General features: G+C 38.5%; 5 protein-coding genes across 6 annotated transcripts in view; 3 read left to right on the plus strand and 2 right to left on the minus strand.

The window, feature by feature from the left end:
- Positions 1 to 5,479: 5,479 nt before the first annotated feature.
- LOC108664298 (eukaryotic peptide chain release factor subunit 1) lies at positions 5,480 to 24,047 on the minus strand. Of its 2 annotated transcripts, XM_018150864.2 has the most exons (12): positions 23,924 to 24,047; positions 13,325 to 13,455; positions 12,547 to 12,722; positions 12,109 to 12,236; positions 11,379 to 11,529; positions 10,931 to 11,001; positions 10,529 to 10,648; positions 9,820 to 9,949; positions 9,274 to 9,494; positions 8,791 to 8,938; positions 7,560 to 7,648; positions 6,564 to 6,626 (listed from the first exon to the last, which is right to left on the minus strand). In XM_018150864.2, exons 2-11 carry the CDS (start codon positions 13,414 to 13,416, stop codon positions 7,560 to 7,562), a joined length of 1,326 nt encoding a protein of 441 aa, XP_018006353.1. In that variant the 5' UTR covers positions 13,417 to 13,455; positions 23,924 to 24,047; the 3' UTR covers positions 6,564 to 6,626. The 2 variants fall into 2 exon arrangements, with proteins under 2 accessions (XP_018006355.1, XP_018006353.1); XM_018150866.2 differs by lacking the exon at positions 7,560 to 7,648 and having other exon boundaries at positions 5,480 to 6,626.
- Positions 24,048 to 25,599: 1,552 nt separating this feature from the next.
- LOC108664281 lies at positions 25,600 to 28,859 on the minus strand. Its single transcript, XM_018150848.2, has 3 exons — positions 28,780 to 28,859; positions 27,944 to 28,150; positions 25,600 to 26,553 (listed from the first exon to the last, which is right to left on the minus strand). The coding sequence occupies exons 1-3, from the start codon at positions 28,849 to 28,851 to the stop codon at positions 26,386 to 26,388; spliced, it is 447 nt and encodes a 148-aa protein (XP_018006337.1). The 5' UTR covers positions 28,852 to 28,859; the 3' UTR covers positions 25,600 to 26,385.
- A 3,239-nt stretch (positions 28,860 to 32,098) lies between these two features.
- LOC108664287 (SH3 domain-containing protein Dlish) lies at positions 32,099 to 44,790 on the plus strand. Its single transcript, XM_018150852.2, has 8 exons — positions 32,099 to 32,161; positions 34,405 to 34,613; positions 34,993 to 35,124; positions 35,256 to 35,382; positions 36,312 to 36,454; positions 38,813 to 39,002; positions 41,057 to 41,184; positions 42,577 to 44,790. Exons 1-8 carry the CDS (start codon positions 32,113 to 32,115, stop codon positions 42,739 to 42,741), a joined length of 1,143 nt encoding a protein of 380 aa, XP_018006341.1. The 5' UTR covers positions 32,099 to 32,112; the 3' UTR covers positions 42,742 to 44,790.
- An 8,943-nt stretch (positions 44,791 to 53,733) lies between these two features.
- On the plus strand, positions 53,734 to 68,077 carry LOC108664291 (short-chain dehydrogenase/reductase family 9C member 7). Its single transcript, XM_018150857.2, has 9 exons — positions 53,734 to 53,745; positions 55,837 to 55,929; positions 58,475 to 58,611; positions 59,380 to 59,450; positions 62,747 to 62,894; positions 65,333 to 65,527; positions 65,781 to 65,913; positions 66,567 to 66,780; positions 67,059 to 68,077. The coding sequence occupies exons 2-9, from the start codon at positions 55,877 to 55,879 to the stop codon at positions 67,176 to 67,178; spliced, it is 1,071 nt and encodes a 356-aa protein (XP_018006346.2). The 5' UTR covers positions 53,734 to 53,745; positions 55,837 to 55,876; the 3' UTR covers positions 67,179 to 68,077.
- A 2,906-nt stretch (positions 68,078 to 70,983) lies between these two features.
- LOC108664290 (short-chain dehydrogenase/reductase family 9C member 7) overlaps positions 70,984 to 71,888 on the plus strand; it is a 6,183-nt gene continuing 5,278 nt past the window's right edge. The window contains exon 1 of the mRNA XM_018150856.2: positions 70,984 to 71,677. Coding sequence (XP_018006345.1) covers positions 71,410 to 71,677 — 268 coding nt within the window. The 5' untranslated portion in view covers positions 70,984 to 71,409. The remainder of the gene's footprint in view (positions 71,678 to 71,888) is intronic.

The following is a 71,888-nucleotide window of genomic DNA, read 5'->3' on the forward strand; positions in this document are numbered from 1 at the left end:
CGTTGCTCTAAGCCTACTTTGATGTGACCGCAACTAGCTATGCACAATCTTCAATGAAACATTTAGGTTGACTTGTTTACATTACAATGATTACATTCTGCAGGATATTTTGGCAGGAACAGTAAAACAATGCAGATTGCAGAAGTTGAAAGTTTTATGAAATGACATGCTTGCAAAGTGTGATCTGTAATTTTTTCAATCAAACAAAATTTTATGACATTTGAGTCACAAGACTTCATCCCCAGTCCCCACTGCAGTTGTACAATAGCTATTAGAGCCATGATATTTAAAAAAAATATGACTTTTCCAGCCCTGGTTAAGTGGCTTAAAATCCTCAGGAGTCAGGACTATCAGGAGCAAAGTCAAAAAGTTATCAACTGCCTCCATATTGGCATATTTGGCATCCATAATCCATACTCAGGCTGTCACTCTGTCAATACAACACTGAGCAGTCAGCAGCTCTGACCCTTGATGGCTTGACCTGTCACAGACACAGCAGACAGCTGTCATTGACAGTTTGACACTCGCTCTGTGTCTGCATCAGCATGTCACTCATTTCACTGTCAGCATGTCACTCATTTCACTGTCAGCATGTCAGGACTCAGTGTCAGATTGTCTTTGTCAGGCAGCATGCCACTGCCCACTGAAGCCAATTGCCAATGCCATCATGCCATGATGATGATGCCAGCTGGCAGCATGCAACAGGCAGGGAGGGTGCAATTCTAGAAATGGTGGTTGATATATCATATACAACTATTTCATGTAAGAAAGTATGAACAATCCATCTGTTAACTTTCAAAATCATTTAGTTTCAAAATCTCAGCTAGGTAGGTAAATGTAAAGGGAAGGAAATAAAGGTAGGGTAAACGACTATTAAGGACGTAGCAAAACATGAATGGCTATAAAAAAATCATTGTATGCGCAACTTGAGTTCCATTTGCTTTACATCACTCTCAAAACACCGCACTACGCGCCAGCAACAATGAAATGTCACAAAATGTTGCCATATTTATTTAAAAGCCTTTAGAATGCAAACCTACCAAATCCATATATTCTGACGCTGTGTGTGACTAAATTTGGCATTTTGTGAGACTAATTCTGGGTTCTGGCCGCGCTTCAAACTCTACTAGGGTAAACGCTGTATATTACGACGTCGTAGGGAATTCCGTCACCTCTCTAGTTTTTCCTTTATAATAGGCTTTGTTTTAGTTCCATGTGTTCGTTGATGGTTGAAATGGTGACCTCATACATTTGCGCATCGAACTACTGCCAAAACACTAGGTCTTGGCCATCTAGCGGGAAAATATCGAGATCCAAAGAGAGACAATGCAAGCTACCCAGTGAGATCATCGAAAAATGTGTCAAATTTGACAGTTGACCTTGCTCTACCAAATAGTGAATAACTGTTTGTATAGGAAGAATATTATGGTTTGAGACTTTTAAATACGTCTGTGAATTTATTAGGAATCCTTTAAGTATACTTGTATTCGCTGATTTTAAGTGGTAAATAAATTAATAGATGTATAAGTTGAGAAATGGATTTAGACTCATGAAAACTAATTCCGTCACAACTTGAATTGGACACACACAGATTGCTCCAAGCTATGTACAAAAATTGAAATTTGCTTAATTAAAAGCTTAATAGTTTGTAATTAAAAGCGAATTAAGTAGTGTTCAATATTCATCAGTGTTCTAATTCAAAGCCGTGTTGTATTCCAATACAGCTCACACAGCGAACGGAATTTGAACATGTGGATGACGGCATTACGTATCAGTAGAATTTGAAGCGCGGACAGAATACGCCTCACCACGTGCCAAATATTGCCACACACAGTGTCGGAATATAGGGATTTGGTAGGTTTGCATTCTAAAGGCTTTTAAATAAATATGGCAACATTTTGTGACGTTTCATCGTTGCTGGCGCGTAGTACGGTGGTGTTTTGTGAGTCACATAAAGCAAACAGAACTTGAGTAACGCATACGATTATTTTTTTATAGTTTTTCATTTCTCGATGCGTCCTTAATGTGTCGGAATATACTGTGTTTACCCTAATTTGTAATTCCGACACAAGATCTTGTGTTCGAATTCCAATCGCTGTGTGAGCTGTATTGGAATACGACACAGCTTGGAATTAGAACACTATTGAATATTGAACACTACTTAAGTAGGCTTTTAATCAAGAGCTATTAAGCTTTTAATTAGGAAAATTTTAATTTTTGCACACAGCTCAGCCTCAGAACAAGCTGTGTAAGTATAATTCCAAATTTCCAAGCTGTGTCAGAATTAGTTTCTGTGACTAAAACTGTCTCTTTACTTAATCATCTATTAATTTATTTACCACTTGAAATCAGCAAATACAAGTATACTTATAGGATTCCTATTCACAGACTGACAGACTTATTTGAAAGTCTCAAACCATAATATTCTTTCTACACAAACAGTTTATCACTATTTGGTAGAGCAAGGTCAACTATCAACTTTGACACGTTTTTTGATGTTCTCACTTGGTAGGGTAAACGCGGTATATTCCGACACATTAAGGACGCATTGAGAAATGAAAAACTATAAAAAAAACCGTATGCATTACGTAAGTTCTGTTACCTTCACATGACTCTCAAAACACTTCACTAAGCGTCAGCAACGATGAAACGTCACAAAATGTTGCCATATTTATTAAAAAGCCTTTAGAATGGAAACCTACCAAATCCCTATATTCCGTCACTTTGTGTGGCAACATCCGACACGTGGTGAGTTGTATTGCGTCAGCGCTTCAAATTTAACATCACCATTTCAACCATCAATGAACGCATGGAACTAAAACAAAGCTCAATATAAAGGAAAAGCTGGAGAGGTGACGGAATTACCTACGATGTCGGAATATACCGCGTTTACCCTACTGGGTGACGTGCACTGTTTCTCTTTGGATCTTAACATTTTCCTGCCAGACAGCCCAGCATAGTGGCACATAGTGGCAAAGCAGCAAGTTTTTTAGACTCTCCCTCAACTTCCTCAAGTTCACTTTTGAGTCCTATAAGTAGACCAGCAAAGTATCCTGGATACCAGCATTCTCATGCATAAGAAAGTGGTTTAAATCTTGAGTACAGGAGGAAATTAAAAATGAACTGATTCTAAAAAATCTCTGGTTTGTCACTATGTAGTGGCAAACCAGAGATTTTTTAGAATCAGTGCATTTTTAATTTCCTCAATTACTCAATATTTAAACCAATTTCTTATGTATGATAATGCTGGTATCCATGATACTTTACTCAAGTTTACTGGTCTAGGTACTTATAGTAATCAAAATTGAACTTGTGGGAGTCTAAAAAACTCTCTGCTTTGCCACTAGGTATGCAGCCCAGACGGTCAGACCTAGTGTTTTTTCAATAGTATGGTGATTGGTGCCGCAATGGTGCGCAATAGTATAAGGTCACTATTTCAACCATCAGGCATCAACGAATGCGTGGAACGGTGGAACTAAGACAAAGCTTAATAGGCTATAAAGGAAAAAAGTTGACAAGTGTTGGAATTACCCGCGGCCACGATGTCGGAATATACCGCGTTTACCCTAGTATGAATTGTGGCAAAGATCAAATCATCAAAGAACATTTTTTTGTTGCCCTTCCAACTCCAAGTTCCAAAGACCAGAGGTTCATTTCTGAGTCAGTGAGTCCTATACCTTATAAGTATAAGTAGACTAATAAACCTGAAAATCTTGGAAGAGGAGCCACTAAATTGCAAAACCAGGAGACAACAAATACCAACGAACAAATACATAATTTTCCATTTCCGTCGTAATTCGATGAGACTCTGTGCAAGAATAATATTTACCATGGGATTTTTCCCTTGAACTCGGATGAGAAGTCCGTCCTTGCGGAAATAAAGTTGTGAGTAAACCACAGGAATACAAACATTACATACAATCGATTAGAAACGTTTATACTTCATCAGATCCTCGAATATTTAAATGTAGACATTTTTAACGAGCATACTCCACGTCTTCACCTTTTTGATTTTTTCACAAAAACCAGGCAGATGCTCAAATTCGACATTGGAGTCAATCAAGCATCAAAAGTAGAAATTCCCGATTAACACGAAAAAAAACAACTTCGTTCATGATAGTTTTATTAAAATTATTTCATATAAATGTTGAAATTAGAAGCCGTTGTCAGCAATGACAGGCAGTCCTCGAGTCCGCCGAGCTAGCAACTACAGCACGGGCTATCCTCAAGGATCAGCAATCAGACCCATTTGATATCATATCTTGACACGGCCCCACAATCAAGTCTCATTGCCAAAAAAATTTATCATGTCAAATCATGCGAGAAGATAATGAATGAACTGTGCATGAAATGAAGAAGGAACAAACCCCAAGATGCATGCGAAATTAGCACTCTTATCCAGAATTCTCTATATCAGAGCACTCAGACCGTACTTACAAAAGTTGGTATTTCTATCCAGAATTCACTCCCGCTGAGCAATCGGATATGAATTGCAACAAGTTAAGTCGGAGCTGATGCCATTCAACATTATTTACATAAATCTACAACCACCCCCAAGGTCTGCTAACAATTGATAATGTGGTTAACTACTAAGCATTTACCATCTAGGAAGCTAGATGGTCGCGTTCGTATCTCGATTCACCAGGAAGAAAACTTCGTTATAAAACATCGCTCGTAACAATGGTAGACCTGCTTCCAAAAACCCCATAACTAAATTTATAAAGGTAAAGTTGGCGCAAAATGCTAGGAGCCAATACTATAAATATTAAATTAAATAACACACGGTGATAACACATAGCGTTCAGAAATAACAAAATTTAATTTCGCAAAGTTTCATCAATTAAGTAATTTTGAAACGCTTGCTACTCATCAAGATACGAGGCCGAACAAACAGAAAGGCCGAAAACATTCCAACACCGAAACGTCGCAAGGTCAGAAGCCCATCAACAAGTAAGGAGCTAGAATTCAATCATTAATGCACTTCCACCTGAGCTGTGGGCAAGCAGATAGATGTACAGAAAATGCTAAGAGAATGTACATTTCCTGGTGCAAACACTAAACACCACTGTTGGTATTAGAGTTATGAATTGTCTGCCCTCTGTTTAGGCGCAGTGGCGCTAAAGTAAGAATTATTTAAATAAATTATGAAATCTCGATAGAATGACACGGTAGCACGCAAGAACAGCGTATACAGTTGCAGTGCATTTGAAAACTACGTTATACACAGAATTCACAAAATCGCTGAAATAATAGTTAAATTTCGAATCGAAGGTCAAGTTCATCATCAAATGATTTCCAGCATTATTTCTTTCTCCAGTTCTACTAGGAGAGACGAGAACGGAAAGTATTATCTGTGACTTGAGTAGTACACATTTATTAACCATGAACCAAAAAGAAAACGTTTACCACTGCCCAACATACACAGCACGCTATAAGATTTGAGTATAGTGCACGACGTTCGAAAAAATAATAAATCGGGTGTGTTATCTACATTTAATAACGGAGCCCAATAAAGAAACCAAAAAACTATTAATAAAGTTTCTTGAAAATCAGAATAATCGAATAAAAATGGTTTAAATAAAGAAATTCAATATCAGATGGTAGTGAAAGTAATGAAAATTGTGGTCGGTATGCGGGCTCAGACTTAAGTCTATTTGCCTCCAAGGGAGCAACGTCGCCGAGACCGAAAAATCTACGGAGCAACAACCAATTAAAAGCGAGGGATGCCCTCCATCGTTGTATTCACATCCTTCTGCCATAGGAGAAGTCAACTTGGAATTCATGTTCATAGAGGCCATCGCTCGTTATGCACAAGAAAACACGTAGAGCTTCCCAGCAACACCACTTCCAGTGGAGGCAATCGGCTAACGTCTGAGAAACGCGCATGTAAATTAGAATAGCACAACAGTGACAAAATAAGAAGGTTGGAGATATCAACCCAAGAAACTGAGTTACAAAAAAAATTCTAAAAAAATGAGCCATTTAAATGTGAGATATTAGATCGTTCAAGCTCCAAGCTATGAAACTCGCCGATTAAAATGAAATGTTTCAGTGTCACCGGCACCTACCTGCTCACAAAGAGCCTATCGCCTAGAAGTCATCGTAAGTCGTCTCGTGTCGATCTTAAAAATCTTATTCAATCTACCTGCATATTAGACGACCAATTTGAGAACCAACTGTTTATTTCAAACTTGTTAAACAAAGACAAAAAATCTGCTTCAAATCGAAAAAGCGAAATAGGTCGCAAGGTCTGACAGGCAAAAAATAGACGACCAAACGACAACACTCTTGGTGGAAGCTGACGAAGTAGGGAGGGCCGGTAACGAAGCAACATCAGTGACAATAGGATGTTCCTATACATCCTAAAGATGTCACCCTTCCACAATCCACAGTGACCAACATGAGCAGCAGCAAGACACGTTCCTCGGAGGTTACGGCATAACACGAGAGGCACAAAGCGTCTCGCATCCGGCGTTCACAACCGCTCAAGCTCAGAAAGTGAGCGTCTGAGTTCGCTAGACACCAGCAGCGGCCAGCCATTTACATGTAGTCGTCCAGATCAATGTCGTTGAAGTCTTCCTCAAGGTCTGTGAGCTGTTGCAAGTCTAATTTATACCGTAGGATACCTGTAAAACAACAATCATAAGAACGCCGATTACCAACCATATATATAATTCATTTTATTCAAAAAATCTGTGAGATGCGCAAACTGAAAATAAAAGATTCATTACAAAATTATATCGTATTGTAGAAAGTGAATCTTTGTGAACCCAATGTGAAATCATATACGAGTCAATAACACAAAATGCTCATGTCGAAATTCTGTCCAAGCATCCCAATTAATTTCTTTCTAGGAAGGAGGCGGCGGCGGCAGCAAGCTGATATATTTAGCCTAATCTTTTACAGTGTTACGCCTTAATAACACAACAAACTATAATTAGAAGACACTGCTAAAAACTCGCGGCCGTCAGGGCTGAACAGTGTGAACATCAACTAATTTTAGTAATTGAAGTTCAACATCTCTTTTCCATCAGATAAATGGAAACAATGTACTAATAGTAATGGTTTAAAGATGTGATGGTAAAAAAAAGATGCGCATTGTTTGGTGCGATCATGTAACACGTTCAAAATCTTGGATGATTGAACTAAAAATTTGTGGAAAATGGTCCATAATTCTGAAGTGCCACGATGTGCAGGATAAAAATTATTTTAATCGGTGCTCAACTTCGTCCAAGACTTGATATGAAACGGTTTAGATTGTCCAAGTCCAGCTGTCATAAATGATTGGCCATGTTCAACTGTTATCACTAGCTCACTTCAGAGCTGACTAGAAGTAAGCACCTGCTACGGGGTCTATTGTGGGGAACTTTGGCACCCTGAAATAAGATGTCAACACATCACACAAGTCCTGGAAAGCTCAACGAATTCAATTGCTGTGTTAGGAAAAGCACGCCAAACTTTCACTACGAACTCAAGCAATCGGGGTCGGTTTATTTGTTAGTGAGTATATATCACACCAGCCAATCTGATTTGTTGATCACACCAGTCAATCAAACTACCTAAAGGTAATCATCCAAATCAATATTGTCGAAGTCGGCCACCTGCTCTTCTTCAAGGCACTGCAGATCCAGCTTGTACCGCAGAATACCTTCAGTGGAAGGTAAGGCAAACCAATGTATCAACTCTTTGTACAAGAGTCCGCCGAAAAATTACGAAGGGAAAAATATTTCATTGCCATATTATTTGGTTAAAAAATATTTGATTTGAGACGAATGTGGAAAATAACAACGAAAGATACTAAATATACCAGTTCACAAATAAACGGGCATTACTATGCGTGATTAACGTGCAACTTCCGGAAGGTCCAAATGCAGGAAACTTTTTTTCACCTGATATATATCATCGGCAGTTTACAGCCTATATAACATGTATAAAAAAAAATTTTAAAGACCACGTTTTTCATGTGGACTAAAAAGTAGAAAATAATTTTTCGGCAGCTACTGATCTCCGTTTGATTTCATTCTCTTGGTCTTTTGTATTTCAGTTAAAATATTTTACAACATCTAAAACGAAAAACGTGGGGCGCATAATTATTGATAACTGTATTGTTATCGGGAGCTGAGCTTCCCTAAAAGTTTCAGAACGCTAGCTAGTGGGAAAGTTGATGAAATATCGATTGCAAGATTTGATCATCACAGACAGACAGACACGAAAGCGAGCTAAGAAAAACGTGGTAAAAACTGAACTATTTTATAGATAACTGAAACCAAGACCTTCCTTCAAATACTGGGGAATATCCATAACAAGAGTACTGCAGCGCTGTATCTATGGAACACGCATCATCTCTCCAGTATATAACGTTCTACCTGAAATTTTGAAGTCATTGCACGCAGGAATCGTCAGTAACACCGTACAGAAAGCTATACTGAAGTGCATATCAATGTTGAACCAAAGTTCGCATCTAAGTTGAATCCCTGCTAGGCGTTTATGTTGTAATAACAATAAGACTACATAACTTGAAGTAAAAATTGAAATTATTTTCGAAATTAAACTTGCTGAAATCAAAATCTCCATAGAAATTTGCGATTTTAGCAATCTTCCTCCTAATAAAGTAAAGAATTCTTGTAAATTGATTTGAGTAGCGCATGGTTCCATTTCCAAAACAGTATTTTGACTATGAAGAATAAGTAATACAATAACTTCAACTAATTGAAGTTAGATAGTAGCTGAAAATAGTAAGATAAGAAAAACACATTACTTACACAATGTTTTAACAAAATTATATCTCACCTCCAATGCCACCAAAGCCTCTGACATACTGAGATCCCTCTTGCGAGCGGTCAGTGATGATCTCCAAAGTTGATCCAAAGTTCTTGTAGTTGTTGGCTAACCACTCGAGCAGTGGCATGGACTCGACGAGTTCAAACTCCACTCCAGTCTGTAAATAACATTTTATGCTTATATTTACGACCTCAGTTTAAAAACCGCTTCACTGGTGAGGAAAAATACCCTAATTATAAGACCACGGTGCAAGATACATCGAGACTATAACGATTTGAAACATTTTGGGCCCATGGACAATATTTTTAGACTAAACTTCTTACTTCTAAGACTCTCTCCAAGAGTTCAACTATAAATAGTACATAGTACTTTGAATGCTGTTCAACCAAAAAAAGCGTCAAATGTTGGTCAAATAGATTCAATGTGAACTCAAGGGAATTTTGATACAGGATATATATAGGTATCGATTTGAATATGAAATAAAGTACGTACGGCCTTGTCAGTGAAGTGCGTCTTGTCTTTTTCCTGCTCAGGAGTTAGATGTAGGATGGTGTCTTCGCCCGTCTGATGGTTCTTGAGCACAAAACGAATAATGTCGAGATTTTCCCAACAGATGAGAGTCTCAACACTGCCGCATTCAAGTGCTTTGAGCGTGTCTACAACACCGAAGCAATATTTGCCCGTATCTTGGCTGATCTCTTCGAAGTAACGACCTGAACATGAATAAGAAAATCTGGTAACGCCTTAACTATATGGTCATCTAAAAATATTTCTCGCGCCTAACGCATTTCTTCAAGGATAAAGAGTTAAGTAACAAAATCCATCTGTACAAATTTGATAAATAACAGCTATTGACTAAAAAAACGCGAAATGGACATTTTGACAACTTATTTCCCTACAAACAATTAAATTAGTTGAAGAACAACAAATGCAAATTACGTCATACTTCAATTAGACCAAATAATTATTGCAATGGGAATATCGACCTTTAAAAAATTAATCGACTTGATTGAGACTAAATAGGAGCGAGCAACTCACCAATGAGCCTTTTCTCTTGGATAAATTTGACATTGGCCAGAGACTCAGCGGCGAGTTCAATGGCCTGATTGAAGCCATTCTCACCACCGTAAGATACGTCCACCAGTTTAATAACTTTAGTTTGTAACCTCTGAAAACAAGAAGTTATTCGAGTTGAATAATCTAACGGCAATGAGTAAGATACGTGAGCTACTGGGGTACGAATTAAACCAATACATGCAGTTCACGGCCCCCAAAACTCGTACATTTCACCATCAAAACTATAGGGTAAAGGCGGTGCAGGAGCATCTGTATCGATATTCTTTTGAAAATTGTGTTAGGAGCCTCAGGAAGCCATAAGACGCGCTTATACGTTATATAACGTACATCGCGTTACACATTATATCGTCTAGCTCTAGCTTCTAGGTCTTGAAGATTCAAGAACCATGTACGGCCTCAAGTGTGACTGATATTCTAATAATTCATCTGTTCCTATGCCAATGTCTCCTTGGCACGTCAACTCATTGAACACAATCTCAAAGAAACGCAGAGTTAACTTCCTGGTGATACGATTTCCTTTGATTATACAGCAACGAAGAATAGAATTACACCACTTCAAAATCTTTTGATAATACATTGTTTTCATTTCAGTAATCCACGAAAGTATAAAATGGAATGGATTGAAGGCAAAATAAACGGCGGCGTTTCATATATAAAGTCACACACTGACCGGATCGAACATGTCAGACTGGGATAGCTCGGTTTTGAAGTCAGCAGAACCTGCAAGCACGAGACCCGCGACGTTGGGTTTATCGTTCATAATGAAGAGCGTAACTGCCGTCTCTGCAACCTGCGGAAAATATGTATAAATTCAAGCTCTGATACCATATTCAGTGTTTACTGATTGAAATGTCAAGGTATACACATGCAGTTTTTTTTACATTTTACAGCATTGGCTAGCAATGTTTAAGCTTCGTTGGAAGTTGTCAGGTCAGTTTGAATAATCATCATGTGAATTCAAAACTATAGGTATACACAGGACCCGACATCCTTGAAAACAATTATGGATAATACGTTTTTCTTTAAACATTAAGACTATGCATAAAACACACGAATTTCATGCAAATTTCACCTTTCTGACGTAGTTGTGTCGCTTCTCCATCCTTAACCTTGCAAAACGTAGAGCTGACTGACCACCTCGACCTGGTTGGTTAAGGATATAAAAGCATGTAATAAAGAATAAGTAAAGCTGCGCGATATTTAGGAGTAATTTTGCACTCATTTCGGAAAACGAATGCTGCAAAACGAGGTAGAGTTGAAGAACGAAGAAAAAGATGCCTAACACTGCTATTTAGATTTAGAGTATTTGATTATTACTTGACCCCAAAATAGAAACACACCTTCACACGAGCATCAGCTTATGGATATCTCTTTAAATCCTATGTGTCTCACATTCTTCATAATTATTCAATATTTCATAACAACCACTGTACAAAATTGGAAAATGATGAAAAATCTTACAGTGCAAGAGCTCTGTATCAAGATTAACCAAAGGTCTGCAAAACCGTCATGGAACGTACCGTGCTTCTTTGGCAAATCCACAGTGAACTTATGGAGCACTTCACGAGTGTTGCCTTGCAGGGTGCCAAACAACGCGCCATTACCGTCCATCACGATGAAGCCAAACTTGTTGTCGTCCGCTAGCAGCGCCGATAGCGCTTCAGTATGGAACTGCAACGAAACTTTGTTAGCATAATTCTTCATGAAAATCAAAGAAAGCAAAGGATTACAATTTGATTTTCAGAAAATTCTTAACATTATGGAAAGAGTTTTGATTTTTATTGATGTTTATTAAAAATTGTTGTTATAGGATTAGAGATGTAAGATTTATTGTTGATTCACGCCTACTTAGAGCACTCGTACATATTCTCATCAATAGAGTTCATTCAATAAACTGAGTTGTGCTTGTGCAATGTCATTTTACAGCTGCATCCATGCAGAGGCAACTCAGCAGTCAACAGATTTTGGGTCATAAATGTCAGTCTCATAACTCCTATATTCAAAATATTATCACAGTAAAATTACTTGCACTGCAGCTGCATACTTCCATTTCATACCATTATAATAGGTAGTTTCATATGAACATCTTGAAAATATGCTGTGATGTGATCTGTAATATCATAAAGCACATTGGGCACAAGAAAAGTATAATTACATTCTCTAGAAGTAGCTCAAAGAGTAGATCATTGTTACCAGTTGGCATCAACTGCTCTCGTCTTAGTAAAAGCTTAGCACTGAATGTCATCTCACCTTGTTGTCACATAAATACAAAGATGTGTTGATGGGTTTGAAGGGCTCAAAATCTATGTTTACTTTCTTCTCCTTTCCTTCTTCTGTCATAATTGTACCACAATAAATTACCAGACCGTTTGGGGGAACTGCCAAAAGACAAAAAGGGAAGAAGCACATTAGAATCATAAAAGAAATTTGCTTAGTTCACTCAATGGGTCATTTCCTATAAATAAAACTATGCTTTCAGTATAGAGATTTACTTGAATAACAAACATTATATGGCTATTGAATGCAAGCAGTGAGAAAGTTTAAATCTGAGAAGTGAACCTTCAGCTCAAAAGCATTACAATCAACACTAAAATCTTCAAAAATTCAACACTAAGACGAAACAAAATGTTTAGGAGATTGAAAAATTGAAAATGAATTGAGGAAAATTAAAAGAGAGCTGAGTCCTACCTTTAGTGTAGAGTTTTAATCTCTGTTGTACAGATGTGATCGCAGAGAGAACTGAGAGTCTGTTGACACGAGACTTGATGTTGCTTGCAGTTCCAAACTCATCAGCCAACATTTTGCTGACTCTTGCTATCTGATCTTTTGGTGGAATGATCAAGGAGATCATGGATGTGCCATTCCTGGGAAATATGAAATATTAAGCTTCATGAGGCAAGCTGTCTGAAATGTTGATCTTTAAATTCCAATCAACAATTCTGGGGGACAAAAAGCTTAGAAAATATTCCTGACATGTTTGTAATTATATACATATATAATTGAGCCATTGTTGCTTTGTTGGCATTGAGGCATTGTTGTTGAGGTATGTCATGGAAACTTATTCAACTGGGATGTAAACCTCACAACTACTATGACATAAATTTGTAACAAAAAACGAACTATGCATTAACTTTCTGTTTTCAGTTACATCCAATCAAAATATTTTTCATGAATACAAATTTACATTAAACTCTCTAACTTTAGAGTTTACAGTTATATACAATCTTTCACTTCTTCTCACAGTGTTACGAACATTTGAATGGAATCTAACAATTCATTAACAAGTTCTTCATCAGAAAAATGAGTTCTTGATTTGGTAAACTTAACATAAAAAGAACATTTGGGTATAAAGCTCGGTGTTAAATGGTACATTAATCTCAAATTAGGTAAACTTATTTCAACTGCCTCATGATTCAATTAATTACATAGCAAAGTTAATAACAGTATTGAGTAGAATGTCTCTCACCCTCTGGCCATCTCCAAACTTTTGATCAGTTTTTTAATTTTCCAGATCTCCACATTGCGATCAGCACTTGTTTCATCTTGCTGAGATGCCATGCTGTTAATGGGGTCGCTTCCCGTGCTGCTGCTCAAATCCTACAGATTCAAGGAAACATCTAAATTAAAAGACCATCACAGAAAATGTTTCAATCTTCTATATCACATCAGTCAGAAAAAAATTAGGTTGTTTTTAGCACATTTCTCATTTATGAAAAAATTCCCTATTGTGCTCATCATATCCTTCTGGCTGTCTGTTGTGCGCTCCCTGTTATTGACTGCAGTGAGTATGAGTACCAAGTTATATTTTTTTGATTTTAGGTCCTATCAGAGTGATATTACAGAATACCATTTCATGAAAAACAGCAAAACATTTTAATATAATATGGCAGCTATTTTGCAAGCCATAAATATATTTTTTAATTGATTACTGTATTGTTAAGTGTCATTTTTTTCTGGACCAGGGTTTTTGGCATTATTATGCCAGTCAAAAGGGCACCTAGGCCCATACATTGATAACACCCAAGATCTCAAGTTTCCCTAGGTATAATATACCTATAGTTAATGGCACCAACCCAAGGACCCAAAGCCATGCCAAAAGCACCACCTTTTTTTGACATCAAGACCCCCAAGCAATAGCCCACTAGCAACACAGAGATATAAACTGAGCTTCCCAAGTGTCAAATCCACGATTTGCACCTCATGTCTTGATCTTGGTGCCACTATCTCTGCCCATACAGTAGCATTAACCACTGCACTACAATCATAATGATACTTTACTGGTACATTTGTAAGACTCAAAAGTCACTGCTTTGCTACAATGCCACTAGAACTTTCCTAACATTTTGTGGAGGAGCAAGATTCCTGTTGTATTAATTATAGTCAGATGGGGTAAGATGGGATCCCAGCCTTCATGGGGTAAGAAAGGACCGGCCTATGGCATGCATACTGATTGCACTGAGTTCAATTTGACAGAAGAATCTGTTAGAGCAACTATTTCCTGTCATTTCAGTGTTTGTTTCAACAATGTACTGCAAATAATGAATTCTAGGCAATTTTTTTAAAAAACCTATGTGGAGATATTTCAGAAAATAGTTAACCTTATTTGGGGAATAAGCTCTGTCTAATGACATTATATTTTTTTGCCAGGTTTGTGGATGTATGCAGGTAACCTCAAGTAAGAAGTACCGTACCTTTTGAGCCATACCAGACATTCCTACCAGTTACCCTTACTGCCTGATGTGCATTCTAAAATGGGGTAAAAAAGGACTGGATATGGGGGTAAGATGGGACCACCAAATGGTTCAGTTTCATCCCACTGTTGGTCCTGTGACTCCTGTCTTACCCCCAAATGGTCCTATCTTGCTGCATACATTAAAATTATTCAACAGACATATGTATATAGGAAGTATTAAAAACAAATTTTTATCTGCTGCTCAAAATAACAAATTTTTATTTTCATAAAGTAACTTTGTGAAGGCCAAAACAGGGCTAATATATGCATGCAGTGTTACTCATCACCTTCCTTTTGTCAGGAATCAAGAGCTATACATTTTAAACAATAATAAACAAAACAATACAACAAAAGAAAACAATAACAAGTGACCCATCTAGCATTTCTAGCTGGACCTGGGACAGCAGAAGGCAGGAGATACAAATTATAAGCATTGTACATGTGCTGTTTGGCCCAGTATGCCCAAATTTTATAAATGAATTTTTCAGTTTCCTGATGTAGAGGCAACAGCCATTCTTCAAAAAATCAAAGAAAAAAGGTTGCGCCAAGATTAGACCAACAACCATGGACTTGGTAATGGGACTGACTGAAGGACTTTGTAATGAAATACATGTATATGGTGGCAGACACAAGGCCTGCAGTAAATCATAATAATCTGTAAGCATAATTTTTTTATTTAAAAAGATTAATTTCTTTGTTGTTTCATTATCGAATATGTTTCTAGATGAATAATATTAAATATCAAGTCATTAATTTGATTTAAAACCTAAAAATCTTCAAAATAGAGGCTGGTCCTGTCTTACCCCAACCTGGTCTCATCTTACCCCAGTGGGGTAAGATGGGACCAGCCCACTTTTATTGCTTTGTACAAAAAAAGGGTTCAATTTTAAAAAAGTCCAAGTTGGGGGATAGAAGTTCATTGCACCAACATACCATTTGGTAGGTTCAAGGTTTTTCATTTAGCCATGGTATAGGTGCTACATGCTTGTTAGTGATTTTGGTCCTGTCTTCCCCCATGTGACTATATATATATATTTTTTTTTTTGAAAAAAGTTCAGAATTGAAGTGTGAGATTGAAAAAAAAAATTGAAAATTTGTGACTTTGGAGCCACAGAATTTCACTAATAAGTAGGAAAATTCTAATCCTAGTCTACTCTACATCAAGTGAAAGAAATTTTTAAGGAGACCAGCTTGGTTTTAGAAAAAACTTGAACATTTATCTACTGATCTCTCTGAAATTTCACACACATAAGATAAAAAATACCAACATTTATAACATATAAATTTTTTGGAAGAAATGAAAGAAAACTTGAAATTTATAGAGAATGGCAAAAAATGGAGTAATTTAAAAATATTGAAACTTTTGCAATTTACGTGCTACAATATTGACACACATTTCATTCGATTTGTAACATAATTATCTAGCTGATCATGAATTTTTATTTTCATCATCATTTTTAGCACATTTTCTCATTCAAGGAAAAAAGGCGCTATTGTGCTTGCCGTGTCTGTCTATCCATCTGTCTGTCCGTCCATGACTTCACATTTCTGTCAACAAGAAAAAGTGCGCTCTGTCACTCACTGCAGCGAGTACGGAGTTCCATTTCTTTTCTAATGCAAGTTTTTCCACATTTTTCCCTGTCCCACCTTCGCATCCCTCCATATACAAGTCAAACCAGGTCTGGACAAGTCCTACTTATTTCTAAAATATCGGGGCTCTAATATCATATAATTTCAGTCAGTAGGTATGAAATCTTCAGCTCTAAAGTCATGTATTTTTGTTTGACTGAAAATATTGTCATTTCATAAAATTTCAACTTGCGCAATCTGCACTACTTCAACATTACTGCCAAGAAATGCACAATGTATGAGTAACGAGTCAGCCCGAAATGTTTGTTGAAGATCTAATAGTTGCAGTCAGGTCAGAGCAGTCAGACTGCGTTATCACATGTTCAATTGCCACTAAGTAAAGACAAATTTCACTGTTGCTGTTTCTAGGGTAAAATTTAAGATTTTGGGGTAGGTAAACACAGTATATTCCGACATCGTGGGTAATTCCGACACTTCTAAACTTTTTCCTTTATATTAAGCTTTGTTTTTGGTTCCACGCATTTGTTGATGGTTGAAATAGTGACGTCATACTATTGCGCGCCATACAATTGCCAAAACACTAAGTCAGGGCCGTCTGGCGGGAAAATGTTAAGATCCAAAGAGACAGTGCACATCACCCAGTGAGAACATTGAAAAACATGTCAAAGGTGATGGTTGGCCTTGCTCTACCAAATAGTGATTAACTGTTTGTGTAGGAAGAATATTATGGTAATATGGTTTGAGACTTTCGAATAAGTCTGTGAATATATTAGGAATCCTTTAAGGGGAGCATGTAGGCAAAAATCTATTTTCTATATATATGGTATAATCATCTCCAAACTTGGTACACATATGTAAAACCAAAAATGATTACTATTTTGTTCGTGTGAATTTTTTGAAAAAAGTGACAGAAAATGTGAAATTTATAGAAAACGGCAAAAAAGGGGGTACTCTAAAAAAAATGTATGACTTGCAAATTATATGCTATATCAAGACACGTATCATTCGATGCGTAATGACCATGTCTAGCGATTCTCAAAACACATTTTCAATTTTTTCCTTGGTTCTCTTGTTATGATGATTTTTCTGAAATTCTTCGATTTTTCAACAAATTTTTCCCTCTTATTTCAAAATATTTTCAAAACTAAAATGAAATAAAAAAATGGTTCGAGAATTGCTAGATATTTTAATTGCGAATCGAATGGTATATGTCTCATCGCTGTAGCTTCAAAACTCTAGGAGTTATAAAGTTTGTCGTGACATGAAGTGTGAATGTTCAGGAGGACGCGACAAAGTCCCGGGTGCACTGCAATAGGCGGTCAATGTAGCATAGATACCAAAGTAAACATTTCTGGAGCTTGATTCCAATCGAGGATGGTGGGAGCACCTACATGCGCACGTCCCGGTATGATGCCTGGAGGCACACTGGCTTACACTTTCTAAAAAACACAGTATTTGTAGTGCTAGGCAGCGAATTTCCCTCAATGTAATTACTGAAGGAACTCCCCCCCTGCCCCCCTTTCATGAAGTGTGGTGTACGTCAAAATTCACGTACAGAGACAGTAATGATACCGTTGGATAGCTCAGAATGTCAGCTTTAAGACGAGACTAAACACGTAACCGCAGCACAACTCAAATAGACACTATATTTAAAGAGCTCAGCAGCTAATTAGTTCCTATCTAATTACTTAAAGAACTCCCCCACCCGCCCCCCTTTCATGAAGTGTCGTTAATCTAAAAATGGATGTACAGAGATGGTAATGGTACCGTTGGATAGAGCAGAATGTCAGCTTTAAGAGTAGATTAAAAACTGGAAAAGCCAAAATCCAAAATTTTTGCCTACATGCTCCTCTTAAGTATACTTGTATTTGCTGATTTTGGTAATACTTTAGATTAAGTGCATCAAAAAAATGGTGTTTTTCTTTTTTAATTACATTTTTTTGGGGGTGTAGATTAAGAATCTGAAATCCGTTTATGGCAGTCGGCATCAGAAATTTTTAATGGAACCTGTTCCTGACTGGACCTAACCTGCGAGGTTTTCGTTGATTGGCTAGGTTTTCCCGGCCACCGGACGGACTCCAAACATAGAAAAAACCTATTGGCTAGGTTTTTCCGGCCGCAGGACGGACTCCAAACATAGAAAAAACCTAGCAGGTTAGGTCCAGTTAGGAACAGGTTCCATTAAAAATTTCCGATGCCCACCGCCAAAAACGGATTTCAGATTCTTAATCTACACCAGGGTTGGCGATTTTTTAAATTTTTTTAAAAAAATCAAAAAAATCAAAAATCAATGATTTATTTGATTTTTTCATGATTTTTTTGATTTATTTGATTTTTTCAACTTTTTTGTCGTTTTGATGTGTTATTTTTTATGTTGCAATTAGCCTACTAACAATAACAGTATATGGATCATAATGGATGGCTAAAAAGGGCACTTATTGCCTTCAATAATGGCCAACAGGCCAAGGTGGTGTTAACCACTTAGGAATTTTTGGGTAAACAATTATTGGTACTATGTCTATTCATTAGCTTTGTAAAGTTTGTATGGAGCAAGGTAATAAGCTAAATATTGACCATTTAACTGGCTTCAATATGAAAAAACACTTCAGGAATGCAGATCTTCTAAACATTGAAGAGTCACATAACAGAATAGCCTTATAAGAATTAGCTAAGCTGCTAGCTACGTATAATGTATTGCACACTTGATGCCTCTGTACCAAAAATATTCAATTTATTGGAACCTAATACACACTAAAGGCAACAAGTTTATATACCAATTTGTCATTTATAGTACATTTATACTAAACCATAAATAACAATACCTCAATATAAATTAAAGACTGCCACTCAATATATTTAAATACATGAAAAAATCAAAAAAATCAAAAAAATAAAAAAATCATGATTTTTTTATAAATAAATCAAGTGATTTAATCACATGATTTAATCATTTTGATTTAATCATTGCCAACCCTGATCTACACCCCAAAAAACAATTAAAAAAACACCCTTTTTTTGGATGCACTTAATCTAAAGTAATACCCTGATTTCAAGTACAAGTAGTAAATAAATTAATAGATGATCAAGTTGAGTGACGGTTTTAGACACAAACAAACTAATTTTGACACAGCTTGGAATTAGACACACACAGCTCGTTCCGAGCTGTGTCCAAATATTCGAATTTTCTTAATTAAAAGCTTAATAGCTCTTAATTAAAAACTCAATTTAAAAATTAAAATTTTTTAATTAAGCTTGTTCCAAGCTGTGTCATATTCTGATACAGCTCAAACAGGGCATCGGAATTCCAACACAGGGTGCCAGAATTACAAATTAGGTAATAAGAGTTTGAAGCGCTGCCAGATTTAGTCTCACAATATGCCAAATTTAGTCACACACAGCGTCAGAATTCAGGGATTTTGTAGTTTTGAATTCTAAAGGCTTTTAAATAAATATGGCAACAGTTTGTAACGTTTCATTGTTGCTGGTGCATAGTGTGGTGTTTTGACTTTTGAGAGTGACGTAAATCAATCAGAACTCGAGTTGCGCATACAGTGATATTTTTATAGCCGTTCATTTCTTGCTACATACTTAATGTGTCAGAATATACCATGTTTACCCTAGCACATGCACAGAGACTTTTTAAATAAGTTTGCAGCTCATACATGGCTCTTTATGGCCAAGATATGGAATTTGTGGCTCAAAGAAATGGAATCACAACTGGCAAATCCATAAAACCACAGCTCAAAAAAATCCAGTTGTGGCTCACCAAGTAGATAGTCATGCCTGAGTCAAGTCAAACCATGCCCAAATCCAAAAAACAGGCTTCTAGAGTTGCTAGCCTGCTAGGTATGGTCTTTACAAACTGAATGGTATGTCTTTCAATGCTGGAGCTTGAATACAGTAGGAGTGGTAAGTGGTAACACTTTTAAAGTGAAAAAAAATTAAAATTCAAACTTATCAGGAAACCTGAGAAACAAATTAATTTTAATTATAGACCAATTGTTATTCAACCAATTGTTGAGCACTAATATCAACCTTATCAACAAAATAATGCATGCATAGACATGTCAGTGTCAACATTAGAAGCTCCAGATTTGAAACATTAAATTCCTAACAAAAACCAAAGAAGTCACAAATTTATATTTTTCACCAAGCCAGTCCCCTTAAGTAGGCTACCTAGCCTATATATAATCATGCATGTCCTAAAGTGGATGTATTCCATCATCCATGTGGAAAAGCCTATGAAAAACAGACATATAAATCTAAAAGTAAAATACACTAGGTACCGTAAAATGGGGTAACTTTGACCACTTTTTTTTCAAAATGATGCCATTTTTCAACTAGATAAGTTAAACTTAAATTGAAACATGCAAAATACAGGTCTATACTCTATACTCCAGCTTCACTCACCATAAATTGCTGGCTCCTGCCTCTCATAGTTTTGATGTAACTTCAAAAAAAAGTGATGGTCTTTGTTACCCCAGCTCTTGGGGTTTCTTTGACCGGGTGGTAAAATCAATTTTATTTTTTGGTAAAATAACTCCAAATAACTCCAGGTTGTGGTGCATTGTAGTAGAACTCTTCTAGTTACATATGCAAAAGGCAAATTTTAGGAAAGTGTCATAGTTTGCAAATGGGGGCGCCGCCCCACAATGGGCAAAATGTGACCACCTAATGGCAGCCATGACGGGGTAACATTGATCAGTTTGGAAATTAAGTTAAAATTACCATATATAAGACTCTGTAGAGTCAAACATAAAGAAAAAAACATTAATAGGTGTATCAAACATATAATATGTTATATAGGTACCTATGGTAATTTTAACTTAATTTCCAAGCCGGTCAATGTTACCCCATCACAGCTGCCATTAGGTGGTCAAAGTTACCCCACTGTGGGGCGGCGCCCCCCATTTGCAAACTATGACACTTTCCTAAAATTTGACTTTTGCATATGTAACTAGAAGAGTTCTACTACAATGCATCAAAACCTGGAATTATTTTACCAAAAAATAAAAAAATTGGAGGGGGTACTCTGACAGGCTTTGAATAATAGCTCTTTTTTGTGGGTCACATTATTAATTTTCTAACCTATTAGATATGCAAACTTTTTAAATCTTTCTATTGTGTTATGTAGCCTCAGTATTAGGCCTTTGATGGCCATTGACAAAATTTTTCTATGTCAAGTCGTTTTCGAGTTTTGGGGTTTTTTGTTAAAAAAACGAAAAGTGGTCAAAGTTACCCCGCCGGTCAAAGAAACCACATTTTTATGATTGTATGGTAGGGTAAACGCGGTATATTCCGACATCGTGGGTAATTCCGTCACCTCTCTAGTTTTTCCTTTATATTAAGCTTTGTTTTAGTTCCATGCGTTCGTTGATGGTTGAAATGGTGATGTCATACATTTGCGCATCGAACTACTGCCAAAACACTAGGTCTTGGCCATCTAGCGGGAAAATATTGAGATCCAAAGAGAGACAATGCACGCTACTCAGTGAGATCATCGAAAAATGTGTCAAATTTGACAGTTGACCTTGCTCTACCAAATAGTGAATAACTGTTTGTATAGGAAGAATATTATGGTTTGAGACTTTTAAATACGTCTGTGAATTTATTAGGAAACCTTCAACTTTTCAAGTATACTTGTATTTGCTGATTTCAAGTAGTAAATAAATTAATAGATGATTAAGTTGAGAAATGAATTGAGACACATGCCATGGTCAGGAAGATGTGCCAGGTGTGCGGGAATTTATTTTGTCATTTTAACGACCTGCGCGGTGCGCCGTACTACATTGGTAAAAAAATGCGCCGTGCGCCGTACTTTAGAAAGCTAAAATAGTTCTACTATTTTAGTCGACAATATACGCGAGTATATTGACTACGCGAGTCGAACTGACAATAATAAAATGTAAGACATGTCTGGGTTATTTCTGACTCTTCCGGTTTTCCGCCTTGTCGGATACGAAACGTACGGTAATCGTAAACTGCGGCTGTTATACATACGAAATGTAAACAGACGGTGTTCAGTGTTGCCATATGACTGTGGAGAAAATTTCTTCTAAAATAAAGATGGCCGGGATTGCGCGAACACGTGCGCGAAGATAATCAATTTTCATTACATTGCACCAACTGTGCACAGCAATAGCTTAAAAAAAGTGAAAATGCGAGGGAAAATTCACCGAAAACATACATCATCCTGAGTGTGGGACACATGAAAACTAATTCCATCACAACTTGAATTGGACACACACAGATCGTTCCAAGCTATGTACAAAAATTAAAATTTGCTTAGTTAAAAGCTTAATAGTTGTCGATTAAAAGCGTAATTAAGCAGTGTTCAATATACATTAGTGTTCTTATTCAAAGCTGTGTTGTATTCCAATACAGCTCACACAGCAAACGGAATTCGAACACATGGATGAGGGCATTACGTATCAGTAGAATTTGAAGCGCGGACGGAATACGCCTCATCACATGCCAAATGTTGCCACACACAGTGTCAGAATATAGGGATTTGGTAGGTTTGCATTCTAAAGGCTTTAAAATAAATATGGCAACATCTTGTGATGTTTCATTGTTGCTGGCGCGTAGTACGGTGTTTTGCGAGTCACATAGAGCAAACAGAACTGGAGTAATGCATACGGTTATTTTTTTAAAGTTTTTCATTTCTCGCTGCGTCCTTAATGTGTCGGAATATACCACGTTTACCCTATCATGTTTTGATCCAAACTCCAAAGTGGTATTATTGCAGATTAACTACATCCAAAGAAAAGGGTGTTTTTTTTTTAATTATATGTTTTTTGGGGTGTAGATTACGAATCTGAAATCCATTTTTGGCGGTCGGCATCGGAAAACCGATTTTTACCACGGCCAGTGTAGCTGTCAGCTGACTTTCTTCAGAAGTGCAAAAGCTTTTGCCGGTGAAGGTGTTTTACGATCGGTCCGTAAAGAAGCGTTGATCGGTTCAAAATGACATAAGAACAGGTTCTTTTGAATAACCTATGGATTGCCACCATGCTGGGCTGTCTCATCTTCACTAACCTACTAACCGTCATATTTCACCTTCATGTACCACTGATTCTATTTAATATATTGTTGCCTGGTTCTTCCTCTGTTTGATCTCCTGAGTTTGTTTTTATTCTGTTCCCTGTGCTGGTACTATACCGGCCGGACCGTCGACCTTTAGAGGGGCTGACCCCCAACATTACTATTATTCTACATCATCATCACATCATGTGTTTAAACAATGAAAGTTGGTTCACCGTTTCACGGTTCACCCAAAATCCCAGATTATAAGATATAAGTATTCAAATATGAATAGCAAGGACCAGCAGAAATTTTGAAAGCCGTTAAATTACGCCATTACGGTTGGATTAAGAAGCCTGTTGGAGTTATCGAGTAATGATTTTGTAAACTTTTCTAGCTTCCAAGTTCTAGTCAACTTCTAGCTATGTAAATATCAAAGCAAACCTTTCATAGGGCTAATACGGTAGCTAAATAGGCTTCACTAAAAATCCTAATACGAGAACACACTTTCAAGAAAATAGTAAGGTGTAGACTAGGAGTATTAGATTTTCTTCAATAATCCACTTCGATTAGATACAAATTTACTCACTAATCACAGTAAAGACTAATAAAGTACGCATGCTGCACACACGCCTGTCTTTCTACACAGGTCCATGATATTGGGTTGATGAATGGAATTAATACAAATTCGATCAACACGACAAGCACGAACTTCTTTACCTTATTAGACTCCAAAGGTCAACCAAAAGTGTGACCTATAGGTAAATATTTAGAATTTAACGTTCAGACATTAACAGCATGGCAGCACCACGGGACGGTAATCAACAAAAGAATGCGGCAGAGCGCGTTGCCACTTTCACCACGTAAACATTGTATATCAAGTGCAAATTTTTTCATCTGACGTAATAAAACTAATAAATAATATGAAATTGAAGATCGCAATATGGCGCAAATAAAAATATCAATTAATGATATAAGCACATCTAATTTTCTTTACACAGTACCCTCTTATTGACGTGCACATCAGGGCGGGGAATTCGAATTAAATGGAAGGAAACAGTCACCCATTGACATTTTCTTTCATCATCATCAGAAAGTTCGCCCGCATCAGAAAGTTCGATATGGATCAACCTATTGTAATTCAAATTTTTACGCATTTTTTTATGTAGAAATTTCTTCGCGAATTTGAGACCGCAACAATATGTGAATGTTCTGCGGGGTCAGAGGTTCGGAATCGGCGATAGGCCTAATAAACGCTGAAAATGCTATTATTAAATTGAACATTACGGACATTCAGAAAAATATCAGTAATTAGAGATAGTGAGTGATCAAAGAACATTAGTTACTACCATTCATTACCAAGCCAATTCCTATTTACTAAAGAGCAAAAAATAAATGAATAAAATTTTTGAGCATACACAGGCAAGGCGCGGGCAATTGTTTCCAATTAGGTAGTTTAGGCACACATGAAGCGCATTTAACACAATTTTTTTCACCGTGAATCTTATCATTGATTCTAAAAAGAAAAAATAACTAAGAATTTCATTTAAAAAAGTACAATTCAATTATGAATTCTAAAATAACAGAGGTGGTCATACTTTCGAAAACCTTAATATTGCCGGCTGTTGATCAATGATCATTGATTAGCTGGAATCATTAGTTGAATAAATCCGATAGGCGGCTAGATTATACGGTTATAATTACATTAGAGCCTATTCAGGCAACATTTGGTACATCGGTGCCAATCAAATAATGCAAAAATTCAGCTTTTCCAATTAAATACGCATTTTGGGAATAGAAAGTATGCAATTATCAATATTAGAAGCAGAGTTCGCACCTGCCTAGCTTCAGAAAGACCAGTTTCTCCAAGCGTCAGTTTCTCCATTACCTTACCCTGAAGCAACTCACACTTACGGTCTTGCTCATATTTAGCTACAAAAATAAGCATGTACTTGCTCACATAAGCCTTTCTGATTTTTCCTAGCTTCCAATCCACTATATTAATTTTTAAAATGTGAGGGATTGAAATGGGCTGTTTGCAAATAAACTTCACTATAATTTGTTCAAGAAATTTAACGAAATCTTAGATATAGCAATTAATTAATTGGTATAGAAATTCTCACTTACTATCATTTAATTTTGACACTTCAACCTCTCTGTGGAAAGGATTTACCGCCTTCAACACAGCTCGTATCAATTACTTTCTAAACTTTCCGTTGTACAAAACAGAAAATGGCTTATGCATTCACTGAAGGCCGCTAATTTGAATACGCAATTTTTCAGTCGGCACTATCTAATGCTGGTGACGATAATACTAATGCAGGGGCTAAGATAAAAATTTTTCCATTATTTTGATTCATTTTTATTATTACAAATCTTGAAGGGAAAGGAAGATACACACTCCTTGTTTATTTTACTAGGGGTCATACACATGAAAAATTTAGTGCATATAAACTCAAAGAAAATTCTGAAAATAAAATCATTTTATATCACCGTAAACACGCAATAAAACACCTCCGTTATCAGCTGTTACGTTAGTTTTGCGGGGCTGAAGAAAGAGCTTCAATTTGAAGCATTTTAACTTTGTTATAATTTACTCTGCTCTGTATTTTCTATCTCTAATTAATGGAGTTGACAATATAGTGATATTTCTATGTAGAACACCGTCACCTTCCACTTCAAGGTGCAGTAAACTCGTGCCCAGATAGGAGGTGCCAAACATATACATATACGTTCAAAGGGATATAAATAATGATTAAGTGGCAATAGCACTCACTTTTTAACCGACATTGAACCAATTTCCATAGGCAAGTAGAGAAATGTTTTCTATATAGGATCAAGCAACAACTTATCATTGCTTCATTTGAGATATGAACAAACAACACTTCGTTGCTGAGAAATAATTTACAGCATGTATTACAATATTGAATTAACGAACATACTTTTTGTACCATATTTGATGACAACACCCTTACAAGAATACTAAATGTTTCATAGCCTACTTGCTTAAAATGCCATTTTGTGTAGCTTTTACCTCAATTTATTGCCTTTACTTCGTGGTCGCGGAATTTTCTTCCGTTTACTAGATTCGATTTTTAATCATTATTTATTTTTTTCCGTACAATTTGATGAGTTATAAATAAAATTTTCTACAATGTCTATCAAAAATCGAATATGTGGTTTCAATGATGAGCGTATGGATCAGGTTTGTGGTAGACAGGCTCATGGACGACAGGCTCGTAGGCGGCGTGAGGGGAGGAAGACTTGTGGTCGTAGTCAGGATACTTGGGCCCGTGGTTGTACTCGAAGTAGTGCTCGCCGTGCCCGTCGTGAGCGTCAGACCACTTCACCTGGGTACAGATAACACTAGTTATATGTAATCTTATCTCTTTTCCAGTGAAATATTAATAATCAATTGATAAAAAATTACTGGAGATTGCAGAATTCCCGGGACAGCTGTCCCAATGCGCATTGCGCTGCACGGTTATTAAGGAGAGACAATAACACCTGTTTCGATGCTAGTAAAATATAACATATTCAACGCAGGCCATATTCGCATTATTAGTATTTAGTTATCAGCAAACGTATTAATTGGTTAGTTACACTTGGCTTACGTCGTGAAGCATCTGAATGAAATTATCTACGAAAATGTGTCATAATCAGAATTTTCTTGAAAATCGACCAGTCGCTAGTAAAATAGTGATGTGAACTGAACTGAATCAACATAGATGCGTAAAATTTGCCACAATTACGATAGAATATTTTTTAAATTTGCTTATTAGCGCATTTCTCATTTATGGAAAAAAATGCACTATTGTGCTCGCCATGTCCGTCTGTCTGTCCGTCCGTCCGTGACCTCAAGTTTTCGTCAACGAGAAAATGCGCTCTCTGTCACTCACTGCTGTGAGTACTGAGTTATATTTTTTTTTGTAGTTGACGCAAACTTCAAATAAATTGCAGAAATGACGTGAAATAGTTGATTTCCGATAATTAAACTTTAACCAAAAATGGGGAAAATTTGTTTATTAATAATTAACGCAGAGGGAAATTTTTCAGGGAAAACGAATTATTTTTGAAAAATTTCCCTCTGTAATAGCGTTGTATTATTTTTTTAAACCATGCTATATTTTATCTCATCCCATCCGATAAAGAAGCTGACTATACTATCGTCTGATTCCTTGATTGCATATAGCCTTCACACTATAATCAAATTAGAGGACATTGGTTGGAATCGTGTTAGTATCCAGCCTGGTATCTACACTGACACTACGATTCCATCCCGTTGGAGAAATTTATCTTGGCTCTCATAAAATCGGCATCGTATAATTTGTAGTTATTTGCAATGCATTATTACGAACCCACTTTCTGATATGAAATGAATAGGCCAAACTTAATTAGCATATTCTTCAAACCCGACATCACTATACTACTAGTAGGCAAAGCTACGATCATCATATAGAACTGAGGATCTTCATATGATTTTTCTGCTTCTGAGTTTCGCTTGCAAGGATAGGAGGATCCTTGCATCAATGAGGATTTCGACCAGCCGATAATTCACGCGAGAATCAACACGATCGTGAAACTGTGATGGCCATAATGAGCGAAGCACACATTACACCAAGACACAATATGATTCTGAATTTGTGATGAAAATGGTAAGCTAAGTAAACCATTGCACGAATCAAAACAATGTGAATTTGCGATAATTATGGATTGCCGAAAAATCGTTCTCAGACTTACCCTGGTCCTGAATCTGTGATCTTTAACTTGGTCGAAACGAGAGATGTGGTGCTTTTCATTGCCTCTGTTGAAGCCTGCCTCATATTCCTTGTGTCGAGGTACGTTGAGGTACATGAAGTACCCTTTAGGCTGGTTGTAGCTGCCAACTTTCTCGGGGTGGGGAAAGGCTGATGTCGCTGCCACTGCCACCGCCACTAACACCAGAGCCTGCAGCACAACACGCGTGTTATTGACATGATCATCAGCATATCCGAGGTGCATTTTTGCATCAGCATCTAAATGAACGAACATTAAAGACTGTGTAGGAGCCTCAAATCCTCGGACATCAGGAATTATGGCATCTGTCCCATCTTTCAAAGTTGTTTTATTCCGTTAAGTTGTTAATAAATCATTGGCAACTGAGGCTGTCTGAAAATCAGTCCCTCAGATATCGGTTATCATTTTACTGCGAGCACCATTTTCAGTATCGCTAACACCACAGGATTTCCACGTGCCACAAATATCAGCTGCATAAGTATCAGTATTTTATGAAGCTCCATTGTATGTTATTTATGCAATGCCAAAATTTAATGTGTAACCATCACCATTCATACACATGCTAACAAACTCCCGACCCCCAGAAAGTGTAATTACACATGACACTATTGGTAACAACAAATTCATTGGTATACTTTTGTTACTTTTAGAGTTCTTCATGCGTAGATGATTCATTAGTAATAGGAAGCAATAGCTCCTGTGAGACATGTAAAAATTTCACACAATATTTCGAAAGTTCGTCTGACCCAATTATACTTTATCCCTTCTACACTTTTCTCGTGAGGTTTCATTTGACTAACCTGGTACTTCATTCTGCCAGCGGAAATGAAATCGGACCACAGGCACGTCAACCAACTCCACTCTAGTGGCATCCTAGCGTCGCGCTCCTTTATATCCTGCGCCAGGCCTCTTCCAAAGGATCTTGAGGGTTTCTTGTCTGAGCCGCGTTTTTTTTCTAACTTGGTTGCGGGTAAAGCTTTTGAAATGCTTCTTCATTCTCGCGGCTATAGTCTCGCTGGTTTCATTACTTGATGGTAAAATGTATCCTGCAATGTAGATGGTATAGTGCATGGGGAGATACTACAGTGTGAGCATATATATTCTTGTTCCGTGTCATCGCAGGTTCGGCTCATTGTCAGTCATTATTTCCTGTGCAGGATCATTCATTTCATAAGGCATAGTGCCGAAACAAAATATTTGATGTGTCTATGTGTTGCAGGTTTATTGATCGTCAATTGCATCAATCTTTTTACTAAGTCTATTTTTAATTCAAAAAAATATATATGACTCGAATACTCAACATATTCTCAATCAATTAAATCAAATATGTTGCGATACTCTGACTTTTAATGAGGTTCGACACAGCATTTTGATTCAACAGTGATGAGAAATGATAATATTCGTGCATAGAATTCGAAGTTTTACAGCGACTAAGACCATCACATTACATTTTACTGGAACGTACATTAATTCTTCCCACTTGAGAGGACGCAACGCCTGTAACGCATTTCGATGGATGCATGTTTTCCATTTCCGGAATTATCTCACTGTGATATACATCCAAATAAGTTTCTTGGTGAGAGTTGATTTCCTAAATGCTCAGAGTTTTTCTATTCCATCGTAAAATTTTACGAGTTTTCGTCCAGAACTTGATTTCGACCGGCCAAGAGAAGCGCTGTTTAACAGGTTAGAAAGTTAGTCTTCAGCGCGACAATCCAGGTTACAGCTGCTGGTCGCTCGTTCCGTGGGATGCTTTCTTTTCCGTGGATGAAAACTGCTATGCCTATTGTTGGACGACGACGCCAACCAACTGCCATTATGCAAAACTTAAATTTTTCATATTGTTGTGAGCGAAATTAAGTCACAAGCCAACACTGTTGGAGTAAATATTATTCACGTTCATATTATGGTGAGCTTGAATAGACAAGAACACAAATTTTAAACAAAAATCCTAACTAAAAACATTCATGAAGCCAACTTTAAGGAAAAATGAGCTTTCAAAAACGCACATAGTGACGAACTGACGCATAGCTCAAAATGGTTCGGCTCTTGCTTGACATTGCAGAACAAGTTCTAACGGTGTGAGATTCTTATTTATTTTGTATATATCAACTATAAGTACCGGAATACACACCAATACCGCATGCGATGTGCACGAATTCCTGGAAAAATTAATTAAACTCCCATTTCCCTTAGTGAGAGAAGACTTTCTTCACACCGGGCGTTGGTCAACAACTTTTTATTCGATCCTTGGGCAATGAATCCTGGCGGCTGAGATGTTGAGACCCCCCAGGGACCAGTAGAGCGAAAACCGCTCATCCTGCTGCTGTAATGAGCGCTGCCTTGCAACTTATTAGCCTGAAGTTCTAATACCCATATATTCAACATGGTTTCGATTTATGGTTAACCGAGTAGAATAATATTAGAGGATGTTAGAAGGAAAAAATGTTATGACATCAACTCATACGTGGAGTAGGATATAAATAAATTAAATCAATGACATTGATTTTAAAATTGAACTGCAACTTTTAAACAATTAAGCTAAATACAACTCTCTCCTTCTAATTTAGTTCCCTTACCTCCACGCTATCACCAGATCACTGAAAAAATTGCTTCAAGAGATTGGAAATTCCAAATGCCTAATTCATGAACGTTGATTGTTTATGTTGAATGTCGTTAGGAACACATTTTACTTATGAATTTAATTAAGATTTTATAAAGAAAGGCAAAAGATGTTTGCGGTGGCTAACCCAAAGCCGACACGCGCATAATTTTAACCTCAAGTAAACTCTAAGACGCGGCTAGATGTGACTAGGGTAATTTGGTGATAAATTCAAAGATAACTATCTAGTAATGTAGTGTGATTTCGTGAAGATTTATCCTAGGTTCTCACATCATTATCCCTACATTAGGTTTACTTTGGAAACACACATGTGCCATTGTAGCTCTGATTAAGTCTATACTCTAATTAGTCCAAAAACTACAAACTGTAATATTTTCAAAGATATACTCAATTTTCATAAGCATTTTACTTCTCTTCAAAACTTGATAGAGCTAGGAGTTCATTGGTTGATTTAAATCCATTTTATTCGACAATATAGTTTTAATCCTAAATTATTAAATTAATTTTGTTTCACTCAGTAAAGCAAAGTAACATTTAGGGTTTAATAAGCCTAAACAATGTTATATTTTAAAGAAATAACGATCAGTTAGCTTCGATCCCCAACTGGCAACAGTAAGCTTCGACCCCAACAAGGCAACAGTTAGCTCCGACCCCAACAAGGCAACAGTTAGCTTCGACCCCAACAAGACAACAGTTAGCTTCGACCCCAACAAGACAACAGTTAGCTTCGACCCCAACAAGACAACAGTTAGCTTCGACCCCAACAAGGCAACAGTTAGCTTCGACCCCCAACTGAACAACAGTTAGCTTCGACCCCAACTGGACAACAGTTAGCTTCGATCCTCAACTGGGCAACAGTTGGCTCCCACGCCATCAGATGCTTGAACTCAACTAAAAGCTAGTGACGCCCGCGGCGCTAGGCTGAGACGGCTTAATTTCGCTCGTATCTCCAGATTAGTGCTCTAGCTCATCGTAACTGTGAATTGTTGATAGTTGAGTGATTGGTAAACAATTGGTAAATTTCAATGCATTGAAGAAGGATTTTCTATAAACCGTTCTTATAACGGCTCTTTGGGACCAACCTTTGAGTCCAAGTCCAATTGTTGATAATATCATGTTTTAACTGTTGGTCACGGAATCCTACTGAAGGTATGACAAAGGGAAACTCATGTCTCGTCTGGACCGAGAAGAAGGGCACGGGTAAGACTGTAGGCATTACCTGAGAGCTTCAGTCGTGAAGCTGCGTGCTCTGCCCGCCCGACCGCCCATCCCCAAGCGGCTAGTCTCATTCTGGAATACAGCGTTGCCAAACCTCTCTTTTTTTTACGAATGTTTGAAAGGATTTATACCACGCTTGCTGTTAGAGTCATACAATTATCCTGTTTATTGTTAAATAATAAGCAAATTGATTTTATAAACATTTATTTCTGGACTTGAATTCGAAATCCGGAAATATATATGATTGCAGAGTGTGGCACATCAGCCGTAGTGTGCACTTCACTCGCCCAAGATGGCTTTTCTGTGCCCGGTTAGAATACGCAGGAATAAGAAAAAGAAGAGTAAGTTAGGGATAAAGCGAGAAAAATAGTGTTAAAATTTGCGTATGAGTCTATGAATAGCTGGTGATTATGTGGTTTTTGCACCTGAGGAGATTCAGAAAGGGAGTTCACTACGTCGATGGTTTACAACTTGAAAATGACAGGTTTCCCTTGTGTCTCCGGCAGAGCTGGGTGTAGTTGTCACTGCCAGTGCTTGTTGACAGGGCTATTTTCGCAGTTTTTGCCTTGTGAATTTCTATGATTAGCGGCTGAATATTTATTCTTACGTGCCCTTCAAGACACGGTGGAGTCAGTGTATCAAGATGCGTGATGTGACAGCACGAAAATAGAACGTGTGAAGGAAGATTCATGTTCACAATAATGCCTGCGGAGTAGGAGTGGTGTCCGTCCCGCACTTTCTTGTCATTTCCACCAAAAGTTTTCTGATAAAATTTCTTAAATTTTATTTTGAGTTTTACAATAATTTTAGATGGATTCACACACGTTGCACCAGGTCAATTGTGGTATATTTAAAGCGTCAACTTTTTATTTGTACGCAATTATTTTCATGTTGTGTGAGCCTCACCATCTGAGCAGCATCAGGACTACTTTCTTAATTGCAGCATGAATGGATGCCCTCGTTCATACCGTTAAACCTTTATTCCATCTTTTGATTCATCTTATTCATCTTGTTTTTGCGTCATCGAGCATTACGTTCAAAATGGCAATTTGAAGCAACAAATATACTTATTGAATCTTATATCTAGAATTCAATAAAAACATTCGTTTCGACTAAAATTTAGTTCGTTGAAAAGTAATTTAATCTAATATTTTTTACTTCAAGTTCAAATTTCACTGCGGTCGTGAGTTGGTTCACGATATTCAAGACTGAGCGGGGAATTTCTATTGAACATGAATAGGTAATTGCGCCTATAGCCATCACGATGGCTGGTTGATGTATTCACTCTTCACGATGGTTAGTCGGTGTATTCACCCTTCACGATGGTTGGTTGATGTATTCACCCTTCACGATGGTTGTCGATGTATCCACCCTTTACGATGGTTGGTTGATGTATTCACCCTTCACGATGGTTGGTTGATGTATTCGCCCTTCACGATGGTTGTCGATGTATCCACCCTTTACGATGGTTGGTTGATGTATTCACCCTCTACGATGGTTGGTTGATGTATCCACCCTTCACGATGGTTGGTCGATGTATTCACCTTTCACGATAGTATTTGATATATCTACCCTTTACGATGGTTGGTTGATGTATCCACCCTTCACGATGGTTGGTCGATGTATTCACCTTTCACGATAGTATTTGATATATCCACCCTTCACGATGGTTGGTTGATGTATTCACCCTTCACGATGGTTGGTCGATGTATTCACCCTTCACGACAGTTGGTCGATGGATTCAACATTCACGATGGTTGGATTGGTTGAATGCATCGATGGTTGGATTCGCGAAACATTATGAATGATCTCAGACCTCGGACTTTACTGGCAAAGAATTTTGGTGAACGGTCGAACTAAGACACGCGAACGTATTGGTAGTACACACGCTTGATGCGTAAATGCGTATAAATGTTCTTACACACGTGCGCAGCCAGTATGTTTACGAATGTTCGTACCAACGTGCTTTGCGTGTATGTTTGGAAGTATTCGTACACACGCGCATTGCGTGAGGACGAAGGATGACTTGCTAAATATGATGCCAACACGTTGATGTTCGTGAACGTAGATCACTTCTTACTAAGCGTCGAGGTTCCTTAATAAACGTTCTTATTAGATGCTCTTATGAAGAAAAATCTGCATAAAATTTGAGTTCAAAACTTGGACTCTTTTGTTTCCACGCGTTTTAACTTTATAAAATGTGGAAAATTAATGTTTTTAGCTATTTTATAGGACATTCGTGTTGCTTTCTTTTATTAAAATAATTCTATACTAATGATGATTGATGAATTATAAACAATAAATTCACGTTTTTTGGCGTTAATTACTGAGATAAAATTCGATTATTCGATTTCTTTATTATTATTAGAGGCCTTTAAATTTGAATTTGAGGAAAAAGGAGTCTGATCTCACTAAATTTACACTAATGGTGCAATTTATAAAAAATAAGAAATTGAAAAGTTAGGAGTAAACTGTTTAAGTAAAGTAAAATTTTTATGTAAATTGTAATTGTAAAGTAAATTGTCGAGGTTCTAGCTGTGCACTGTTGATATTGATATCCTCCAAGTGATATTTCCCCCTGTAGCAGCCACTACGAGCGGCTATGCCTCAGAAGGGGACGAGAAGCCCCCCCGCAACCCCGGCCTGGGGCGCATCACGGGGTCTGCCTCCATCGAGACCCTCGTCAGGGTGGGGCTCGAGAAGGAAGCCGGTCTGTCCCCCGACAGCAAGATGGTCGTCGTGCAGGACTTCACTCCTTGTGTCGACGATGAACTTGAAGTCAAAAGGGGCAGTGTGAGTAAGGGACCTGAGTAAATGATGAACTATAGGTCAAAAGAAACAGAGTGAGTATGGAACTTGCGTGTAGGTTGAACTGGAAGTCCAAAGGGCAACGTTAATATGGGACTTGTATGGAGGATAAATTGACGATTAAATTAAATATAGCAGCGTGAGTATGGTGTTTGTATTAACGACAAAGTAGAACTTTTAAGAGGCTTTAGACCAAAACTAAAGAATCGATTCGGTTAGTTTATAAATCGTGTAGATTGCAAACTCGAAGTGATCTAAGTTTATCGATTGCCTTAAAAAGAGTCGATTCGGTATTATATTGCTATTATAATGTACCATCGCTTTACCTATTGCCCTCAACTATATGCATTCTCTATCGCTTCAGGTGGTGAACGTTCTATACCAAGAGAACGATTGGGTCTACGTGATATCAGAAGCGGGCGAGCAAGAAGGGTTCATACCACACACATATTGCGTTCCTCTGTCTCAGAGGCCGGCGAGTCTCAGCATACATAAGGTGAGACATACATACATGCATCCAGCTGCTCGCTATCACCCATTGCATCCATAATTTACAACTGTCATCTAGAATTATTTGGCTCCACTTTGAAAGCAAAAAAATGAATGAAATGAATTTAAATTATTCAGACGAAGAAAATGCCGCGAGACGCCGTGCCGGACGTGGGAGGCTCCACCGTGGACACGGACCACAACACCACACTGGGGACCAACTCCGTGGGCGGTCCCAGGAGATGCGATTCTTTGTATGACTTCGGTTAGTGATTATTTTAACGTGGAATATTTTAACTTGGATAAAATATGAATAAGAATTATTTTAATCTTTCTTAATTCTAATGTTAAATTAATGGCTCAAAGAGTTTGTGTGAAAAGTACTGTCGCACGACGAGCTGGTAATGCAAACTAAATCAATAAGAAATAGTCCAGTGGATTATTATAAAACTAACGGGTTGTAAATATGAAGATATGACAGTATTTAGTGCCGTAGCATTTATCACAAAAAAATAATCGGGATTTATTGATGTTTACTTACTAATACCAACAATGCTGTACAAAATAAATGAATTCGGGTTATACAGCAGCGGTCGCGGGAATGAGTTTCTGAATAAATAGTAGCATGCAATGTCGTAACTGTCTCCAAGCCTGTCATTCCTGGAGCTGATAAAAAATAATCAGGTATTCATTCTCCAATAAATCTTGTCATTCACAGACTTGTTTAAGAAAACAATATCTATTTGATAAAAGGAAGCGTAAGTTTCTTCTCAGCAGCAGCGCTGAAACAACGATGAAGAACCCGATGTTATGGAATATTATATATGTATTCTGAACGCCCCTCGTCGAAGATATCCAATGACGTCGAAGAAAAATTAATTAGGAAATCAATGTTTCTCTCGCATGTTGATAATTGTTTACCCCATACCATAACACCAGACACGTTTTTTTAAACGGTTTTATATTATATTTGTACTTACGTTTCTAATTAGTTTTTGAATTACGTTTTTAGTATAACATTTTTTAACTTCAAGCCTTGTTTTTTATTCAGACACGATTCTAATTAGTTTTTAAATTATGTTTTAGTAACATTTTTAACTTCAAGCGTTGTTTTTTATTCAGACACGTTTCTAATTAGTTTTTTAATTATGTTTTAGTAACATTTTTTAACTTCAAGCGTTGTTTTTTATTCAGACAACCCGGCGCTGGTGAACTCTGACAACGACAGCTACGGTAACGGCAACAGACTGAAGGCCGGCGTCGCGCAGGGCAACAGAGCGTCCGACTCGTCTCTGCAGAGCGCCTCCCACACGCCTGAGATCCATCCTTTCTTTAAGGTGTCCTATCAATACTATCTTGATTATCCATACTGTTACAGTATGTTGTAACATACCTTACATACAATACTGTTCATTACAGTATGTTGTAACATACATCTCTTGATTGTCCATACTGTTACAGTATGTTGTAACATGTTGTAACATACTGTACATACATTACATACTGTACATTACAGTATGTTGTAACATACATCTCTTGATTATCCATACTGTTGATTATATATCTCGAATAATTTATAAAAAAGAAATGATAAAAACAATTTCCTCAATAAAAACATAGAATCGCAAAAAAGTAGTTATCGGAGTAACTCAGCATTTTCTTTGTTTTAAAATGCTTTGTTATTTTGCGATTTATGAATACTAATGACATATTCATAATTAAATATAATTCACTCTCCTTGATGGGAGCACAACGCACGAGGCTAACGTCTACCTTGAAAATTTCGTCTTTAGTTTGGGTTCGATGTATGATCTCAATTAGTTTGCGTTGAAACGTCCTAATAGATTTCAGTGTTAAATTATGCTCTCTGTCATTATGTAAGCAATAAATTATATTAATTATATCTGTTTTTCCATAAATTATCTTTCGAAGTTAATCTTGAAAAAATATTTTCTAAAAATATTTTTCTCATCATACAGATATTAAATAGGTTGAGAGGGCTCGAAAAAAACATGGACTGAAATTTAATACATTTGCATTTATGATAGATTGGAATTACCCCAAAAAGTAACATTCAATAATTATGCACTGAAATATAATCTCCCAAGGAAAATGATATTCCACCTGAAACATTCGGTGGAGAAAATTTCCCCATTTAATTAGTTCGAAAGATTTTCCTCAGGTCTTGCATTTTTCCCCCAATTAGCTATTATAAACTTCAATCACAACCTTCTCAAATTAAAACTCTGTAGTTTTGTCTCGGAAATTTTTCATTAATAGGGATATAAGAGAGGCGACGCCAAAAAAACGGACTGATTTTTTAAAATTTGTTTATGTATTCAACTCTTCTTTTAAAATTTGATGGAGTGAACCCCAGCAAATGTGTGACTGGGGACTAGGAACTGTCCCAGTCACTTGGGACAGCTCCGCTAGTTCTTCAATACTTCTACGTCGATCTTCAAAATTTGGTACCTAATTTTCTTAACATTTTCTTGAGTGCGTTAAGTAGAAGGACGACTTGAGCGAGGTTGGTCGTCAATTGACATTTCCTCTTTTTTGAAGCGATAAAATCGCTCAAAGACTTGCGTTCTCCCCATAGCATCATCTGCGTAGGCTGTCTGTAGAATTTCCTCTTCAGTTTTTCACTGAAGAAAGCAAAATTTGATGGCAGCACGGTGCTCACGAAAATCAGACATCACCAAAAAACGAAGAGGGTACAAAAAAAATTTGTGATGATGGTATATGCGGCCATCTAGGGCAGCAATGCGTGGCACACTAGCTGATGAATGTCAGTAGCATATGCACATATTGGCAGGATGCGGTACTACCAAAGCTTCACCCACCACACATGCAGTCCGGTTTTTTTGGGTCGCCCCTCGTAAACTGTGCAGAATAGCTTGTTGCTTTTGGGAGATCCTGTCCTTTTTGTATTTTCTATTGTATTTGTTAAACAATTCAAGTGGCAATCACTTTCGAAAAACACTTTTCTTCAATTTCGAAAATCCTTTTCCATCAATTACGGTGTTGCTTTAATTTGTGACTTGAACCCAGCGGGCCACAATACTGATCTGTTCTGTTCGAATTTTTATGTAGATTTTTTAGGGCCTCAAATTTTTGCGATTAATCTTCTAAGTTCTTCTTGTTTATTGCATTGATCGATGGCGCAGATCCCAGTGGGCTTCTACATCGCTCTCTCCTCTTCGAATTTCCTTGATATGTAGGTTCTTGTATCACCTTTAATTTGTGTAACTAATTTCCTAATTTCTTATTGTTTATTGTATGGTTGGAGGCGCAGAACACAACGGGCCTCATTACGCAAATTTTTCACATAGATTTTTCAACACCTCAAATTTCTGCTTCAAATTTTATATTTATTGCATGGGTTGGTGACGCAGAAACCAGCGGACCGCAACACACAAATGTTTTATGTAAATTTTGCAACACGTCTAATTTCTGTAGTAAATTTTATATTGATTGCATTGGTTGGTGACGCAGAAACCAGCGGATCGCAACACACAAATTTTTTCTGTAAAATTTTCAACACCTCTAATTTCTGTAATAAATTTTATATTTATTGCATTGGTTGGTGGCGCAGAACCCAGCGGACCGCAAAACACAAATTTTTTATTTAAAATTTTCAACACGTCTAATTTTTGCAATAAATTTTATTTTGATTACATTGGTTGGTGGCGCAGAACCCAGCAGGCCACTACATCGTGCTGTACACGTTCATCGCCCGCGACGAGAACGACGTGAGCGTAGAGCGCGGCGAGTTCGTGACGGTCCTTAACAGGGAGGACCCCGACTGGTACTGGGTGCTCAGGTCTGATGGGCAGGAGGGCTTCGTGCCTTCAGGCTTCGTATATCCCGCAGATGTTATTCAAGGTGGGTCACAAATGGGCGAATTTGAATAGCCATGTGTTGAAATTAACTCTTAACTTAGTATATATGATTACGACTGCACTGCATTGAGTTAAGGATAGAATATACGGATGCTTTCAACTCATTTACGGTTTGAATATGCATGCTCTGTACTGGATTAAGGTTTGGACACGAATATTCTCAACTCAGTTGAAGTTACTTAGAGAAGATCTGTGTTTAATGTTCTCAATACAGATCTTCTCTAATGAATTAAGGTTAAGACACGGATACTATCAACCTAGCTAAGGTTAGAATGTTGATGATGTTACAGATGAACGTATCGAAAGAAGTCATTTTCTGGAGAGACAAACTTCAGATCAAAGTGGAAAGCCCCTCAAAAATGTCCATCACCAAAAACTGGATAGCTTTCAGAATTTTATTTTGAAAAACATACAAAATTAGCTATATTAGATTAACTCAATCCAGCACTATAACTGCACCAACATCTCAAAATTTTAAATTGTTTACAAAAAACATTGGTTTAACTGGCGCCCAAAACCAAACTGGCGCTTCATTTGGAGTCACTTCCCACTGCTGCCTTCGAATCGGGGAAGGTCAGAAGGTTGTGGCCATGCATCCTGTACCCAAAATGTATCCACAGATTAAAATTTTTGGCGTTCAAGTCAGGTGAAAGAGACGACGATTCTGATTCACCCCAGCTGCTGAGCTGTCGGTCAAAGAAACTTTACTGTAGCCACGTCAACGATTTGTATCAATCGTGCCAATAATTCATGAAAAAACATTAAAGGTCCCCGACTACCCTTCTTCTTAATTAGCGTAATTTGCAGTCGCTTCCATGACCGACTGAACTGCTGTAATTGCGACCTGAAGTCGTCGCCGCATTCACTGGACTTGAACGCAGTAGCTTTATATCCCTGGGGTCGGCCTTAGGTGCAATCCCCTCCGGAAATATATATAGATGATCCGGCGACAATCTTTAGACCGTCTCTGAATTGAAAGCATCAATCACAGCAGCAATATTAGTGACCTCTTCAAATAGAAAATTAAGATCATATTGTCCAAATAGTAACACACTTTCTGCATGCAGTGCTGAGTAGCATTTTTTTGACGGAAGAAACTGGTTAAGGATGACCCAGAAATGGGCAAAAATCCGTCGCTTTTAGGACAAAGCCTCACTCATTGCTCTGAGTGCACGGGAAGGATGTGGAAGGGCCTTCAACAGCGGGATAATTCATTCAAAATAGAAAATTTGATCGGCAGTTGAATTAAAGATATTTTTATAGACTTGAAACCTAGGTAGTGTCTGTTACATAGACTGAAGAGACCTAATGCTGCTGAAATTTGTTTTATCTATACGTAACATTTTGCTATTTTTTTCCTTATCGATTGGTGTTGTTTGCAAAGTTAGTATATGATCTGATGAAATTCATAGCTTACCTCGCTGCGTAACACGATTCTGACAATTATTTTACTCAATATTGAAGTGAATGTGCAGGTTTAGTTTCAACACCAAGAGCTTCCTTTGTCTCGTAAATTTTATTCTCAGTTCTAGAATACTTGTGTTAAAAATCTTAAACATTCTGGCCTTGAAAAGGTATAGAATATTTTGTATATCCGTCGTTATACTAAAAGAAATCGAGTTTAAATTCTCATTCGTCATTATGTTAAGGAAAGTGTTAGACAAAATTTCGGAGAACAAATTAATGTTTGTCTTTAAATATATTTTCGATTGGTTGTAGTTTTGATGTATTGCTATAAAATAGTCGAATAAGGCCCCCTTTTTTAATTATTCATTGTGTAAAGATTAACTCTACGCATTATTACTACATTCGAGTTATATTTATCGTATATTATAGTTATATATAGTCCAGATGCACATATTCGGCACATATTCGTATCATCAGCAACCATGCTTGCTTTTTGTCAACATAAATTATTAAATTTAATAAATTAGATAAATATTTGTAAATAAATATTAATTTTTTGTTATAATACAAGTAATGCACGCATTATCTTCCTCTAATTCAGCACCGATTTCATCGTAATGTTTCTCGTAGACCACCTGCAGAGTGGGGGCAGTGGGGGCGGAGTGGGGGGCAGTGGGGAGACCCCCCCTCTGGGGGAGGTGGGAGGTGATTATAAGGTGGGGCTGGGTGATTATAAGGTGGGGCTAGGTGATTATAAGGTGGGCTGGGTGATTATAAGGTGGGGCTGGGTGATTATAAGTTGGGACTGGGTGATTATAAGGTGAGCTGGGTGATTATAAGGTGGGCTGTGTGATTATAAGGTGAGCTGGGTGATTATAAGGTGGGCTGGGTGATTATAAGATGGGCTGGGTGATTATAAGGTGGGCTGGGTGATTATAAGGTGGGGCTGGGTGATTATAAGGTGGGGCTGGGTGATTATAAGTTGGGACTGGGTGATTATAAGGTGAGCTGGGTGATTATAAGGTGGGCTGGGTGATTATAAGGTGGGACTGTGTGATTATAAGGTGGGATTGTACGGTTATAAGGTGGGATGTACGGTTATAAGGTGGGATTGTACGGTTATAAGGTGGGATTGTACGGTTATAAGGTGGGGTTGCGTGATTATGAGAAGTTATTTTTTTTCATCAAAATGTAAGATTTCATGATTAACATGAATCTTCAATAATTTGAAGTTCATGTCGTACTTTTTTATCGGCATTCGTAGTGCTCGGTGACTAAAAAAAAGTATTTGCTTATATCGAGCCCTGATTCTCCGTAGCTTTCAGTTACACGTAGTAACAATGTGAACTATAACAACTCTCTGGTCTGTCGACATCAAATGGATTTCTAATCAAGTTTTTCGACATCAAATGGATTTCTAATCAAGTTTTTCTTGGCTGCGGCGCACTTTAGTGGTTTTGGTGTCATTTTTTTCGCATGACACCTCGACCTTACACGACGACGCGTGTACTCTAACCTCGGCATACCTCAAATGTTTGTCGACCAGGTCAGGGCAATTGTGCAATGTTTTTCTGCACCTTTGGCTGGTTTGTCCACGGTCTTGACGATACGTTAGTGCTAGTTAGTATAATTACCTGGAAAAACTCAACTGTTTCAATCGTTCCGATGGAATAGTTAAATTGCATAACAATTCAGGTTCATTTTTTTCCTGGCTACAGTACGCGTTCACTTTTCATATTTCTTTTGTTCGTGTAGGCTGAGGCTTCAGATGAGTTTTGTTCTTACTTTTTATCAGTAAGTGCATTTTCAGAGAGGATATTTTAAAATTTTTCCTTTTCATTGAAATTATACCTTAATTTGTCTAAATTACAGCCTGAGTGTATTTCTTTGCATTACTTTTGTTTGTGCAGTCCACGACCTGGGACGACATGTCTGCAACGGTGTATGAATATCTTTGTATATTCATACACCGAGAATAATCACAGAATATAATATAATATGAATATCTTATATACCGGTATATAAGATATATAATATCTTAGATGTAATTTCTTATATAATATGCATGAATATCTTATATTCACTAATATATTAGCTTTAATTTTTCCTACGTCTTTTTATACTCAGATATTTTGCATATGTTTGTATAGGCGCAGGCCCCGGACGACCTGTCGGTGCGGCGTGGGGACTGGATATACGCAGACCTCAGCAACCAGACGGTGGACGGTTGGCTGTGGGCGTTCGCCCCCAAGACCCGCAAGTGCGGCTTCATCCCTAAAGCCTACGCCAGACCCCCGGCCATGACGTCACTGTGACGTCAGACCCCCCGGCCATGACGTCACTGTGAAGTCAGACCCCCAGCCATGACGTCACTGTGAAGTCAGACCCCCAGCCATGACGTCACTGTGACGTCAGACAACCGAACATGACGTCACTGTGACGTCAGACCCCCGGCCATGACGTCACTGTGACGTCAGACCCCCGGCCATGACGTCACTGTGACGTCAGACCCCCCAGCCATGATGTCACTGTGAAGTCAGACCCCCGGCCATGACGTCACTGTGACGCTCTCAACTGTAGATTACTGTACAGTCAACGTAACTGCGAGCTTTCCCCATGAAGGCTGCGTGTAGACTTCTTTGAAGCCGAATGTGATTTTAACAATATTTTAAGATGAGCCTTTATTACATAACCTGTAATAGAAATGTGAAGCCTGCAACGGGCGCGACTAAAAGATTGCAGCTCAAGACTCTGGACTTATGTGCCGTCTTCGAGTGTAAGTCGAGTTCTGTTTCTTGGGCTCATGCATGTTGTTCGATATTTTGTGATAAAAAAAATTGCGATAGAGTGTGAAACTTGCGGTATTTGCTGAATGTGTATTGATATATTTTCTGTGCCAGCTTGCTTTTGAGCGCGCTGCGTGCCGTGATGCGTGGTGCAATCTGTGGTGCTAACACAAATTTCGGTGCGCAACGTATTAATGATCTAGTGTTATCAGAAAGGCTGATAACTTATGAAGATGTTGTGTGTATCTCCTGCGAAACTAATGTTATCCTACAATCGTATGGCTCGAAAATGTCGGCCCTTCGCTTACGAGAAAACATATAATAATATTTTATGAATTACGGTACTCGATATTATTAATGATCATTGGATTTAAGCTATCCTGCTCGGAAATAATACGAACATAAAACATATCGTAGAAAGAAAAGCAACGCTTTGAATCGCTTTGAATATATTTAGTTGTGCATAATTTATTATCAGTGCCTTATCAGTCGAAGAAACAAAGAGCTACAATCATGAGTAACTCACGTACTGTGATCACGCGTACGAATAGCACGCATACAAGCTGTTCATTTCTGTAGTCTCGTATCGGAGGGAGATGTCGTGTGATCATTTGAACAGATGTCGTGTTGAACAGATCTCCGTGTAACGGTTTTGTGATGGCTTACAATATTAAGTGATGATTTAAATAGAGAACTTTCTAATAAGCAAGAGCACTTGGAAAATGGTCATATGTGCGTTACGACCGGTTAGACTTTAGAGGACATCTCTCTAGCGTATATATGTAACTGCGCATGTTTTTGTTTCACTGTTAAGGTAGTTGCTAAGGAATGTTGTATGATAAAATTTTAAGATATTATCTTCGACGATAACGAGTCTTCGGTCACTGAAATTGACGAGGTTATCAAACTTATCAGTGAAGCCTTGCAAAGCTATGAGTATTGTATTGTTAATTTTTCTCTAGTGCTTCATGTTCAAAGGTTACGCAAAGTCTGTGCTCGTGGAACTTAAAAAACTTGAGTTTTTTCAAAATTGAAGTATTGACTGGTGCTGCTATGAAGCCGATATCGCCTTCGACTACGGAATTTCCCATCGTGTTTGTGTGGTGGTGATGCCCTCAGTTTTGTGTGGTGGTGATGCCCTCAGTTTTGTGTGGTGGCGATGCCCTCAGTTTTGTGTGGTGCTGATGCCCTCAGTTTTGTGTGGTGGCGATGCCCTCAGTTTTGTGTTGTGGTGATGCCCTCAGGTTGTGTGTTTGAGTTCCCAAAAATCGATTTTAGGAAACGATAATGGTTGCATTACATGCAGCTTCAGGGGCGAACTGCATGTGTGGCGCAGGATCTGCATTAATTTAAATAAATAAATTAATGTCTCTGTGTTTGATTAACGAGATTCACAATAATTGCTTGTGTGCGTGTTTAATTAGTAGTCAATTGAAAGTACTATGTAAAAAATCATTAGATGTCTGACCCTTTACGGTCATTAAAAAAAACTGCTCTTAAAAGATATCATTCCATATGTACGTGTGCCACGATAGTTGTCTAAATAAATGTTATTCTTAATTAAACAATCTGCTCTTTGTTTTTTTATTCATCATACTAAAGTTTGGATTTTTAGCTCCACTTTGGGTATTTTTGATCGATGTCAAGAGGTGACCAACGTACGTAGCCTGCATGTCCTTATATTTTGTACCAGGAATTACCCCCAAGTTCTTTTTAGCGCATTTTCTTATTTATGGAAAAAATGCCCTGTTGTGCTCGCCATGTCCGTCCGTCTGTCCGTCCGTGACTTCATGTTTTCGTCGACGAGAAAATGCGCTCTCTGTCACTCACTGCAGTGGGTACTGAGTTATATTTTTTTGTGTTATGACTGAGCAAGTCGTCACTATACAGAAAGTGTGGACGTAATTAGATAAAATTGGTCCTAAAAAAACTTTCCCACACATTAGTCATCTTGGCAATAATCACTCTGATACTACTCCGAGTTGAAGACAATAATTCTATTGAGTTCTAAACAATATATTACGCTAAAATTTCTATTTGAACGGTATGTAGAATTTAGCGAAAACAATGCTTAAATTTGCTGCAGAAAACGTGCTGCAAACTGTACAAAGAGTAATTTCTGATAAAGATTTAAGAACAAATTTTTTGCCCCCTTCTACTAGTAACTCAAATAAATAACGGGAAAATCATCACTTTAATGAACATCACGGGAGTACATTTCATTTTAAACATGATGAGTGTTTCTTATATATATACATATATTTTGCTATAAGTAAAAGGTTTTATTGTCAAGTATCATAATTAGGAAAAATTATGACGTATACAAAAAAAAAACATTTAACTTGCAGATTAGAAATCTGTATTATAATGCAGAGAATTCTTTGGTATTTGAGCAGAGTAAATTAGCGTGTATGCGAATACTTTTATTTACGTACGTCAATACTTCTGGAAGTTTACTACTAAATGAGTTTGTTTGCTCATACTCAATTTGACGATCTTTTTCCTGCTCGTCGACACTAAGCAATGCGACTTATTCGGTCAGAAAGGCTGTTAATGGCCCGTGGCCACTTTAAGTCACAGCTGACCCTGACCATTCGGGCCACGCAGCTGAGGATTAGCGAGCTTGCCCTTGATGAACCACTTTCATATTACGTCTAACGAAAAAAAAGTAACATAAAGTATAAGGCATACAATTTCTGCGAAGACACTTTAACAGTCTCATTAGGTTATAAGTCTTATCAGGTTAGCAGTCTCATTAGGTTGGCAGTCTTGTTAGGTTAGCAGTCTCATCAGGTTGGCAGTCATATATTAGGTTATAAGTCTCATCAGGTTATCAGTCTTATTAGGTTAGCAATTTCATTAGGTTAGCAGTCCCATTAGGTTAGCAGTCCCATTAGGTTAGCAGTCTCAGTAAGTTAGCATTATCATTAGGTTAGCAGTCTTAAAAGGTTTGCAGTCTCATTAGGTTCGCCTCATCAGGCTGGCTGTTTTCGTTAGGCTAGCAGTCACCGCCCCTAGAGGCGGTGTTCACTGTTCAATCAGGCGGTGTTGAAGGCGGTTTCAATCAGTAATTGAACATTCGCAAGTCATGTCGCTAATTAAAACAACCGTAAGGCGTTCATATCACGCGAACAATGACTTCAGTAAATGAGCTTTTATATCGAAGAATGCAGAACAATAATGAAAGTCCAAAATTTAATGATAGGCTAGGTGTTATGGAGTTAGGTTCTTTATAGTATGCTCGAGGCCATTGCAGTTTTCCTACCGCTTGCCTCTGCTGAATTTACTAAGTAGACTTGTAAGGAGTGTCATAATACTCGTAAGATTACTTACTCTAAACAACTTCCGTAACACGAAACAAAATGAGTTAAAATAGAATTTTTTCTCATATGATGAAGTTGATCTGTTAAATAGTGAAACTTTGTGCCATGAGACGGATAGCCTTGGAAAACTGTGCTTTGGCTTTATCAATAAAAACGGTAGTGGGCTCGCTACTTATCCCTTCTCCAAAATCATGGACGATGCTAGTAATTTATTTGTAACTTGTTTTACCGCTGTATCCTGTGTATTAAAGAAGTACATTATTATCTTTCATGGTTTTTAACCTGAATCTCTCACTGAATTCTTTGTGTATCATGTAGCTCTTTGACTCAATATGGATCAGACACAATCCACATTTGAGAATATTGTCTTCAGCAACTTTCGTACCGTGGATACGAAATAAGTATGTGTATGAAAAAATGGAGCGTCTATGGAGAGCTCAGAGTAAGAGTGAAACTAATTAGTGTCAAGGGCATTTTTTATTAGAATGCAGGGTATATGTGTGGTGTAATGAAACAGTACCATAAATTGAGTACAATACTTAATTCATGGTTTTAAGCAACCATCAAGCGTAACTAAAAACGCTCAATGATACTTTAGCACATGTATAATGGTGAGAGGTGCGCACAATCAACGGCACGAGAAAACTTTCAATTTAGCTTGGCCAACTTCGAGTCCTGCAGTCGTATGGTAGAGATGAAAAAGTTCTTTGTTCAATTATAATTTCTAGTCGGCCTTGTATTGGGCAATCAGTGCAGTGTTATGGTTTTTTGTTAAAAACGTGTTGCGCGCTTCGTCCTTGCACACCGCGTGTGTTTCACTAGTGCGGGAATAAAGGCAACCTATATAAGCTTTAGTTAGCATAGTTCGACTTTTTAATAAGATTTCATGTCCACAAATAAGAACATGAAAGTTTTTCGTGACTTTGTGCGTACGGGAGGGGAATGAACGTAGACAGTTCTGCCGCATTGATATTCTTGGGCGTGGTGAGTGGACTTCACGTCAAAAAAAAGGCAAGTCGACTCCACGTCAAAGTAAAAAAAAAAAACAGAAATTGGGCTCGACGTAAAAAAATATAACTCAGTACTCACTGCAGTGAGTGACAAAGAGCGCATTTTCTCGTCGACGAAAACTTGAGGTCACGGACGGACATGGCGAGCACAAAAGTGCATTTTTTCCATAAATGAGAAAATGCGCTAAAAATGGGAAGTGGACTCCACGTCGATGAAAAACGACGGTGGTTACACACACTCTGTAATAACTTGATCGGGTTCTTCACCAAGGCAGTTTATAAAGAGTTTTCGTCGGAGTATTAATGAAGACTTGTTCCCACAAGCATTTATTCAAATAAAGTTTATTTACAGCACAGTTGAATAATAGGTTGAAATTGGCATACGGGACACGCATCTGAATAGGCAGGAGGCTAACTAACCCGTCGCACACACTACCACCTTCGAGGTAACCTTCGGTCTTGACACTACATTATGGAAAACCCGCTATTTTGTTAGAAATAGTCCTTACACACTCCAAGTGATCTGAAAAACTGACAGTGTTGGCATGAACGCCCACAAGGCCTTGGGTTTAGATTTTTGGAGCTCAGTTCCAGTATACGAAATTCATGTCGCGGTTTCATATTTTGGTTTTGTCTTACATAAATTTAAGCGCTACTGGCCTCATATTGTGATCCAAATACTATTTTACTAGAAAATTTTTGCATGGTATTCTATATCCAACGAAGTATTATTAATTGATAATGGTGTCATTATTATTATTATACTAATTTGTTTTCGAAAATGGATCGATTGGAAAATCCTTGTGTACTTCCGGAGTGGGATACCTACAAACCATGTCAGAAGCAAGATGCTCCAATATTTTAATAAACTGTTTCAAGTTCGCAGAAATACTTTTCAGCAGAAAGTACGCAATAGAAGTGCAATAAAATGAATAGATCAAGACAGATTTGACTCAAAATATACAGCGGCAAACGAATCTCCAAGCCGGTTATCAACTGAGTCTCGCAGTCACGTTATAACTCTAGTGACCGTTGTGTCTTTCGATGATGAATAAGAAATATTCACCGTAGATTACGAGTCTTTTTTTTTTTTTGTCGAAAGCATCGCTCATACCATATGAGTCGGTTGACCCGTTTTGCAAAGAAACGTTATGCAGATCTGAATAATACTATCACTAAGGCGCTATAATATTCAGAAATTTACGAAACTGAGGCATTGGATATTTTCAGCGATATTTCACTATGTTGGCGACATGGTTGTTTAGTGACAGGCAAGGTAAAATCTGATTGTCAGCGTATCGAGCAAGAAAACGTCGACGACTGCGTTATCTCATTGTCCAAGAAGGTCTCCGAGAGAATGGATAGTAGTGTTTTTTTTTTATTCGGAGAGAATCGTAGAAGTGCTAGAGAAATTTATTTTGGAATGCATCTTCATTTGAAAATTCCTGATTAAATCCAGTCTGCATCATCAAGTTGTAGTATCCCAAAATAGGAGCAACTCAAGTTAACTTTTATTTAAGGTTATTATATATTACATTAGATTACTACATTATCTTAATTATTCATTAGATTACGCCCTCCTCTTGTTTGAAGGCCACATTGTGTTCTGGAGCGTCGTGAACAACGCGGGCATCGGCCAATACGGCGACTTCGAGTTCCTGTCCACCTCGCAGTTCAGGAGAACATTCGAGGTGAACTCCCTGGGGCCCGTTATGATCACGAAGAAGTTCCTGCCCCTGCTGCGGGAGGCCGGCGAGGGCAGGGTGGTCAACGTTGCGTCTTTGGGGGGTGTGGTACCGGTACCCAGCTGAGTTATGATTTAACTAACTTAAAATGTTAATTGAAGGAGGCATGAAGTTAAGTAACTAAAATCCATTGTTCTTTGCGACTATTAATTCTACGAATTTCATGCGGACGCGCCTCGTCTACCGTTGTTCATGCAGGCATCATCGCCCACTGCATGAGCAAGCACTCTTTGGTGACGCTCAAGGGCGGGCGAGACGCTGCGAGGTGCGGCCCTGCAATACCTCAATGCATTCTATTGTGCCTGGCTTCTGCAGGTAATATGATCACAGTACAACAACTGAGGTATTCATAGCCGTCTTCTCATTTCGAACTTTAGAAATGAGGAGTCATTTCGAACTTTAGAAATGAGGAGTCGAAATGTTTAAGTTGCCCCCAGAGTTTTAAAACAAAGATTATTTTAGACCGGTACAACTCTAGATCAGGCTAAGCAAGGTTCTTCATAGTAAGTATTTAATAGTGAGAAGAGCATTGGCTCCTCTGAAATGTGCAGCTAATTACTTGAAAATAACTGTATGGTGTGAATCTATGTTAAAATAGAAAAGTTTTAAGATAAAATAATATTATATGTGATAAAATCTTTCAACTTTCAGTAATTTTTACAGATCGAATAAACTAAAAATTTACTCGTTTTGAATGAAAATTTAATTGATTCTGCTGTGACACTAATTTTACATTAAGCTACTTAATTATCTTTAGATTGTCCTTTATTTGAATTCATTATTTATTGAAGAAAGAACAAAATTTGTTTATGTCGAAGATTGTCTATGCTGTACTCGCTATAATGAATTAAAGATGCTTAATTATTTAATGATATATTTAATGATGCATGTATATCAAACATTAAGATTTGGGACCTTCCGTTATGTTCAACATAGGATAATAATTTGATATCGCCAATAATTATCATTTCAGATTAATTTGCTCATGAAATAATAGAATTTACATCTGTTTAAATAATACTAATTTTCAATTTGTTTCGCGGGTTTGAATTTTTCATGATTGTAAATGCAAAACTTTATGAAATCTGAGTTTCTTATCAGAGTGAAAATTTATTACGCCTGTTATTTAGAATAAAGGAAAACTATTTGAGGTGGCAAATCTGAGAAGTTGGCATATTTTCCTGATCTTTGCGAACACGTATTTTTGTATGCTTTATATCTCTGTTTGCCGGGCCAACATTAACTGCATTTCGCAAAAAAAAACAGTAATAAAAAATTTACAAATTTTCTAAAACCATTTTGGATACATTAGCTGTTGATGAACTCTAATACATTAAGTACCTAATGACTTTGTACGTACACTAACGTGGTTACTAAACTTCCCAGAACAACTTTGGAGTTTATACACTTTACCAATGTCAAAGATATTAAATCATAGGATGTCAAATTCTTTTTTATTTAATTGAAGCTGGAATAAGATTAATGTTTTAGCATGAATTTGATAAGAAAACATCAAATTTCATCCAAATTTTACCAAAATACCTAAAAATTTTATTTGCAAGGCTAAAAACAAGAAGCTCACTGACGAGGCAAAAACATTTAACCAAAATTCATTTAAAATAGTTATAATCTAGTCAAAATTCTTTTTCATAACGTCTGTCATAGATGGATAACAATAAGAGAGATATTTACAGTTTCCAGTCAGTTTACAGTCTTGTTATTGGATTCTTATTCACGATGCAATAACGGCAAGCGCTGTATGTCGGGTTTTCAAACCACGTGTTTGTGATGGACGAGGATGGCTGAAGCCAACTGGAGCATTTGAAACTATAATAACAACACTGCGTAATTAGTTACTGCGATATTTTTAAAATACGCAATAAAGCAGGTATTAATAGATATAAACATATTAATACAATAAGAACACCTTTAATAGAGTTGATATTTTTCAAATAATGATTATTGAATAATGACGTAATCATCCCAAAACTTCATCCCGATTGCTGCAATTCTAGCAGGTGCGCTACATGCCGCACTGGTTGACGAAGCTGTCCTGCTTCCTGTGTTGTGTTTGTCCCTCTGAGCTCGTCGACTACATGGCTTGTCCTCCGCTCACAGTGAAGCCCTGATGTGCCTAGACACGTCCACAGTGAAGCCCGGATGCGCCTAGACACGTTCACAGTGAAGCCGGGATGTGCCTAGACACGTTCACAGTGAAACCCGGATGCGCCTAGACACGTTCACAGTGAAGCCCTGATGTGCCTAGACACGTTCACAGTGAAGCCCGGATGCGCCTAGACACGTTCAGAGTGAAGCCCGGATGCGTCTAGGCACGTTCACAATGAAGCTGGGATACGTTTTATTTGAAGCCAAAATGCGCCTAGGTTCGTACACATGCGAATCTGAGATGCGACTCGACATGACAACTGACGCAGTGTACTGAGTGAAATAGTGAATGTACTCGTAGTGCACTGAGCGATACACTGCATGCACTGCACACTGTAGGGAATAGGCGCAGTCTGCAGTTCACAGCACAATTAAGCAGCTTATGACCTTATGATGAGTTTAGGACTTCGTAGTCCAAGGTCAAGCTGATGCTGCGCCTTCGTCGTCCTCCGTCTCCGAGTCGTCGCTAGGCAGGTCACCCCGGCCTCGGATCCCGGATGGAACGTTGGACGTATTCCGTCTGTTTGCCCTCCTATGGGCCAGCTGATGCAAGATGCTGTTGCTTGTCACTTGCTGAGAGTAGTTTCCCCCTACTGGACAATCCGGGATCTTCTTCAGAAACTTATCCAGTTGCCTCTTGAAAGTCGCAAGGGTAAACTCCCCTCCTCTCAGCACCTTTGGTAAGGCGTTAAACAGCCTTGATCCTACCACGGATAGTGATCCCTCTCGTAGAGTCTGTACTCTGGCCGCGGCTCGGTTATTGAATGGGGGAATCCTGCAGTCTGCCCCTCCTTTCGTTTTCACAGTCTGCCTGCACAGTCAGCCAGTCCGGTTTTCATCTTCCAAGTGTAGGGTATGATATACCTCTCTCTTCTCCTCTCCAGTGAGTACATGCAGTCCCAGGCATTTCAGCCTTTCCCAGTAGTTCAGGTCCAGCTCCATCCTGCCGCTGATGCGGCATGAGGGACCGCATCAGCGCACCGCACCCTCCTTGAGCGGCGCCCAAAGCTGACAGCAGTATTAAAGATTGGGGAGCACTAGGGCTCAGAAGAGTGTAATCATTGGTGCTGCTTCTCTTATTCGAAATGTCCGCCAGATCCACCCCATCCTTCGTCTCCCTCGCGCAACTATTTCCTCGATGTGGTCATCGAACGTGGCTTCAGTACACATCAACACTCCGAGACCTCGAACTAGTTGCTTCTTTTCAATTTCTGTGTCATCCGATGCGAAGTAGCGACGTGGAATCCCCATCTCTGTGCCAACTCTGTATCTCATTACTTCGAACTTTGTGCCGTTGAATTGCATGTTATTCGCTAGGGCCCAATCATAGATTGTCGACAAGTCGTCCTGTAACCTCTCGCAGTGTGATGTCCTCTGTGATCTTCATCAGCACTCTTGTATCGTTCGCAAATGACGATGTAGATGCGTGGGTAAGTTCTGAGTCGATATCGGCGATGTGGAAGATGAAGAGGATCGGTCCAAGCACCGAGCCCTGTAGCACTCCGCTTTTCACTCTCGCTTCTCTCGATCTTGAGTTTCCAATTGCGACAGCTACTAGTCAATTTGTGAGGAAGTTGTGGATCCACTCTAACAAGTTCCCTCACAGTGAACGTTGAGCTGCTAGAGTCACCAAAAAAGAGAGTTCCTAAATTGTGTTCAAGATGTTTGAAATTTCTTCTAAAATAATTACCAGTATTTTCTATCCAAACGAACAGGCATCATCTCAGAATGTTCAAAAAGAATTTTTAATTTGTTCCATTTTTCGATTGTGCTCGTCATGAATGAAAATTACGATAGAGGCGGCAAACTATTAATGAACGTAAATTTTATCGAACTAATGAATTATGTATAATGATAATTGTAAGAAAGTAAGTGGGAAAAAACGATATTTTACAGTTTCTCCCATGCAAGGGTTGCTGCTTAAGTGCTCAGCTGATCTGACTAGATGTTTCTGATGCCCAGTGGCACTGTGGTCATTGCGCATCGTTGAATTTTAAAGCTACATGTTTCTGTGATCAAAAATAAAAATTAGATTTTGTTTTCTGTGCGTATGCAAATTAACATCTTTCAGGCTTTCGTCATCCAGCCATGTAGGGATTGAAGCAGAACTGGCTGCATGATTTATCCCTAAGTGTGAATTTCATACATTTTTTGCTGTCGTTGATACATTTTGTAGCCACTTGAAAATGCATTTTATTCTTTAAAAAGTTGTCACTGGCTCTAGTAGCGTGAGACTAGACCTTGTCACATAAGTGGCATGCAGTCGTCGCTTGGAGTTTCCCGAGAGAGGTGCGTGGTCCATAAAAAATTCAACTTCACGGCCATTTTTTCAATGAAATAACTAGAGCCTGTGGTTGTCGTCCGTTTTCGTTTTTTGTTAGTTTTTGTGTTGTCGTCCGATTAGTTTGTGTGAAGAACGAGCTCAAAAGAAGCGGCCCAACGATGCAATACAAAACCAAGTTTCGGCGAGTCTAAGCAGGAGCCTTTGTTTTCTAGAAATTGACGTGCCGTGGCTGACCTTGGGCCTGGAGGCATACGAGCCCTGCTACCTCGAAGAACTCAACATTCTGGCCAAACTGATGTGATTATTATAAATATTTTATGCTATGGTACGACTAAGTAGGCATCTTGATATTTAGATTTCAACGAATGATTACTTCCATAACCTCTTGCAGGTTTCAGGTGAAGTTAATTCAAACAAAGGAATATCATCTACTCATTTGACATGATCACATTTGATGGACAATTTCAAGTCTTTCCATTGTTTGTCATTCGTGTGACAGTGATTTAGAAACGTCGAATTTTTTAAAGTTGCAAATTTGTTTTGCAACTCTATCATTTGCAATCATTTAAATATCAAAATTGCAACTTTGATATTTAGAAAATATATTTTAAAAAATGATTTATTATCAATTTAAGGTTTAACGAAGTAAATTAAACGAAGTAAATTAAACGAAGTAAATTAAACGAAGTTGACTTACAATAATTATACGTTTGAAAAATGCAATGAGAATAGCTGGAATATTTGCATGGTAAATATTCCGAAATCAATTGAAGAATTGTATTATAACTGCAATTATTGGTTTACTTCAGTAGATGTTGCTCGGTAATGATGTTTATGTTGAGGACAGGAGTGCAACGGTAATTAACGAACCGAATTGTAAATAAAAGTTAAGAGCATTTAAGGAAATTTCTTGTGAAAATATGGTTTTTATATGAGAACAGAGAACACGGAACGCATTTTGTCTTCATGCAATTGGTGCCTTAAGTTGCATTAACTGAACCCTCATACAGTCACTGCATTCGTTCTACGTCTTCAGCGCCGATAATAGTGAAAAGTTTTTTGGCTTGTGCCTCCAGTGTCTGTCGACTGCGTTCACAATAAAAGGATAAATTTTGACCTTTTGATGCAAAATTTATTTTTTACACCTTTCGTAAACATTACAGTAGTTTAAAAAATCATCATAGGAAAATTTATTCTTCCTACGTAGTTGAATATTATATCAATACGTTCAAAACTGTAATGTTTGGCATTTACAAGCTTCTCGCTTGACCGGTTTCAGCGCTCAGCGCAGCAAAAATTCAATTTTTTGCTTGTGTATCGAGCCACTTTTTTGATGTGTAAAAAGTGCGCCCAAGGCGCCATAATCAGCAGGACAAGCGAGGCCGAGCAGACCAAGTTCCATAGATACATTTATGCAATCTCATCAGCTCTTAGTCTTTGAGGTCTTAGTTTCTTGATGACTAATGGTTCACACTTATTAATGTTCCCTAAAATGAACGAGAACGCTGAATCATTATGCTGTTGATTGAATTCAACCTTGCTAAAAATACTCATACTCATTCAAGGTCTGGCCTGAAGCAAATATACATTGCCGGTACTGGCAGTATATAGGATGGAACTGTGGGGCAAGCTACATATTAGTTCTTCTACTGCTGCTTCATCGATATTATCATTTTTTGCAGAGAGTATTCAATGCCTCCTCGGAGCGTTCGAAATGTGTGCATCTAACAAAACCGGAACCGGAATATAATTAATAGTGTATTTACCTCAATATTTATTGAAATAGAAACCTGACACAAAATAACATTTGAGGGTTGAACCTATAGCATAGGTTCTGCATGGTTGGCAAGAACTGCTGACCGCGCACACTCCCAGTCGTTGACGACTGTTAAGCTGTAGGAGTACGACAGAAATTTAATCATAGTTATACATTCGATACAGTTATAGGCTATAGCTACAGTTAGAAGTTTATAGTCATAATTATAAGGCTGGGTTATAGTTAGAAGTTTTGTAGTTATATGTAGTTATAAGTTCGTAATAGTTATAAGTTATAGAAGTCATAATGCGGATGATACCGTTATTTTACGGATTGACAGGACAGCAGCTCGCACCCCTCGATTACGGGCCCAGAGCTTCATGACAATTCACAAAGCTCACCTTCATGACCAAGGGCGCACGTCAATGCCTGGGTAAGTCCCGCGCTCGTGCATGTTGGGCGACAGACGTCAGGCAAGGGTGACAGACGTCAGGCAAGGGTGACAGACGTCAGGCAAGGGCGACAGACGTCAGGCAGGGTAAGTCCCGCGCTCGTGCATGTTGGGCGACAGACGTCAGGCAAGGGTGACAGACGTCAGGCAAGGGTGACAGACGTCAGGCAAGGGCGACAAACGTCAGGCAAGGGTGACAGACGTCAGGCAAGGGCGACAGACGTCAGGCAAGGGTGACAGACATCAGGCAAGGGCGACAGACGTCAGGCAAGAGCGACAGACATCAGGCAAGGGTGACAGACATCAGGCAAGGGTGACAGACATCAGGCAAGGGTGACAGACATCAGGCAAGGGTGAGACATCAGGCAAGGGCGACAGACGTCAGGCAAGGGTGACATACGTTAGGCAAGGGCGACAAACGTCAGGCAAGGGTGACAGACGTCAGGCAAGGGTGACTGTCGTCAGGCAAGGGCCACAGACATCAGGCAAGGGTGACAGACGTCAGGCAAGGGTGACAGACGTCAGGCAGAGGTGACAGACGTCAGGCAAGGGTGACAAACGTCAGGCAAGGATGACAGATATCAGGCAAGGGTGACAGACGTCATGCAAGGGCGACAGACGTCAGGCAAGGGTCACAGTCGTCAGGCAAGGGCGACAGACGTCAGGCAAGGGTCAGTCGTCAGGCAAGGTTGACAGACGTCAGGCAAGGGTGACAGACGTCAGGCAAGGGTGACAGACGTCAGGCAAGGGTGACAGACGTCAGGCAAGGGTCACAGTCGTCAGGCAAGGGCGACAGACGTCAGGCAAGGGTCAGTCGTCAGGCAAGGTTGACAGACATCAGGCAAGAGTGACAGACGTCAGGCAAGAGTGACAGACGTCAGGCAAGGGCGACAGACGTCGGGCAAGGGTGACAGACGTCAGACAAGGGCGAAAGACGCCAGGCAAGGGCGACAGACGTCAGGCAAGGGTGACAGACGTCAGGCAAGGGCGACAGAGGTCAGGCAAGGGTGACAGACGTCAGGCAAGGGTGACAGACGTCAGGCAAGGCGACATACGTCAGGCAAGGGCGAAAGACGTCAGGCAAGGGCGACAGACGTCAGGCAAGGGTGACAGACGTCAGGCAAGGGCGACAGACGTCAGGCAAGGGTGACAGACGTCAGGCAAGGGTGACAGACGTCAGGCAAGGGCGACAGACGTCAGGCAAGGGTGACAGACGTCAGGCAAGGGTGACAGACGTCAGGCAAGGGCGAAAGACGTCAGGCAAGGGTGACAGACGTCAGGCAAGGGTGACAGACGTCAGGCAAGGGCGACAGACGTCAGCCAAGGGTGACAGACGTCAGGCAAGTGCGACAGACGTCAGGCAAGGGTGACAGACGTCAGGCAAGGGTGACAGACGTCAGGCAAGGATGGCAGACGTCAGGCAAGGATGACAGACGTCAGGCAAGGGTGACAGACGTCAGGCAAGGGTGACAGACGTCAGGCAAGGGTGACAGACGTCAGGCAAGTGCGACAGACGTCAGGCAAGGGTGACAGAAGTCAGGCAAGGGTGACAGACGTCAGGCAAGGATGGCAGACGTCAGGCAAAGTAAGTTGTTGCTAATTTGGTGCTACTCAAAATGGATGGTTGAATTTTTATGGAGCGGCTGCATAAAATGATTGTAAAAAAGTTATCATTATACGTGAACAGGTTGTTCTCGAATATGAAGGGAGACTATATGAATTGTCACGACGTAAGCACGTGATCAAGGATGCATGGTGCTGCTACATCCAAATTACTGAGTATCCACGTCAATATCCGTAACAACCATACATGCTTACCTAACATAAATCAGTATTCACATCTAATTATCGTTTTATATTCACTTAGACTAAGATTCTAGATATACGGAAGTTAGCAAAGCCGTGACAAGTTAGGCCGACTTCAGCAATACAAACGAAGGCGCGACCGGCTGAAGTCGGCTACGTCGCTGTATGTGGTCACGCCTCTTGCATAAACATTGGTTGCATCGTTTTAGACAGCGTCGCAGTTAATCGACCATGATTTCTAATAATTAATATATTGATCTTAATGATGACGATTCAATAACATGAATGCATTTTGCAGTAAGTTGGCCGATAACTGCACTAATCAACTAATAAAATGCGAATTTTTACTTCAGTTTACCTTAGTCTAAATAAGGAGAATTGCTGTGCCATTAGAATTTCCTGTAAAAAGATTAATTTTACTTAAACAAGCATGAACCTATAAAAGTTTGCTGGAGCTGAAATTTTTTGAAACTAATTAATAAGTGACGACTCCGATCTCCATTCAGGATAGCCAAATATTTCTGAATCGCCGAAAGATACATTCGTACACAGTGATAAGTGTAACACTGTTTTTCGCTATCGCAAGCCTTTGAGTTTTTTTATCGTTTCTTCTCCAGTCCAGCATGGCATTATCGTTCGTCATAAACTCGTTGTACACATACAGCAAAGTAGGTGTCGTGATCGCCGTTATTATTTGGTTGTTTGGCGATGTTTGTGTCAGCGTCGCACACTTGGTCGTCGTGGGCCTCGGTTGGGGCTGCGTGTTGTTCGCTGCACTGCACCTGCTGCTGGGCAGCGCCCTCTACAGGAGGCAGCGCCACGTCTCCAACATGCACAAGAAGGCCGTCCTCGTGACAGGTTGGTGCCGAGAGAAAACGTATTTAAAGCTAAGCAGAACCAAGAAAATTTTGAATTTTGACTCCTGATTTGGAACGCATATCGGGATATTCTAAATCGGTTGATTGATTATACGCAGGAAGATCATGGATTTTCTTTTCAGTAGTTAAATGCAAATATTCGGTCAGACATTACTGCTGACAAATGGAATATTATCAACGTAACAACTGTATTTGATAGAGAAAATGGGGCGTCGTTCCACCCACACTAATTCAAGAAATTCAATTTCTATTGGTAGGGAAGCTGTGCATAATATCAAGACTTTACAAAATAATTATCATCAAAGAATATATCAGGAAAGTGAAAAAAAGGTAAGTAACGAATTGTGTGTCGTTTGGAGTTTGACTTCGAATTCGAGATTCCGAAAAATAGGATAATCAATCATTGAGAATCAATGTATGAGAATCAAAGTATAAGAATTGAATTTAATTTCGATGGATTTTGCCAGCCCGAATTTCATAGATCTCGAATCTTTGAACGCCTTTCATTATTAACTTTTTTCATTAAAAACCGTTACGACACACAACTTTTATTTCCTTTCAGAAATTTTTGTTGTAATAAATAGCATTATTTGCAGATTTCGTGGTCGTGTATAAATTTTCTACTTAAAATTAATAGGAATTATTTTAAGGAATTAGGTTAAATTCATGTGTTCCTTCTGAATAAGTCCATCGGTTATAAGTTTTTAAATCCTGAGGTTAGGCATAATTTTGCGGTTACATGTCTCAGGTTGTGATTCCGGCTTTGGCAACCGCCTGGCTCGACGCCTGGCTCATATGGGCTTCAGAGTGAGTTACAAGGTCCGATTTATCTAGAAACAATCAAGCAAGTTTAAAAATACTGAATTTCTTATGGGTTCATGGGCCACGTCTTCTGTTTTGTTGTTATGCTCGTCTAGCAGCCACCGAACTCGAGCAATACTGCTTAAGTCGCATGTGTTTGTTTTTAATTTTTAAGCTCTCTTCAACCATAAAACCCAAGGCATATAACTTCGTTCAAATAAATATTTGGGTGGAAGTGTGGCTTTAGGTTTATCTCCAACAGGAAAATTAACGCATTTATAACTACGCTCGAGTAAATGTTTGGGAAGAAGCGTGTTATCAAGTTCCCTTCTTGCGGAAAACTATTCACCTATAACACCCTCATATTCAGTTCGGACCAGGAGGTGTGCTCGAGTTTTCCTACCATATTCAAAGTCTAAACGATAATGCCTTGATAAATATCGCCTTGGACTCAAGTTTAATTTAAATTTTTAAAATCAGTTGAAGAGGTATTACAATGCCATGGTGGAATAGGCTATACGACCACCCGTTTTTTTCTGGATATTTTTTCTTGCATGAAAAGTATAGGATTCCGATTATACGAGGCTAGACTACGTTTAAAAACGGTTCCAACGCTATACTAAAAATATATATATTTTTCAAAATATATGCGAAGGAACTAAAACCTAGGTAGAAATGGTTAAAGACCAAGATAAAGGTTTTCCGTTTTTGGATCCCATATATACTCGTTTTAATAGGCAATCTTACCTCCTTTCGCCTTAATTACCTCAATGCATCTTCCCCCCATGCGATTTACCAAATAATCCAGAGTCTTTTGAGAAATATTATCCCAAGAACGAAGGATAGCCGTGCTCAGGTCACTCACAGATTGGAACTGGCGCTCATTTTGGTAAACATCCCTCGCCATGATGCCCTATGCATGGATTTTCAATGGGGTTTAGGTCAGGGCTAAGCACTGGCCAATGCAACAGGGTAATATTCTGCTATTGGAATCACTTGTTTGCTCGAATCATTGTCTTGATGGAAAACCTATGATATCTCATGTTTCTCAACGGCAAAAGGGAGAATATGATGAAATAGCGGGTGCTTGTGTGCCCCTGAATCTTGTCTCCCACGTAAAATAGCTAGAATTGATTTTCTCTTTCGGCTGAACACCCCCCCAACAATGACCGAACCAACACCAGATTGCAACTTGGAAAATTATTCAGGTTCACGGTCCAAGTGGTGCCAATAGCATTGCCATCCATTTGGACCATCAAGATTGAACTTTTTTTATCACTGAAGATTGTCCCTCTCCGATATGCACATTTTTTCAAGCTAGTTTTAGTAGGTTGATAACATGCTTTTGTTTAAGCATACGGGCATTTTTCCGCTTCATGTACTTGAATTTCTTCGAGTCATGCAAATCTGACTGATGCGTCGTGCTGCCACATCAACTCCAGGGGAAAATTTTATAGAAGTAGATGTAGCGCCAGCTTTAGAAGCCTTTAAAAACAGTCGCCTAAGATCCTTGTCGGTTAATTTTGGGATTGTTCCTGGGTGCATTTTTGATCCGTAGCCGTCCGGATTAGCAAAAAAAAAAATGGTTGTACAGCGGATTTCAAACGTTTTATTTTCTTTGCGATGTCCCGTTGGCTTCTACCGCATTTCGCAAAGGCCAAAATCTGCACCTTCTCGGCCTCTGTGAGTCCTATCCCCTTTGGCATCTCTTTTACTCCGAGAACATATAAATGAGGACACTGAACTGCGCTAGAAGTAAACCAGAAGTACACAAGAAGTACCCTAAATGGCGAAAATCGGGATATTCTTTGTGTTACTATACTTTTTAACGTGAAAATATTATAGAAAGATACTAAAATGAAGAAAAACCCATCATGGTCTTATAACCATTTCCACCTAGGTATTTCTAATTTTCATCATTTCTTCTCATATATTTTGAAAAAAAATTTCAGTATAGCGAACCGATTTTAAACGTAGTTTAGCCTCGTAGAATTGGAATTCAGTATTTTTTTATACAAGAAAAAGTATTCAGAAAAACCGGGTGGTCGTAAAGCCATTTCCGCCACTGTACACATATGTATTTTGGTACAATTTATTCTACAAACATCCTGCTGAGTTTCCATTGATTCAATTTCTTAATGATTGATTCCTCACATTGTAGGAGAATTATTATATATGGGATCTTTAAATCTTAGGTTACACGATTTTCAGGAATGTTTGTTGACGTAGGATTATATATGTGCACATCACTTGTTTGGACAAATTTAATCAGTTTTGATGCACTTCAGTTACGCACAATTATGAGTCATTCTTTACTAGCTGAGATCAAATACAAGGTGATTCACGCAAACTAATTGATTTGAAAGCTCAATAAAAATTAGCAAGGGTAACATTACAACATAAATTTATTGAAAAAAGACATTACCTGAATTTTTGTATCCATTATTTTTGACGGTTTTGTATCAACAAATGACGGCCTACATTGACAATTCATTCAGTTAGTCGATTTTTGAAGTTCCGTTTAAATCGCTGATGCATATTGACGGATATGTTGGCGATGGCTAGGCGTATGTTGTTCTTCAAATGAGGTAGGATCTTTGGACAGTGATTTTAAATATTTCATTCAAGATAACCCCACAAAAAATCAATTGGAGCCAAATCTCGGGCCGGCCAAAGGTCAACTTTCAAGGAAATGAGGCTATAGCGGTAGATTGTTCTGCACCGCTATAAGCAAGGTCTAACGTGACGGGGACTGAGATGAGATTTAAGGAGATAGACGTTTGTGATGAAAGTGTATTTGAGCGTGTACGTAAACTGCATACGGAAGTTGCACCCCAAACGTTGGCGGATAAGGCTGAAGTGATGTGAATTAACGAATTAAGAAAAAGTCTATTTAGGAGTACTTCGGATGGTTTATGAGAGGATTGATTGTTTTAGAAAAATTCATTAAAATTTATAGTCGTTTAACTAATTTGAACATGCATGGATGTCCTTACTAGGCGTTCTGCAAAATTTAGTCCCAGATAGACAACTCTATAAAACGGCCACTGCTCACTTTTCCAATGCATAGTGGCAACTATCTAGGCGGGACACAAAACTTCATGATCTTACATTTCATATGAAATAGCCCCTGTCCTTTTCCTACAAAATCGGGTTGCTTGGTGCGGAAGTGCGAAATACAGAACAGGAATTTTTGTGAAGCACCCTGTACTTCGGTCTAAACTTAATTTACTCGCCTATGTCAAATCATTGTATAGGTAGCCAAAAGTTAACCGTTTCATGTATAGCCAAATTCATGTGCTCCGCCTCCTCAGGTCTATGCGGGCTGCCTCTTTCCTGACGCAGAAGCTGCCGAAGCTCTGGTGCGGGACACTAACATTCGCGTGCTGAAACTCGACGTGACGAAGCAAGAAGACGTCGACGACTGCGTCTTGAAAGTCCAACAGGATCTCCACGAGAATGGCGAGTGAACAACACATCGGCAGAATAAATCCTATTCTGTAGGTTCACGCAATTTTTCACAGCAAGACGAGTGATTCGGAAAGAATTCTAAGGACCAAAGCAGTATGCGCGTGTAACCGGAAACACCGCCGCGAAGTTGGAATATTTACGGGTAGCGTACCGACTTCGTGTAGACTTTCGTAATGATCCTAAACACAAGGGCTAAAGAGTCGCTCTTTGGTCAGGCTCTAAATTCCCCTGCGTTGGGAAGAGGAGGAATAAACACAAGGAACTTTTCGTAGTATACTGGTAATCTTCAGGCGAATTACAAGGTTCTTCATACGAGGCTCACAAATTATTATTCATCTTAGTCCAAAAGTTCACGGAAAAAAGGCTTGAATTTTCAGGAGTACAAACAGCTGAGAAACCACGCAGTATGAGCCCTAATACACAGCTGAGAATAGCAAAATTGCTAGCAAATGGTACGGGAACTAGCCGCACCGATATGCCAACAACCAGCCGCAGAGACTAGGGGTTCTAGCCCTAATGCACCGCAACGAATACAATACGGACGGCAAATGGTACGGAAACTAACCGCACCGAGATGCCGACGACCAGCCGCAGTGACTAGGGGTTCTAGCCCTAATGCACTGCAAAGTTCCGATCACTCTCGAGCGTGGAAGGTTTTAACTCCCACGACACGAGAGGCTCGAACGGTACCGCAGAAGCTGTACCAGAACGCTGACAAGTATACTCGAGTGTAGAGGTTATTTGTCCCCACAACACCAGAAGTGCTCCGCACGGGAACTAGCCGTACCAGAGTGCTACCAGCAACTGGAACTAACAGAGAACTCCACCTATGCCGTTATTAGTCCGTTAGAGGAGCAAATTAAGAGCTATCTCCTGAACTACGGTGGAGTTTATTCTTTGAAGCCCAGATCTGGCTACTTAAATTAGAGTCGAAACCTGTGCATCCCAACCCAGTAACACTGAGCACACACAACTTTGCCACGTGGGGTAACTCAGCCAAAATGAGCTTACCTCAACACCCCGTTTACAATGTACAAGAAATAGGCTGATATAAACGTCTATATGCATAAAATAGAAAATAATATATATCACAATAAAATAGAATCATAATATAATCCTTTGGTGATATGTGAAAGTTGATATGAGATAGAATAACTCTCGAGGATAATTAACTTGGAAGCGCGTGAGTCGATACCAGTTCGTTAATAGACTAGACAAATGAATATTGGCTAAGCATTATCCAATACAAAGAGAAGTATTATCACCTAATAAAATTATATTAATAAAGAGTTTAACCTTATGACAACATGACTACAAGTTATACTCGACTTCTTATTGAACATCAACCTCCAAGATGTCTAGCTTCCTTACGCAAGATTACGGCGTAGCCGTATTTGCTTTAACGATAGTATCGTAGGTTGACAGCACTGATTCTCGAACAACAGCAAGTCATTACGATTATCACAAAAGAATATTAGTCCTTTGACAAAATAATTGCACATTAAAGTGAATAAATCATAGGTCAAGTAATATTTTACGATTAACATATCATAGAAATAAGTCTAAACGTGTCAGAGATAGCAAGAGGACGCATGGCAGACGATTGCAACGCAACGCTCCAGACAGATATCACAGCAAAGGATATCCCTTGTTTCAGTCACGAAATAAAAATATGCTTACGCATTCCTTAGTCATACAAAATAATATCACAGTAGCGAGATTCCATATTTTAGTCATAAAATATATACAATCACATTGAGTCACTAATGTAACAAAAGAACATCTTCAAAATAACACGTGTTCAAAACGGTGCTATCATATAAAAAAATCACATAACGGCGCTATCATAATAAAAAAATATCACATAATATGCATCCCGTCGCATATGGATGATTGCTCGCATATGGATGATGAACTCGAAAGATTTGAGAAACTTGAGCCTTTAATTATTTTCAAATTCATTGTTGATGTCTATTTTGCGTTATAAATGCTTGTTGTTGTTAATAAGCAATTGTCATAAACTGGATTCGTTCGGCTCAATAAATCGCAAAATAATTCTTTACTGATATCCCATTGATTTCAAGAATGGTTTTCTGAGCTTGATTAATTGTTTTTCACAAGTTTGTAGTATAAAAGCTGGATTGAGATAGCGTAATATATTCTATAATGTATGTAGGTATCTAACTCACATACTCCCATAGGCCCCGTTAATTTGAAATATTTTGAATTTAATTTGAATTTTGGTCATAAAATTTTTGAGCCATTGAATAGTAGAGTATTTCTCCATCGGCACTGAAGAATGAGCAAGTTGGCCTGTCGCCGCTTCCTGTAATGTTCTTGCCTTGTCTCTTGGAAATCTGAGAACTGGCCTTTTGACCACACTCATCCAATACTGACGTTGAAGTATATATCTCGTCATTTTTTCTAAGACGATATGGCGTTCTGGAGCGTCGTGAACAACGCGGGCATCGGCCACTACGGTGACTTCGAGTTCATGTCCACCTCGCAGTTCAGGAGAACATTCGAGGTGAACTCCCTGGGGCCCGTTATGATCACGAAGAAGTTCCTGCCCCTGCTGCGGGAGGCCGGCGAGGGCAGGGTGGTCAACGTTGCATCCATGGCTGGTAAGAAGTGATATTTCTGAAAGCGATGAGTAATCATGGAACCAATAATGTTGCAAATATGTTTAGAATTTCATTGAATATTCGCGCGCAATTGCCAATGTTGTTGCATAAACAATAATTTTCCAGCTAGGGTAGTTGGAATGGAATTATTTAATTCCATGGTATTAGAACTTTCCTTGTTAAATTCAATGGATTTGGTCATGGAATATTATGAAGTTAGTTTGTTTCTTTTTTCGGGACTTGTTTGTCCCAGGCAGAGTCACATTGCCAGGCTTCATCGCCTACTGCATGAGCAAGCACGCTGTGGTGGCGCTCAGCGACGGACTACGCTGCGAGTTGCGGCCCTGGAACATCTCCGTGCACTCTATTGAGCCTGGCTTCTACAGGTGACTTTTATAAGACTCTTGCAAACATTACGGGTCTAACACCAAACCTATTCAGAAGCCAGTCAACATCACCTTAAATCAAAATAAGGTTTTTGTTATACATTAAACATATTGTAAGCACTAAAAAGAATCATATTAGAGTCCCTTAACCCTTTTTAAATTTTAACAGGCAATTTTTTCTCGTTCCCGTTTGTAAAGCTGAATGTCAATGAAGATGGTCAATGTATCAGCAGACAAACAATATAAACTGCTCAAGTCAAAGTACTGCTCGGGAAGGTTCCTGTTCCTAAAAAACAGTATATGTTATGATTTTGTTCAGTTCCTCTGTAATGGATCAAACCCAACCAAAATCTGGATTGAGTTATATTTATCAATATATTCTTCGCTTATGGAAAAAGAAACAACAAAGCATTTTAACAAAACAAACAAAGAATTTTAAACAAAACATTGGGACCAATATAATTATCCATTTTCATATCTTGATCACATTTTTCAGCACTCTATGTCGCAATATGATGGATCAGAGCTAACGTAGTGCAACCATACGTAAATGTTATTTATTTCAATCTACTTCTTGTTTTTATCTCTCAAAATTCGATCTGCAAGCAAGTTTTGTCGTTTCATAACACAAAGTCTGTTGTTTTCTCTGCCAGAACGTCCATAGTTGACAAATTGCTAAACCAAAATGAGAACGAAAAGCTGTGGGAATGCGCCAGCGAGTCGTTGCGATCATCCTATGGAGAAGCTTATGTAAAGAATCGCTTCATTTCCAGTGAAGAATACGTAGCAAAGATCCTTAGAGGGTCGGACCGTATTTGTGAAGTCATCGACGATCTGGTGCATGCTGTAGCGGCACACCAGCCCAAAGTGAGTTATTCATTCTTTATTAAATTATTACAAAAATCTTTAAGTGGAGGGAAATAGTTTGTCTCAGGTGTCAACCAGCCTAAATTATACCTTTTAAAATTAATCTGATTCAATGAATAAAATATGATTGATTTCAGCGTTGCGAGTGGCTAAAAATCAAGTTCCTGCTCTCTGAAAATACCTCGAGGATAAGCACTTACCACAGAATTCAAAACGATGTTATTAATGTGTCTTCACAATTCAGAATATTTCATTTGCATCTTGTGTTATGTTTGCAGGCGCGCTACATGCCGCACTGGTTGACGAAGCTGTCCTACTTCTTGTGTTGTGTTTGTCCCTCCGAGCTCGTCGACTTCATGGCTTGTCCTCCGCTCACAGTGAAGCCCGGATGTGCCTAGACACGATCACAGTGAAGCCGGGATTTGCTTAGACACGTTCAAAGAGGAGCCAGGATGTGCCTAGACACGATCACAGTGAAGCCGGGATGTGCCTAGACACGTTCAAAGAGGAGCCAGAATGTGCTTTAGACACGTTCACAGTGAAGCCGGGATGTGCCTATAGACACGATCACAGTGAAGCCGGGATGTGCATTGACAAGTTTACCGGGGAACCGGAATGCACCTAGACACGTTCACAGTGAAGCCGGGATGCTCATAGATACGTTCACAGTAAAGTCGAGTGCACCTAGGCACGTTCTTTTATATTGCACAATAGAATAGATATTATACACAGTAATAAAACTGCATGTAGTGCATATTCCCGTCAGCTGCATGCAGGGAGAAGTGCGAGCTCATTGCTGGCATGGAGTAAATAAAGTGCAGACGCCTTGGCGCGGTCTACAATTAAGGTGAGCGGATAAAAGCAGTCCACACATTTTTTGCTCATGAATTAATAATTAAAGACATGAATTAGACAGCGCAAGAACTTGCATGCAGTGCTCTTGCGAGCTCCGGGTGAGATGCAATCACGTCACCAGGAACTTATTTTCGTACTCACATGCACGGTCAACTGCATGCAGTCCTCTTGTTTGTCGTGTACACTTGATTTAACGTCTACATGTAAGCTGCTGTTTTTCGAGTACGCTTGATTTAACGTCTACATGTAAGCTGCTGTTTTTCGTGTACGCTTGATTTGACGTCTATATGTAAGCTGCTGTTTTTCGTGTACACTTGATTTGACGTCTATATGTAAGCTGCTGTTTTTCGTGTACACTTGATTTGACGTCTATATGTATGCTGGACCATGTAATTTTTTTTATTTTTATAGAAATTTCGATATTAAAAGTGGTTGCAACGAGGCTCGCTTGATTTTTTCTTTGCCTTTTAGTTCGATGGATGCAGTCTCGTCATTAATTTAAAATCATTCAAAGTTAAAAAGTGGTTAATACATCACTACCTAAATTGTCCCCTTTGAACATGTTGAGATTGAATCTGTCTTCGTCCGCAAGCAAGTGTCTGACCTTTGAGGAACAATCCACTTGAAGGACATAAGGATCTGCCCAGTGAGAATCCTTCTGAAGCGTTGTGTACTAACACATCAGTGATGCTGGCAGAATGAAAACATACTGTGTGACACTGGTAACAAACAAATTATTTATTTTGGTTACCAGAGGATTTCTGAGTATTGTTCTTCTAGGTTAGTGAGTGAATTAGCACAAAACAATTGACTCATTAAGTAAACACTTCACGATCGCGAGAGAATTACGTAAAAAGCCTTAATTAATGGCTGCAAAATGTACAGATTACGGACCTATATGATCTTCCGCTGTTACCTTCTGAACTGTATGATATAACAAAAGAAGTGGCAAAATTTGTTTGCATGTTCTGTTCCAACACTTCACGTCCAACGACAATTTATTCCACGAGTAAGAAGTTTAGCTATTCTGTTATACTTGGGATACTGTCCACTACAAAATGAAATGCAAAGCTTTCCAAGCATGTTTATAGTGATCAGCACTGAGGCTCTTTATTGTCCAAAATCTAATATCTCACTGGCTTTTACAAATTTTATCTATTTTACCCATTTCTACTTTCATGGACTTTACTGACGCTCACTCACACTGATCAGCCATTTAATTACGTTAATTTCTTTATCTGAACAACAATGCCAATTTTTTACTCACACAGAGCAACGACATTATTTCAGACGCATCGGAGTTATTTCAGCCCTATTTCATGCCCTAAATTTCTTATACTTGCAAGTGTCGGAGGCGATATAATATCTCTCAAGGCTGAGACACATCGGACTAAGTTTAAGCCAAGTAACTCGTATATTTGTCCATATCACAGCACCCTTAGACCGAGACACCATTTTTCGTTCGTTATCCTTCCAGTCCGGGCACTGCAGTCACAGTATTTCAGCGCTCTGAGTCTGAGTCTGTTGTACTTTTTTTTATTTTTTTATTCTCTTGAGCAACATGTACAACTGAAATGAATCTGAAACTCACCGGAAAATAGCCTCTAGGTTGGGTCTTCCCGCGAGGCTGAGCACTCCGGTCCTTGGGTTGCAGTTCGGAGCAAGCCTTGGCGGAACCGCGCTGCTTCATGGGCATCTAATGCAGCGCGTGCGCAGTCTTCTTTCGATAGTGAGACGCTACGGAGCTTCCGGCTCCTCGTTTTGAAGTTCTCTCTCTCTATTTCTTTAACACATTGACTACGTATTGGTGCATATGCGTACCAAGAAATGTATTTCTCCAGGAGGTAGTGGTACATAATTCAGGTTGCCTAAAATCGGCCAAATCCGATTACAAAAAAGGCCGTTAATTCAATATATACTAGTTTATTTGTAGGTTCCGCTATAAAAATTCCATTTATTTTCTTTTTGCAGTATTTGAAATTTAATTAGGAAGCACCCCTATCATAAATTTTAGCCGGCCAACGCAATTGAGAAAAAGTAAATCACGGAATTTGTACGGAAAAAATGACCGTCAGGCAACCCTGCTTAAAAAAGGTACAAAAAATGAAATAATAGTACAAGATTAAGCAATCGTAGTCAACGTGTTAAGCTACGAACAAGAGTATCTTTGCATACCAAACATTTAATGCGAAACATAACATTGGGTAAAATATTAAATATAAATTGCTGCTCTATTATTCATAAATTAATTTAGATTAGCAAGTTCAAATTTTGATACGCGGAGGAACTACAAAATATCGAACTTTAGATTATTACGTTAACGCCTTATATTTAAATATATCGATGGACAATAGGCAGTATATTTTAATTGGCATTCGGTAATCAATAAATAATCAGAAACTGGTGCGAAATTTGAATTTGTGAGTCGGTTCGAGAATTGCATTCATGATAATAACTGAATTCAAAATTTGATTTTGAGTAGGATAATAGCGTTCAATACACTGCAGTGTTTGTGATTTAAGGAAACGGCCGTTCAAAATAAACTGTGTGTTTATAATATCAGCATTTATTTATTAGTTCTTATTTGTGTTTTCACGAAGAGCCTCATGTTAAAAACTACAATTTTGGAATAGAAGCCTCCAAATGTAAAGAAAATGTTTGTTATTGGAAACCTAAGGCGGAGAGACTGTGAGTCGAAAGGACGTTCATAAGCCATGCATGAAAGTCATGTGATGTATATGTGCTTGGACCAAGTTGGTAACTGTGCAGTGTGAGCCCACATAAGCCCATAAGTGAGCGACAAGTAAATTTTGAGAAATTTTACCAATGTTTAAGAAGAAATGTTGTTCATAAATACAATTAAGTTTCATCAGGCATAAAATTAAACAAGATATTGTATTATATATCTTCTCAATTGAAAGAAAAATTTTTGATTTACGGTCTCGATAAATTCCCACTTCAGCAGTGTAATTAGACAAATATTTTTTGGAAGAATTTATAAGTGCTATTAATAGAAGAATAAGAAGCTTACATAATGAATGCTATTTAATCCATTATACATGTCGTCGTTTTGCTGCCAAAAACATTTATTGAAAAATTTTCCTGGCTGCTCAACTTTCGAGCCCAAAAATCAGCATCTTCGCAATAGTACTCGTAATTGTAAAGTACGCACATGGAAGAAAATCCAACGTTCTTGCAATGATGGATGAACGTAGAACTGTCTTGCAATGCAAAGAAAGTTCAAACATATTAGCTATAATAGACGCAAAGAAAGGAAAACTAAGTCCAATATCTTTGTAATAATATTATTAAGAAGTATGAGATGGACATGAGCAGCAGTCTTAAGGGCAACGGTCAAACCCTACCAGTCCTTGGTTAATGTGTCATGGCCGCACCAGCGAATTTAGATGATGACTTTTTTTATCGAGTTGGGTGCAAAAACGGACTGGATTGTGCAGGAAGATCAATGGATTAGTGATACACCTGATGCTCAAAATTCTTGCAGTATTAATATATAAACACATGACTCTCACTTGATTTTAGGGAAGAATAAAATAGGGTCGAATTAAAAACAAAGGGAAATTGGACAAGACAGCAGGTTTATGATGATATTTACATCGAATTGATAGAACATTATTGTTTTTTAACTTTTTAATGGAGTTAGTCTGTTTATAGCAATACATTCCTTGTCTCAGCACTAACACCCAAGTCAAATAATGGCCACGAGTCTGCATCAAAGAAAGTTGTTTAAAAAATTAATGAATAAATTAAGTAATGTTATTTATTCCGCTCAGCTGCTGCAGTTATACCCACTCAACAATGGTTCGGATCACCGTATGGCAGAACCAGTGGCACTTTCTGGGAGCCTTTAGTGTGATTAGTTTTATTGTGTGGAATCTCAGCTGGAATTTTGTAGTGAGTGCAGCAGCAACAGGCTGTTTTAGTTTGTTACTTGCAGTTTTTTATGTTAAAATTCGCGAAATATTCTTCATCGAGAAGAAGCTCCTCGACAACCTTGAATCCAAGGCTGTCCTCGTTACAGGTGTGTAAAAGTTCTTCAAGTATTTTAAATAACATAGCCAGAAATTGCAATTTTAAAATTACAATTGCTTTGTAATTTTAAAATAGTTATGCATTCCAAGTATTTTCTCGAAAACGTAACAATTTTCGAGTCAGATTACTAACATTTTTTTACCATTCTATAATGGCACCTTGAATGCGCGTAAAATTTGCATGTGTGTGTATGGGTAAAA

The sequence above is a fragment of the Hyalella azteca genome, unplaced genomic scaffold (assembly GCF_000764305.2).
Source record: "Hyalella azteca isolate HAZT.00-mixed unplaced genomic scaffold, Hazt_2.0.2 contig7253, whole genome shotgun sequence".
NCBI lineage: Eukaryota > Metazoa > Arthropoda > Malacostraca > Amphipoda > Hyalellidae > Hyalella > Hyalella azteca.

What these genes read in the sequence shown, in the direction of transcription:
- LOC108664298 (XM_018150864.2), bottom strand. Translation starts at nt 13,416, where the DNA reads ATGGCATCTCAGCAAGATGAAACAAGTGCTGATCGCAATGTGGAGATC. An exon ending in TGTATTTATGTGACAACAAG is followed by an intron (nt 11,530 to 12,108) that starts GTGAGATGACAT and finishes GTTTCGTTGCAG; the next exon opens with TTCCATACTGAAGCGCTATC. An exon ending in GGATTTGCCAAAGAAGCACG is followed by an intron (nt 11,002 to 11,378) that starts GTACGTTCCATG and finishes TTAACCAACCAG; the next exon opens with GTCGAGGTGGTCAGTCAGCT.
- LOC108664281 (XM_018150848.2), bottom strand. Translation starts at nt 28,851, where the DNA reads ATGCCACTAGAGTGGAGTTGGTTGACGTGCCTGTGGTCCGATTTCATT. An exon ending in CTGGCAGAATGAAGTACCAG is followed by an intron (nt 28,151 to 28,779) that starts GTTAGTCAAATG and finishes GTTGTGCTGCAG; the next exon opens with GCTCTGGTGTTAGTGGCGGT. An exon ending in ATCACAGATTCAGGACCAGG is followed by an intron (nt 26,554 to 27,943) that starts GTAAGTCTGAGA and finishes ATCTGTACCCAG; the next exon opens with GTGAAGTGGTCTGACGCTCA.
- LOC108664287 (XM_018150852.2), top strand. Translation starts at nt 32,113, where the DNA reads ATGGCTTTTCTGTGCCCGGTTAGAATACGCAGGAATAAGAAAAAGAAG. An exon ending in CAGGAATAAGAAAAAGAAGA is followed by an intron (nt 32,162 to 34,404) that starts GTAAGTTAGGGA and finishes TTCCCCCTGTAG; the next exon opens with CAGCCACTACGAGCGGCTAT. An exon ending in CGAGTCTCAGCATACATAAG is followed by an intron (nt 35,125 to 35,255) that starts GTGAGACATACA and finishes TAAATTATTCAG; the next exon opens with ACGAAGAAAATGCCGCGAGA.
- LOC108664291 (XM_018150857.2), top strand. Translation starts at nt 55,877, where the DNA reads ATGACAATTCACAAAGCTCACCTTCATGACCAAGGGCGCACGTCAATG. An exon ending in ACAGGATCTCCACGAGAATG is followed by an intron (nt 62,895 to 65,332) that starts GCGAGTGAACAA and finishes ATTTTTTCTAAG; the next exon opens with ACGATATGGCGTTCTGGAGC. An exon ending in TAGCGGCACACCAGCCCAAA is followed by an intron (nt 66,781 to 67,058) that starts GTGAGTTATTCA and finishes TTATGTTTGCAG; the next exon opens with GCGCGCTACATGCCGCACTG.